General features: G+C 35.1%; 2 protein-coding genes and 1 pseudogene across 2 annotated transcripts in view; all 3 read left to right on the top strand.

Annotated features, from left to right (window-relative positions):
* The first annotated feature begins 32,519 nt into the window (after positions 1–32,519).
* LOC140005423 (uncharacterized) lies at positions 32,520–33,250 on the top strand. Its single transcript, XM_072046413.1, has 2 exons — positions 32,520–32,623; positions 32,710–33,250. Exons 1-2 carry the CDS (start codon positions 32,520–32,522, stop codon positions 33,248–33,250), a joined length of 645 nt encoding a protein of 214 aa, XP_071902514.1.
* Positions 33,251–48,162: 14,912 nt separating this feature from the next.
* Positions 48,163–66,184, top strand: LOC113740027 (uncharacterized; annotated as a pseudogene).
* Positions 66,185–70,004: 3,820 nt separating this feature from the next.
* Positions 70,005–72,089, top strand: part of LOC113740022 (protein GAST1-like) — a 2,086-nt gene continuing 1 nt past the window's right edge. Inside the window, exons 1-4 of the mRNA XM_072071368.1 lie at positions 70,005–70,159; positions 70,616–70,672; positions 70,881–70,917; positions 71,643–72,089. The exon at positions 71,643–72,089 is cut by the window's right edge and continues 1 nt beyond it. Coding sequence (XP_071927469.1) covers positions 70,094–70,159; positions 70,616–70,672; positions 70,881–70,917; positions 71,643–71,824 — 342 coding nt within the window. The 5' untranslated portion in view covers positions 70,005–70,093 and the 3' untranslated portion in view covers positions 71,825–72,089. The remainder of the gene's footprint in view (positions 70,160–70,615; positions 70,673–70,880; positions 70,918–71,642) is intronic.

Below are 72,089 nucleotides of genomic sequence, written 5' to 3'. Positions count from 1 at the left end.
AATCAAATCGATGTTATTTATCCTAATTCAAACTATCAAATGCATGGTATACTCACTTTGATATCAACATCAGACCTTTGTGATAGAGAAATAAAACTATTTTATAGCATAAAAAGAAAAGAAAAGAGTATAAGATCAATTTAGGAGATTTTACTACCATAAGTTTTTTTTCTAGGGAGTTTTTCTTTTAGATTACAACAATAGGTGTATAAAAAAATTAAAAAAAATATATGGGCGAGGTATGTGTAATTTTTCATACACGAGGGGAGGACACTGGAATTATCATAAAACTCAAATTAGCTTTTTGAAAAATTCACTGTTCTTGTTCTTCGTCTTTTTTTCACCAATGGTCATTGTTGTTTGGGTTCATAAAAGCGAATCAGCAAAGAATGGCAAGAAAGCGAAAGGACTCCACTAGCGCCACAAGTGACCGTATTACTAAGGAAGGAGGAGGAGAGCAAGAACATGTGTAGAAGAAGGAGAAAATGGTAGTGGAGGGATTGCTTTTATCAATGATAAAGAGCAAAGAGATGAGATCGCCCATCCATACCAAGTTTAAACACCAGAAAAGGCTTGAGAAACGTAAGATAGTTAAGACTCGTGAATTGGCTAAACAGATTGCTCTTGCACTTGAAAATGATGTTTGCATTTCCTCTCTCTCTTCCTCTTTCTTCATTGTGTGAATGCATTTTGTTTATCTGGATGCTTTTGGGTTTTGTGTGGTTTCCAATTAGATACCTCTAATCAATACTAATTATTCAGAATAAGTAATTTTTGATATCCAATAAAGTATGAACTATTAATTTGTGTGTTTGACTGAATTTATCATTTTTAGTCGTAAATGAACTCTAATAAATACCAATGATTTGGATCGAGTAATTTCTAATATACAATGATTGTGAATTGTTATTATTTTATTTGATTGATTTTAACACTTTTAGTTGTGGATTAATTAAGACCAAAGTGAACAGTTGCAAAAATCATAATTTCTAATATACAATGATTGTGAATTGTTATTATTTTATTTGATTGATTTTAACACTTTTAGTTGTGGATTAATTAAGACCAAAGTGAACAGTTGCAAAAATCATAAACTAGGTTTGTGATAAGAATCTGGGTAGATACTAGTGGAAATGAAATTTATGTTTGGTCAGTTTGCTAAAGTAGTCAAGTAAAAGATTAGGCTGAGGAGAATGTATACATGCTATTTGTGAGAACCCAAAAACTTTCACAATTTCTCAGCATTATTTTATTTCTTTGCCTACATTTTATACTTTCCTTGGAAATATTAAAATTTCTATGCATTTTTACAAGCAAGTACAGTTTTAAAATCATTTTTCCTAGTATGAGTTAGTGTACATTAATTTGAAGTGCGTTATAGACGTGGGACCCGCTAGTGCGATATACGTTTGGTGACTAAGTGATTTTTGTGCTAAGTGTCATTATTATATAAGGTGCTAGAGGATAATTAGAGGTTTGTTATATGATGTAACAATTGGAAACCAAAGGATTAGAGAAAACACTAGAAGGGCCAAGTGTTGCAAAACTATTGGAGGTTGGACTTTGACCTCATTTTCACCTTTACTAAAAATCAAATTTTGACCCAAAATATCTTCATTTTTCTTGCTTCTTGGCCGACTCTCTTGAGGGGAGAAACAAGAGAGAGCTCTTCAATTTCTTGCTTCCAAACTTGCTCAAATCTTGAGTTTTAGCCAACCAAAATTGAAACTACACCATACAAGTGCTCAACTAGGAAGCTTGATGGTTTTGGTGGAGTTGTTCTGGAGGAGGAAAGACTAAACCACTATCTTCTTGTGGTTTTAAGGTATCTTGCCAAGAAATCTCTCTTTACTTTTAATACTAGATTCGTTGTTAGCTTATTTGTGGTTCAAAGGTGCTTGTAATGCTTATATCAAGTGATTTTGGATGGTTGGGGTGATGAATTTGAGTTAGGGTTGGAATGATTCACTTATCATACTTATTGTGTGGGTGGTATATGATGTATATAAGGTGGTATAAGAGCTGGTAGTGATGGTTTCAAGATAAAAATGAGATTTGTACCTTGATTGTAGCAAATTTCTAGAATTAAAGTTAAGGTATACACGGTTTTGTCTGGTCCTAGTTCATAATGTTAGAGGCTGAATTAGGCTGAGCCTAAAACATAAAAATTGTAGAGAATGATGTTTTATAGTTGTTTACAAAATTTCAACTCAATCGAAGCTTCGTAGCCTGTGAAAAGACTGAAATACCCTGATTGCCCTAGGTGAATCCAGTGATTCGTTTTGAATATTTCACCAATTTGGTCGTATCTTTTCACCATGATATGTACTGAACTAGTATTTTGCCAAAACATGAAAGTTGTAGTATTATATCTTAGCTTTTTAACGCCACTGGAAACGCCTCAATCGGACTTCAGTAACATGAGTTATTGTCATTTATGCATAGTAGGGTTAACTGGCCTGTTTGTGAGATTTTGGTTCTGTAATTCGAAATTTTGACCTAGATAACTACGAACTGGACTAAGTGGTCTTCATCAAAGTTGTAGCTCTCTGTCTTAACTTTGAAACGGTATAAATTACACCTCAATCCGGTAAGCGTAGCTTCGGTTGTTCCTGTTACACAAAACAACGTCAAATCTGTCTTTTGTTTCTTGACGCAAACTTCATTTCCGCACATGTTCCTATCTTGATTTTGTACTTGTATGACTTTGAGCCTATGGAATGGCTATTGAAATGAGATGATTTTGTGTGTGACTTTGGGATTGATTGAGGAAAACAATGAAGCCATAAATGGTTGAAAAATAGGTAAATACAACGGGCGTGCTGCCCAAATTTGCACCCGAGGGATAGGTAGATGTACTCTTTTCACTTCCAAAACTATATTTATACTTTGTACAAGTAAATATTCAGATTTTCTTTGGTTCACCTAAACTTTGAGGGTTTAACTGTAATATTTTCTCTTGGTTATTATTAGGGTTTGTTTAGCTTACTTTTCATATGATTTTACCCAAGACACTTGTTATACATTATTTCTTTGCATATAAGTTAGTTTCGAACCAAACGAAGAGTTTTACAAAAATTTGAACAACTGTCTTTTCATATCCGGCCGTATTTTGACGTGGCACTATTAATTTATTTTCAATGAAATTTTCTGAAAACCTTTTTGGTATGGTTTTGTGTTTGATTTGGGAAAACTCTTAGTTACCAATGTCCTCTAATCTAAATATATACTTTTCACCTTAAAACTCATATTTATGTATTGCACTAGTACGTATTTGGATTCTCTTTGAATCACTTAGGTTTTTGATAGTTGAAGCATAATGTGTTCTTTTGATTACTATTAGAGTTCCTTGGTGATTGAGAGTGTTATCCGGAAGGATATTTTGGACGTTATTTGGCGTAAAGAGGTGAGTGTTCCTTGTGTGTTATATTTTCCTTGACTTCATGGCTTGTGTTATCATTTGATAATGTGTTAAGTGCTTTTAATGATTGCCAAAATGAGTTTTCTAGGCGAGTGTGTACTTTATCGCACTCGAGCCTAAATGAATGTAAAATTTTCAATGATTCAATGATTGAAACGTTACTTGTGCATGAATGTAAGTCTTTTGGCTGAATTGGGCCCTGCCCTTCATTACCGATCGACTCGAGTTAGAAGCGGACTCGGTCGGGCGATATGGTGACCCTGGGTGAACGTTTGATATACTCAAGTATTACCTTGTAGTCTGGTGGAGCCTGGCCAATGTCCAGGAGGGGGTGAATGAAATGAACGAACGAATGCCACTGCAAATGAGGGGTTTTACTTATAAAAATGCATTTTCAAATGATTGGAGGAATAAGGGAATGAAAGGAGAATGAATAAATGAATGAATGAATGGCTCCCTGTGAGCACGTATCCTTTTAATGAATGTATTATTATCGCTTTCCATTGTAAATGTTTCTTGACTTATTGTTTGATTATGTGTTCGGAACTTCACTGAGCTTTTAACTCATTCCTTTAGTTTTGTTTTCCTTAGCTGGGAAAGACGAGCCAAGACGAGGGCTTTGTATAGACTAACTTAATCTGGATCTCTGAATTTTGTAATGGTTCTCGCCTAGTGCTTGGCACGGGTTGGATGTATGAAAAATTGAGAATCTTTGTATATTTGAATCTGTACTCCCTTTTGAGATAGAAATGTATATAAGTTTTGCTTTAAGTTTTGATGTTTCTTTCTTGTGATTTTATTTTGGTTTTGATTGAGGTATGACTGAGTCCCAGCGAGAGTTGGGCAGGCGGTTCGCCGAACCCTTTGATTCACCTGAGGGTGATGTGGGGTTGTCACAGTTGGTATCGGAGCCTGTTTCGCATGGTCTCTGCGCGAAATGAGCTTGGGCTAAGTGGTGAATAAGTAGGAAGAATTAAGTGCTCGTTGAGCTTAAGTTATGGAGTCATGAATTGTTATAGGTTTTAAATCTTTCTCCCGGTATTTGAGGACAATTGATAGGTACGTCAAGTAGGAATCTCGATTGTAGATAGTTTGCTCTTGGAACTGGCCAACTCGAGATGTGAATTATCTTATTTCGGATTCTTGTGCCCGATTACTCTAGAGTTGAGGCGATGCTAAGTATTTGAGACTTGCATTTTTTGGAACATGAATAGGTTTTGTTTGGCTAGAATGAGTATAAGAGATCAATGGACGTCTAGTTGAATAGAAAGTGACGTGAGAGATTGGACGGGGTTATTTTAACTGAGTGTGGGATGACATATCGCCTTTTGTTTTGATTCGCCCTTATATTGTTACTACATGACGTTAGTTTATGTATTTGTGTATATGATTATCTGTCTGACTTGATATGTATTTGTGTATTCGATCATCTGTCTGCTTGATATATGGTGTGTTATGTGTGTATATGTCTATTTGGGTATTCGGTGTGCTAGAATTGAGTTACTTTAGTCAACTTACTGCATTTATTCATTAAATTATCTTTTGGAAAGAAAAGAAAAGAGAGAGGAAAAAAAAAGATATGGAGGGGAGACGTGGTCGTGGACGTGGTCGTGGACGTGGGACTAAACGAGTCTAAGAGCCAAGAGAAGAAAGGGAAACAACATCTGAACAAGAGCGAGGACCGAGGGTTGAAGCGGGGGACCAAATGGTGACGGCAATTCAACAAATGACAAACATTTTAGCAAGGTTAGTGGACCAACAAGGTCAAATACCTGTGAATCAACCTCCAAAACTTGAAATAGGAAAAGATCGGGCTCTTGAGAGGTTTCAGAAGTTTGCTCCTTCGAAATTCCTTGGAGGGTCTGATCCGGATGTAGTCGAACAGTGGCTGGAGGCCATGATCAACATCTTTGCAGCTTTGAACTACACTGAGCAAAGACAAGTGAATTTCACTGTGTTTCAATTTGAAGGACCGGCCCGAGCATGGTGGAATGTGATTAAAGCAAAATGGGAAAGAGAACGAACTGTATGGACATGGACGAACTTTATAAGAGAATTTAACGGGAAATACCTCCCACCTTTAGTCCAAGAAAGGAGGAAGGATGAATTTATTGGGTAACATCAGGGAACCTTAAGTGTGGCTGAATATTAAATAAAATTTACCAAACTATCCAAGTTCGCTTCCGAATTAGTGGCCACGGGACAGAGAAGAATGAGACGATTTGTACAGGGATTGAATTTGAAAATTCAAGAAACTCTAGCGGCGGTTCAGGTAAATACGTTTAGAGAGGCTCTTGAGAAAGTTCAACGAATTGAGAATACAAAGACACAGGTAAAAGCCTCCCAAACTCGAAAAAGAAGTGCATCTGGTAGTGTGATTGAAGAACCTAGTGAATCGATAGCACCCTCTAAAGTGCAAAAAGTGAACCCTTTACCCCACCCACCATGGACATTAGGGGTGTTAGATGAAAGGTCTACACCAGGACATGGGGAAATTTCTCAAGAAAGCCAAAAGATGGCTTCTCACTTAACTTGTGGTTACTGTGGAAAAGCCAATCACACTGAGAGTGATTGTTGGAGGAAAGGGCGGAAGTGTTTGCGGAAGTGGTGACTACCAAGTTAACGACTGTCCGAGGAAACAGCCACGTGAAAGTAGTACTGAGCAACTAGAGGGCACTAAATCAAAACAAGCGAATGAAAGAGGGAACCGAACAAAAGTACCGGCAAGGGTATATGCCTTAGACAACCAACAAGCTCCTGAGCTATCTGAAGGTAAAAATTTCGCGAACGAAATTTCTTAAGGGGAAGAGAGTGTGAGAACCCAAAAATTTTTACAATTTCTCAGCATTATTTTATTTCTTTGCCTACATTTTATACTTTCCTTGGAAATATTAAAATTTTTATGTATTTTTACAAGCAAGTACAGTTTTAAAATCATTTTTCCTAGTATGGGTTAGTGTACATTAATTTGAAGTGCGTTATAGACGTGGGACCCGCTAGTGCAATATACGTTTGGTGACTAAGTGATTTTTATGCTAAGTGTTATTATTATATAAGGTGCTAGAGGATAATTAGAGGTTTGTTATATGATGTAACCATTGGAAGCCAAAGGATTAGAGAAAACACTAGAAGGGTCAAGTGTTGCAAAACCATTGGAGGTTGGATTTTGACCTCATTTTCACCTTTACTAAAAACCAAATTTTGACCCAAAATATCTTCATTTTTCTTGCTTTTTGGCCGACTTTCTTGAGGGGAGAAACAAGAGAGAGCTCTTCAATTTCTTGCTTCCAAACTTGCTCAAATCTTGAGTTTTAGCCAACCAAATTTGAAACTACACCATACAAGTGCTCAACTAGGAAGTTTGATGGTTTTGGTAGAGTTGTTTTGGAGGAAGAAAGACTAAACTACTATTTTTTTGTGGTTTTAAGGTATCTTGCCAAGAAATCTCTCTTTACTTTTAATACTAAATTTGTTGTTAGCTTATTTGTGATTCAAAGGTGCTTGTAATGCTTATATCAAGTGATTTTGGATGGTTGGGGGTGATGAATTTGAATTAGCGTTGGAATGATTCACTTATCATACTTATTGTGTGGGTGGTATATGATGTATATAAGGTGGTATAAGAGCTGGTAGTGATGGTTTCAAGCTAAAAATGAGATTTGTACCTTGATTGTAGCAAATTTCTAGAATTGAAATTAAGGTATACCCTGTTCTGTCCGGTCCTAGTTCATAATGTTAGAGGCTGAATTAGACTTAACCTAAAACATGAAAGTTGTAGAGAATGATGTTTTATAGTTTTCTACAAAATGTCAGCTCAATCGGAGCAACATAACTTGTGAAACGACCGAAATACCCTGACTACCCTAGGTGAATCCAGTGATCAGTTTTGAATATTTCACCAATCTGGTCGTGTCTTTTCACCATGATATGTACTGAACTAGTATTTAGCCAAAACATGAAAGTTGTAGTATTATGTCTTAGCTTTCCAATGCCACTGGAAACGCCTCAATCGGACTTCGGTAGCCTGAGTTATTGTCATTTACGAATAGTGGGGTTAACTGACCTCTTTGTGAGATTCTGGTTCTGTAATTTGAAATTTTGACCTAGATACACTACGAACTGGACTAATTGGTCTTCATCAAAGTTGTAACTCTCTGTTTTAGGTTAGAAACAGTATAAATTGCACCTGAATCCGATAAGCGTAGCCTTTGTTGTGCCCGTTACACAAAATAACGTCAAATCTGTCTTTTGTTTCTTGACGCAAACTTCATTTCCGCACATGTTCCTAGTTTGATTTTGTACTTGTATGACTTGAGTCTATGGAATGGCTATTGAAATGAGATGATTGTGTGTGTGACTTTGGGATTGATTGAGGAAAACAATGAAGCCATAAATGGCTGGAAAATAGGTAAATACAACGGGCGTGCTGCCCAAATTTGCACCCGAGGGCTAGGTAGATGTACTCTTTTCATTTCCAAAACTATATTTATATTTTGTACAAGTAAATATTCGGATTTTATTTGATTCACCTAAATTTTGAGGGTTTAACTGTAATATTTTCTCTTGGTTATTATTAGGGTTTGTTTAGCTTCTTTTTCATATGATTTTACCCAAAACACTTGTTATACGTTATTTCTTTGCATATGAGTTAGTTTCGGACCAAACGAAGAGCTTTACGAAAATTTGAACAACTGTCTTTTCATATCCGGCCGTATTTTGACGTGGCACTATTAATTTATTTTCAATGAAATTTTCTAAAAACCTTTTTGGTATGGTTTTGTGTTTGATTTGGGAAAACTCTTAGTTACCAATGTTCTCTAATCTAAATATACACTTTTCACCTTAAAACTCATATTTATGTATTGCACTAGTACGTATTTGGATTCTCTTTGAATCACTTAGGTTTTTGATGGTTGAAGCATAATGTGTTCTTTTGATTACTATTAGGGTTCCTTGGTGATTGAGAGTGTTATCCGGAAGGATATTTTGGACGTTATTTGGCGTAAAGAGGTGAGTGTTCCTTGTGTATTATATTTTCCTTGACTTCATGGCTTGTATTATCGTTTGATAATGTGTTAAGTGCTTTCAATGATTGCCAAAACGAGTTTTCTAGGCGAGTGTATACTTTATCGCACTTGACATTAATGAATATAAAATTTTCAATGATTCAACGATTGAAATATTATTTGTGCATGAATGTAAGCCTTTTGGCTGAATTGGGCCCTGCTCTTCGTTACCGATCGACTCGAGGCAGAAGCGGACTCGGTCGGGCGATATGGTGACCCTGGGTGAACGTTTGGTATACTCAAGTATTACCTTGTAGTCTGGTGGAACCTGACCAACGTCCAGGAGGGGGTGAATGAAATGAACGAACGAATGTCACTGCAAATGAGGGGTTTTACTTATAAAAATGTATTTTCAAATGATTGGAGGAATAAGGGAATGAAAGGAGAATAAATGAATGAATGGCTCCCTGTGAGCACGTATCCTTTTAATGAATGTATTATTATCGCTTTCCATTGTAAATGTTTCTTGACTTATTGTTTGATTATGTGTTCGGAACTTCACTGAGCTTTTAACTCATCCCTTTAGTTTTGTTTTCCTTAGTTGGGAAAGACGAGCCAAGACGAGGGCTTTGTATAGACTAACTTAATCTGGATCTCTGAATTTTGTAATGGTTCTCGCCTAGTGCTTGGCACGGGTTGGATGTATGAAAAATTGAGAATCTTTGTATATTTGAGTCTGTACTCCTTTTTTAGATAGAAATGTATATAAGTTTTGCTTTAAGTTTTGATGTTTCTTTTTTGTGATTTTATTCCGGCTTTGATTGAGGTATGACTGAGTCCCGGCGAGAGTTGGGCAGGCGGTCCGCCGAACCCTTTGGTTCGCCTTAGGGTGAGGTGGGGCTGTCACACTATTTAATCTAGTTGTTTTGCTATTTATGGATTCAAACAATTATTTTACCATTGAGCATTAGAGGGTTTGATACAAACTTAATGAAGAAAGATTTTCAATGCTTAATAGCTTGTTCTTTTAGAGTGATCAATTAGAAAGAACATCCAATACTATTCTGATTAACATTAATTGTCTACAAGCAGCCTCCATCAAAGAAGATCTCTCACACAATTGAAAACACTAGGGAGCATGATAAGACTATTTGCAAGCCTGATGATGAAAAGGTAATTCCTTTATTCATTTTGAATTTTTGACTTTCTTTTCGCACTCAACCTACTTATTGGGAAAAAATTCTTGAAAAATTTGATTTAGTCCTAGGTTATCCTCTATGTTTCTTACGTGCTTGTCTTGCCTTTTGCTTTTGGAACTATTTGCTAGAAATGATGCGGACGAATTTAGTTCAATTTTGAAATAGGATCATACTTCTAAGGTACTCATAACCATCTACCATTTCAATACTATTGGATTTGTGCCTATTTGTCTGTAGACTAGTGCCTATAGTTTCAGATAATCTTTAGTGGTTTCCTCTAGTTAAACTCTTGCTCATATTTTTGTTAATCTATCCTTTTGTATAAATTTTATGCTGTAGAGGGACATGTTTTTATATCGGATCTACTTTTCGTGATTCTAAATGCACACTATTTCAAGAGAGGAACATATGATCTTAAAAAGGTTTCTGTCTGAATTTTTGTTAATTGTTTTCCTTTCTTTAGAAAAAAACTAGAAGGTAGTTTTATTCTTTCTCGCTTTGCCTAAGTAGACTGTAGAATATGCAAAAAAGTAAGAACTTTATATTTATTATCGCTGTCCGCACTAACAGTCGGGAACTAGGTTAAAGCATGCAGTTTTTGTCTAGCATTTGTACCAAATCATTACCTTTGCTTTTTTTTCCCTCTCCTGATGATGAAGTGTGAAATTTTAATGATGAACTTTCTTTAGATGCTTTATTGATAATGACATTACCTGTTGGACCTATTGGCCATTTCAAGCTATCAAAGTTGTTTTTGTGGAAGGATATCAAGGTTTGTTGGACCTTTATTGTCTTTTCAGAATCTTGTCTAAGCTACTAAATTATCTAATTAGGAAAATTTTTCTCTTAAGAGAAGAAACTAATAGTTTGATAAGATTAATGAACATATAAATCGTGTTAGTCTGTACTCTAATCCACATGAAATATTGTAATTTCTAATCATTATTTAGCTGAAAGTACTTTCCAAAGACTTAGAATATAACTATAATTTCTTTGTTTCAATATCCGGCTATTCTTCCCTCTTTTTCATTTATTTAATTTTTTGTGGTTATGTGGTAAGAATTTAAGATAGTTTTGACATGGGAACATAATTTTGGTATTTAAATCATAAAGAGAAAAAGGTAAATTCATTTCAGAAATCATACGTCCAAGATTGTAATAGCATAATAGGAGAGGAGAGAATCATTTGAGAGAGATGATATTACTCATCATCCTTTCCATAAATCTAATTTCAAATATTATGCGTGATTTAACAACGAACAAAGCTAAAAAAGTATAGCATTTTTGTAGCAAAAAAGTCTAGTTCTCAAAATAGCTACTGCTAAAGGCACATTGAAAAAAATATAAATCTTCAAAAACTAATTTTAAGTTATGATATTGAATCCCATATTTTTATCCTATTGTATGCAATATAATACATCAACACTAACTCAAGGGGAAAGTCTTTACCTTTCCCACAAATCTATTCCTAAATAGTTACTAAAGAATCTCTTTTCTTTTTTGAATCTATATGTATCGATAAAAATATATATAATAGATTGAAAAATCTTAGATTTTTTGTAACGAAAAATTCAATTATTGAAAGAAAGCATTAATTCTAAAAAATATATTGAAATATCAGGAAACATTTTCTCTAAATAGTAAACAACAAAAATGAAAGAAATCTCCTTTGTTATCCAAAATATGAAAATGACAAAGAAACAGTTAAGCATGATCACAAGCCATTTAATCTACATTCCTTTAACTTAAACTCTCTTTTTTTGTTCTCTTGGTTTTTTGTCATTCAAAGAGTGACTTATAGGATACTTCCTTTTTGGGTCACATTCCTTGGTGTTTGCATGACAGGCATTGTGACAACTTGAAAATTTACTTATATTTTCTTATAATTCACTCTTATTTTGAACAAGTTAATTTATAATTCATTTTGCTACTAAATTTACTCCCTCAATAGTTGTAATAAATAATAGAATCGAGAGTTTTTCTTTTACATTTATAGTTAGAGTAAATTAGGGTTTTTGTGCACTTTGATCGTGTGATCACTTGGTGAGATTTGTGTACTAAATTTAGTGGATAAGAATGAGTATTAGGTAAGAGCAAGTGTGTGATTAGAAGTACTAATGATAAGTTAGTGAATCATAAGTTAAAACAAAAGTACAAGGGAGTTAATGAAAATAGAATTGAACCGACATGCGCCGTTTGTTACCGGTTGAGTACGCCATTTTACCAATACTTTCTTACCCTAATTTTCTTATTTTTATTTCATCTAATCATCTTTAAATTAACCCTTAAGTCAGTTACCATTATTGACTAAGGAAAAGGAAAGGAAAAAAAAAGGGAAAAATGAATGATTGCCAAGTGTTGGCTGTGACGCCCCTACTTCTCCCAAGGGCAAACCCAAGGGTATTCGCGGAACGCCTGCCCAACTCTCGTCAGGACTCGGTACAAATTCGATTCAAACTTAAAGTCTAATACTAACAATGAAAATCGGAATAAAAGTACGGAGTCATTTCCATACGTAAATATTCAATCTTACCTCACAATTTCAAACTTACAATTACTTTTCCCGAAATATACAACTTCCAAAAATTGTCTAAACAAATACATTCAAAACTCTAATCAAATGAGCCATCAAGTAAGTTTCTTCATAATTCCTCCCATTTCGGCTCCTGTTAAAGGAAACAAATCTAACGGGGTGGGGGGATGCTCATGAGGCCAAGAAAACATGAAAGACACGTAATTCACTAGCAATAATACTTACACAATAATGAAAGGTATACATTCAAGTAATTCATAATTTATAATAAACACACTTGAGTAGGATGAAAGAGCTCTCGAGAGCTAATTTTCAATTGCTTTGCTCAAGGTTAATTTAATACATTCTCGTGACGACACCCCGTCACCCGAGTAGGTACTAAAATTCGGAGCACTTCACATATTCCATTTATATTTCTGAGACGACTCGAGAGGTACCTACCACCCAAATCAGTGTGGTACTTACTATCGTTCAGTTTATAGTTCTGAGATGATTCAAGAGGTACCTCCCACCCGAATCGGTGTGGTACTTACTATCGTTTAGTGGTTTAGGGTACTGAGACGATTCGAGAGGTACCTCCCACTGAATCGGTGTGGTACTTACTATCGTTCAGTAGTCGATGAGACGTCGCTCCAATCGACTTAGAATACTTTATGGTTCAGAGATGATTCGAGAGGTACCTCCCACCCGAATTGGTGTGGTACTTACTATCGTTCAGAGGTTTAGGTTATTGAGACGACTCGAAAGGTACCTCCCACCCGAATCGGTGTGGTACTTACTATCGTTCAGTAGTCGATGAGACATTGCTCCAATCGACTTATGCAGCCATAGCATAATTAATCATTCCATTCAACGAGTTTGGGCGTCCCCCGAATACGAATACGAATACGAATATAAGTCGATGAGCAATGCTCAAATCGATGATTCCAAATACGAATCACATATACGAACCACAAATACGAATCACATCCACATTACTAAGTACAAGTCGGATATGAATTCACATAGCAAAATACGAATATAATTTCGTTCGAAAGAGAACATGTGCAGTAAAGTACACACTCGTCTCAAAATTTCAAATTCACATAACGGATAAGAAACAATTAACTACTTAGCAACAAATTCATGTACTTGACACTCACCAAATAAACAAAGAAGAAATGTCACTTGACGTTTAGGTGTTCACCGTGGAATTCTCTTGAAGATCCTCGTGCGAGCCTGAGCAATTAATAGTGAACTATCATTTATATACCCCAATTATCACGAATGATTGTATGCTTATACCATCCAAGAAAATCTCACGAAAGCGAGCCTAAATCACTCGCGAATCAAGCCTCAAAAGTGGGATTTTAAAGTACAAGAGAAATTTGGTTTTCATCTTTGAAATCAAGTGTAAAACGTTCAAGGGATATCGAGGGAAAAAGGAGAATTCGAAAAACTCCATTTCCTTAAATTTCGAAAATTTCAGTTTTGATACAAGATCTTTGAAAAATCCTATCTCACTCATTACAAGTCCAAAATTGGAAAACTTGGTACCCTTGGAAACCTCTTCCAAAATAATAAAAGTTTTTAGAATACACTTTCCTAAGATTCCAAATGAAAAACATTCGAAAATGAGTTCAAAGTCGCTGTTTTGGTTCATAAGGCAGATTTAAGCTAGTTTTTGGCCAATTTTGAAAATTCGGCAAAATTTACTTGATTGGAACTAGCCTTTGAAATTTGGAACTCTATTAGAGTCACAATCCAAGTTTACAACAAAATAAGTGGAATGAGAAACGGAGTTTTGAGCACTAAGATATGGCAACTCAAAGTTACCAAAATTCCCTTGTGAAACAAGGGTTTTCCAAACTCGAGTCATGAATTTTGGTAATTTATTTGAACCATGAAACGACCTCGGAATGATACCAAAATTTGCAGTATAATACTACCATATAAGGGTTGTTCATCTACCAAATTTCATGAAGAAATAAGCACAGAAAGTGGGTTAACAAAACCGTTGAAATCACAAGAAATCCTAAGGCTAAGCTGCCTCTGAACTTCCGTTTTGCCGTTTCCAAACATTTGGTCAAGAAACATCTCAAACATGGTTCATTCCAGTAGGAAATGTCCAAAATATGTTCAAGGTACATTCGATAGATGATTTACACTAAAAAGCTTCGGATAACAAGTCCCAAACCATAGTTAGTGTCAAATCTGTCCAAAACACTGTTTTCGTTCACAAAGTTAGTTTTGAATTTCGATCATAAATCACACAATTCAACTCGGAATAGAGCATGATTTGTGGTGTTAGAAAATAGACTCATAACGCTATATTTTCTCAGAAGAAACCATTTTCAAAATCTGTCCATAACCAGCTCATACGTGAGCATCAAATCGCAGTTCATAATCTACCTTCCAGTGACAAACGAAACAGGACAGCAATTTTTAAACCAATGGTTTGGCTCACTCGAGAGGAACCGGAATGCGTATTTTATACCAAATGAAATCTGGGAATGTCTAATTTCCAGTGCCGCAAACAGCACTCGATTCTGACATCGAAGCGATGAATTATAGCCGAAACAATATGACTGTCTGGTAGTGACGGGAATCATTTTCCAGTTTTCTAAACTTTGTAAATCACTTCATTTAACCAACCAAATCATATTATTTTTCCATGAAACTTTTTATACAATCAGTATAACATGTAAACAATATAAGCAAGCCATTAGAACCTCAAAATCTTGCACAAAAGTGGTCGAACAAACCAGGGGCAAAATGGTCACTTTTTCCCCTTGCACCTCATTTGAGTTTCCATCAATAACCCAACATTAATCCACCAATATAAGCACTAAACCAACATTATTTTCATCATCAATCACAAAATCAGTCCATATATCCAAGGTGGGGATTCATAGAGCCTACCAAACAAAAAATCCATCATAAACAAGACTACCCACATGCATGCAAGAGCTTATATATGCTTTACTACTTCCATAAAACAAGAATTGAAGGATTGATCATCACTCACTTGCTTTGATGTTCAAGACAGAAATTTCGGCTCTCCTTGGCTCAAAAAAAATCGTGGACAGCAGCTCCTTTTCTTAGCTAGATGTAATCTCTAAATGTTGAGCTAAGTGTGGTTGAAATTTGAAGTGAAATGGTGATGATTTGGAGCAAGTTTAGATGAAGAAAATTGAAGAACTTGAATTGTTCTTCTTTGGGATGGTGGCCGGCTGTCTTGGAGAGGAAAAGAAGAGCTAGTGCTGATGGTAAGCTTCCGTGAGAAGCTTTTAAAATTGTGGCCAAAATTTGCTTCAAAGTCAACTAGGAATAGTGCGCGTACGCGCGCGTTTTGTGCTCGATTCCTCTCGAATTTATTTCACTAGTGCACTAAACTTTTAATACACTCATATTCATATAAATATTATCCACTCTTAATTGTCCCAAAATGAGGGTCTAAAGTCTCTCAATTAAATCGCGCGTGTGAAAACGCGTATCTCCAAATTAAGCGCGATAAAGCGAAACTTCCAAGAAATTCTTATAACGATAGTATTAATGACTATCACTTAAGTACTCAAACATAAAATTACCTATTTTAAATCCATCCTGCAATTCTCTAATTTTCCAAACTCAGTGTATCCTCGAATCGATTATTGATTCCAATCGCGTATTCGCTATTTTCACTTAACGAGTTTCTAAAAATTAAATTTTGAAACGAGTCACTTTAAAAATTTAACGAACCTATAAACTCATGTAATTAGGTCTAAATGGACTAGAAAATAATATTCGGAGCAAATGACAATTAAATATTTAAATAAACTCGAAATGGAATTTAAAATAATAAATTTTGCGAGTCCTCACATGAGTCGAGTTTTAACTCCTCAAATCTCAAATTAACTTTTCTTAATCTACTATTGATCATTCTTACTTCTCCAACATTAATATACTCTCGATTCAAATATAGCATCGAAAAACGTGTACTCGTTGTTCTGAACTAAACGAGTTTTCGAAAAGTAAATTTTCTAACGAAACGCTTTGAAAACATAAGAGAGGTGTTTTTCCATATAAATGGATTTTAAGCAATCGAATTAAATAATTCGAAAAAAATGAGTGAATAACTATTTAAATAAATCAGTAATATATGACAAAAATAAGAAAATTTCGGGTCCTCACATTAGCAATCAAGGCTACCATTGACCAAGCTTTCTTTAAAACTTGTATTTCCTCTTGGAACACAAATAACACTCCATTTTCTTATCTCTTGGCTAAAATTTAGTTAGGAGAAAGGGAGAGAAAAAACTTCATTTCAAGCCTTGATTTCTTGCTCAATCCAAGAGAAATCCAAACAGCAACCCAAATCTATACCGATTAATCTTAAGTTAAGATTGGAGGGAAGAGTTTGGTGGAGTTTTTGGAGGAAGAAAACTCTTGTTTGTTTGGGGTTTGAGGTAAAGTTTCTAGAAAACATCTCTTTTACTTGTCTCTTGAGATTCATTCAAGATAAGTTATGATTGAAGCTAAAGAAGCATGTTTACGAAAGATTTTATAGTTTTGGCTAGGGTAGCTTGTAATTTCCGGCTTTAATGTTCAATTTCCAGCCTTGATATGCATTTTCCCGCCATGTGATGAACTTGATAGTTTTGATATGAGATGGTTTAATTTTGATGTGAACTTTTAAGCTTTGGTATATGGTTTTTCAGTTTTGGTTGAAATTTCCAACTTTAGGGTTTAAAAATCCAGCTTTGATGTAGTTTACTTGGAGCTTTTTATATGTCAAAGTTTGATAGTTTTGATGCCTAGAATATGTACCACATAGGCCCTATAACATTTTATCTTGATTGACTATGAATTTACATGGAATTAGGGTTGAATATTGAATGGTTGACTTGAAGAATTAAAGGACATATTGCTGGAAAAATTTCCGCAGGAAGCCTTGCGCAGCTTTGGGAAATTTGCTATAAATTCGTATTGAAAATTCAGAATTGAGTTTTGCTTCAGAGTACTTTCTACCGTGATAATTTCAGAATTTTTTCCAATTCATATGAATATCTGTGATTTTCCAAAGTTGACTGAATTTCCATTCCTGTTATGTCTTTCTACTGGATAAAGCAGCCACTTGAAATTGAATTTTGACTGACTTGTGGACAGAAGCTTGCAAAGATGTCTTCTGAGAAATTGTAACCTTTTGAATCTATTTTTCAACGGTATAAAGTTTATAAAATTTGGACTTAACAAGCTTGAAATATGATTTTTCCAATAGCGTCGCGCAAAACTGAGAAAAATTCTGTTTTCTTGAAACTGTCCTTAATTTCACTTCCAACTTCAAGTTGGAGTTGTTAAACAATTTTGAGCTTGGTTTATGATTGGAATGGGAAAATTCTTGGTTACTCCTATCCCTTCGGTCTAAATGTTCTCTTTTCACTCCAAAATCATATTTGCACCTTTGTATTAGTAGTTACTCGGATTTTCTTTGGTTTACCTAAATTTTGGATGGTTGAACCATAATATTTTCTCTTGGTTATTCTTAGGGTTTGTCGGTGATCAAGGGCATAATCCGGAAGGAAACTTTTGACGTTATTTTGCTTAAACTGGTGAGTATTATTTGCATGTTGTGTTTCCAATGACTATGTGAATTGTTGTGAATGTTTGCTTGAATGTTAAATGTTTTTCACTGATTGTTAAATGAATTTGCGATAGGCGAGTGCGTGCTTTATCGCACTTGACTTAAGTGAACATGAAATATTCAATGATTAAATGCTACTTGTACATGAATGTAAGTTTTTTGGCTGAATTGGGCCCTTGCCCTTCGTTGCCAGTTGATTCGAGTTAAAAGCGGATTCGGTCGGGCGATTGGTGACCCTAAGATAATGTTTGGTATACTCGAGTATTACCACGAAATCTGATAGAGAACTGGCCAGTGAATTCAATACAATGAAATCAATGAATGACTAACAATGAATACTGAAGGAGTTTTCACTGTTAAATGTTTTCAAATGACGGAGGAATAAGGGAAATGGTCGGTGACTGAATGACTGAATAAATGGCTCTAAGTGAGCATGTATCGTTCCAATGATTGAATGTTTATTTCTTGAACGACTGGATATTATTGTGTAAAGTGTTCAAACTATTAAATACCATATCCATGGTTTCTTTACCTGATTGTTTGTTTGGGAATCTCACTGGATTTTTAGGTCATTTCTTTAGTTTTTGTTTTCCTTACAGGAATGGAGATCCGAAATAATTAAGTGTGAACTAGAGTGTATAACCCTCTTGTACTTATACTTTTGGTTGATAGGATATATTTTGGATATTTGATGTTATATCATACGTTTGGCTTTTGGGTTGTAAATAAGTTTATATTTTGGTTGAGTTGTAGAACTTAAATGATATTTTGGAGGTTTGAATGATTAATCCTGAGAGTTGATTGAGTGAGTGAGTGAGTCCTGCCGAGAGTTGGACAGGCGGTCCGCCAAACCCTTGGATACGCCCTAGGGGGAAGGTGGGGTTGTCACAGGCATCACCTATGGTTAAAGTTTCTCATTTAGCCATAATTGAATTGCTATATTAATAGTATACTTTGAATTACTTGCAAGTGATGAAACATGTTAGAAGATCAAAGATATGTTTAATACATTGTAGTTTTTTTAGATTTAAAGTACAAGAATTGATTTAGCATTTGGCTAAAATTTTAGTAACCTTGTTCTACTCATCATAATACTTTTATTAGGTTATATACTAAAAGAATATTTACGTTTTTTCGTTTACAAATATGGTGACATAGATTCTAATTACTCAAAATCTATAATGCTTTTATGGAAGATAATTATGGAATTGACAATAAAGATATTTGATATTTAAGTATTCTCACTTAAGTAGATAATGAGACTTACAAGATACGTATTAAATCTCTAAAGTTGCTAGTTATTTACTAACTACATATTCATTCAATTATGATGAATCTTATTTTTGTAGCTAAAAACCAGTCAAAAAATACAATAAAATTTATGCAGAAAAATAATGTATTCATCAAGATTTTAAATCTTTATATTAACATCCTTATTTATGGTTCATATGCAATTTGTTAATTTATTGTTCAATCATAAGTAACATGTAAGCAATCAATAATAAGAGTAAAATTTGAACTAATACCTTTCTTGATGGTTTCTCTTGCTTCCTCTTTCCACAGATCCTATGTAATGGTCCTACCTCATCTTAAGGCGAATCACAGGATTAAGCGGACCGCCTGCCTGACTCTCGTTAGGACTCACTCACTCATATTAACTTGAGAAATAACAATTCATTAACTAAAGCCATTAACAGTCCAACATACTTAAGTATATCCCAAACAAAAATAAAGTTGTCTTAGTTTAAACCATTTAATATGTAAGTTCCCTTGAAGATAAAAGTTAGAATACCTATAACATTTGAGTACAAAAGGAATCTCTCAAGTATAATTTCGAATTTCGGATTAACTCTTGGCTATTTCGCACTCCCGTCTTTCCCTCCTGTAAGGAAAATAAATGGGTTGAGCAAAATCTAGTGAGATTACAAGTAAACAAGTAACCTTACCCATACAATTTCACAATTTTAGTAATGTAATAGGAATAACAAACCAATTAATATCAAAGGATAATTCATGAAACAATTCTTAACAAATAGTACAATCCATGTCAAAGGATACGGTACTGATACGGACTCTGGAGGCGGCTCTCGTCTATTTCTAGATGTAGCACTTAGTTCCGTCCAGTAATTCAATCGTGATTTTTCCATTCTTTTCCATCTAGCATTTGGTGATCACCTTGGTAGGTAATACTTGAATATACCAATAAACGGTACTCAAGAACTATCGACCTAATCGATGGGGATTGGACCCAATAATGATCATGTACAGTTAGCCTTAGTAGTTAAACAATCAATTACTCCAAGAGTAATTAGGTCAAGTATGATAAAGTACACACTCGCCTTTTATAATAACAATTTAAGTTTAAATCTCAACATATGCACTTAGCAATTTTGCAACAATTCACCAAGCATTGAGCAACAACCAAACTTTAATATTTAATCATAAATACATACAAGGAACACTCACCAAATCGAGTGAAAAGCCATGCTTCGGTTTCGGGGTTCCCCTCTAACTCACCGCCGACTCCTAAGACATACCCAATCTACAATTACTATACCTTTCGACACTACTAACTTTCTTTCAAAAGCTGCTAAATTATCTTAGTCAAATCAAGTACAATAACACATAAAACTTAGTTATAAAAAAGGTTATCAAACATGTGGGTAAAAAAGGTAAAGTTTTGTAACCAAATTCTTGGAAATAAGGTTAAAAACTTTACCCTCGCTCTCAACTTCTTTTGATAGAATTTTCTCAGCAAGATTACTTCAAATATTCTCCAAAACCAGTAAATTTATTCATGCATGTCATGATTAAAGCATTAAAAGTTCAACAAGCCAATATGTGTAAGTTTGTAGCCAACATTTTATTGTTAAATCTGAAAAAATAGTGGTTACAGTGAGTCTCAAACTTCAAGCAGCAAATTCCAGCATTACCATTCAAATTTTCTCTTATAACTTTCAGATTTAGCACACCAAACTTGACCTAAACCTATACCGAGGCATATCACATGAATTTTCAATAAACTAGCAGCAATTTTTTGAAATAAAGACTGAAATTAACCATGATTCAAGGTTGGAAATTTTCATCCAAAACAGGTTACATGCATGTCGATTTCAAACCAAAATCTCAACTTTCCTTCTTGATTCAAACATAAATCATGCAATATATCATAAGGTGACTATAGAGTATGAATCTCCTAGAAAAATCTCAACAAAATTGGATGCTACAAGTTGGAAAACACAGCTTACATCCTACGATTTAAATTGGAATTTTCCAGCAAGCTATCTTCAATTTGTTTCTCACCAAACAGCACCCTAAAAAGCTCAATCCATTTAGTTTGTTTTCTTTACAGGAAAGAAAGATGAGAGTGGAAAATAGCCAAGAGTTAAGTCGAGGCCTGAAATTATACATGCAAGATTCCTTTTGTACTCAAATGTTATAGTTATTCTAACTTTTATCTTTAAGGGAAATTACAAATGAAATGGTTTAGATTGAGACAACTTTACTTTTATTTGGACTGTACTTAAGTATGTTGGACTATTAATGGCTTTAGTTAATGAATTGTTATCTCTCAAGTTAATATGTGTGAGTGAGTCCTAGTGAGAGTTAGGCAAGCGGTCCGCTTAACCTTGTAGTTCGCTTTAGGGTGAGGTGAGGCCATCACAACCAGCTTGATTTGTAGCAGAAAATAAAGTAATTTGGCTAAGAAAACTTCAATTTTTTCATATACTTTAAAAAGATGTGGATGCATGTTTGTTGATTTGAAGATGGATAGAAGTAGAAACCAATGGTAGAAACCTATTTGTTGTTGAAAATTTTCCAGATTCCATTGGTTAAAGTCTTATGGAAGCATCATGGATTGGAAGAAGCAATTTGGGAATTGGAGGATGAAATGTAGAAGAAGTATCTGTGACAGCCCCATCTTCCCCTAAGGCGAACCAAAGGGTTCGGTGGACCGCCTGCCCAACTCTCACGAGGACTCGTTCATTCTCTTCAAACCAAATAAGATATAACCTTGAGAATAAGTGGAACAACAATTCCCAAACTCGAAACGTATACTTACATTCATTTCTATCTCAACCAGTAATACAGTCCCAAATATAACAAAAGTGCTTCGTGCCCAATACAATCAACCCTATTCAAACGCTAGCGCGAGTACAATCGCAAAAATTTTTACAAACTAGACTATGCTAGTCTATACAAGTCGCTCGCCCTTGCTCGCATCCGCTGTAAGGAAAATAAAACTAACGAAATGAGCTTAAAGCAAAGTGAGGTTCCAAACACATAATCAAACAATTAAATCCAAGACATTTAAGCATTGAATAGTAAATAATCCAGAAAACATTTACAATATAAAAGTAATGAGAACACATTCATTAAAAGGATACATGCTCACATGGAGCCATTCGTTCGTTCATTCACCGATCATTTCCCTTATTCCTCCAACATTAGAAAACATTTTTGCCTTTGAAAACTTCTCCAATGTCCTTGACATTCAGTCATTAATTTCATTCCCCGCTACTAGCCATTTCATTGGCCAGTCTCTACCAGACTTCATGGTCATACTCGAGTATACCAAACATTAACCCAGGGTTACCAATCGCCCCGACCGAATCCGCTTCTGACTCGAGTCGACCGACAACGAAGGGTAAGGACCCAGTTTAGCCAAAAGACTTACATTCATGCATAAGTAGTATTTAAACATTTAATCATTGTAAATTTCACATTCATTTAGGTCGAGTGCGATAAAGTACACACTCGCCTAGTAAAATTCATTTTTAAAAATTATTTAAAACATTTAACATTTAATCCAACATTCACAAATAGTCACATAGTTACAACAATCCACATAGTCATTGGAAATATAACGTACAAAGAACACTCACCTATTTAAACAAAATAACATCCAAAGTTTCCTTCCGAATAATACCCTCAATCACCAAAGAACCCTAATAATAACCAAGAGAAAAATATTACTGTTAAACCATCCAAAGTTTAGGTGAACCAAAAAAAATCCGAATAACTACTAGTACAAACTATAAGTATGGTTTTGGAAGTGAAAAAAGTACGTTTAAACCAAAGGACATGAGTAAAATATTTGTAAAACTTATGCTCGCTCGTAAAACTTTGAAATCTCCATTTGAGTTGAAGTGACAAAGAAAACGTATTTCTATTAGTCGTTACTTTCATTTTTCTAAGGGTACAAATTTCGGTCGAATTCTAACTTACATACCTCTATGAAAGAGGACTTGAATACCCTAGACAATTCAAACTCAATTCAACCCCAATTCTTCGCTCAAACTACAAGTGCACAAGTCTAGTTCTCGAATGAAAATTTGGGCAGCACGCTCTTTGTTTTTACCTATTTTCCAGTCATTTATGGCTACATTATTTTCTCAGATCAGCCCCAAAGTCACACGCAAGCAATGTTACCACCATAGCCTTTAAATTAGGCCCCAAAATCATCCAATTATAACACAAGTCTAATAATACAACCGGAAATCAGTTTTGAAGACAAAATGCTAAACAGCAGATTTGACATCTTATAGCATATCGGTCACAATCGAAGTTACGCTTATCGGATTGGGGTACAGTTTATACCGTTTTGAAGCTAAAACAAAGGGATATAACTTTCATGAAAACAACTCAACCCAGTTCACAGTTTATTCAGGTCGAATTTATAGATTACAGAACCAGAATTTCACTGTCAGGCTAGTTATCAGCACCAGGTTCAAATGACAATAACTCAGGCTACAAAAGTCCGATTGAGACATTTTCAGATGCGTTGGAAAGCTAAAACATAGGACTACAACTTCCGTGTTTTGGCCAAATGCTGATTTGATACGGACCAAAGTAAAAACTAGGCTAGAATCGTGAAATCCCAAAACTGTCCGCAAAACTATACCTTTGGTAGTCAAGGGTATTTTTATCATTTTACATGCTACAGTGCTTGGATTGAGCTAAAATTTTACATGCAGATATATAACATTATTTCCTACAACTTTCATGTTTTGAGCTAAGCCCAATTCGGGCTCCATCATGGCCGAATGAAGCTGGTTAGAACAGGGCAGAATTCTCTACTAAAGCTGAAATTAACACCCAAGCTGAAAATTCCTTTTGGCAAATTAAACTAACACCAAAATACTAGATTTTTCACATATCAAAGGTAGTAAATCATGGCCAACCCTTCAGCATCATATATGGGCAGAATATTGTCTAAGAAAACTGAAAATCCACATATCATCACTTCTAACCAAGAAATATTGCATAAAACTACCAAAGTGGCAGCCACAAGCCACTAATTTATAACTATTAGAAGCAAAGAGAGATGTTCTTAGCAAATTACCTTAAAACCTCAAAAAAAAAAATGGTAGCTTAGTCTTTCCTCCTCCAAAATAATTCCACCAAAACCTTTAAACTTCCTTAGTGAGCACTTGTATGGAGTAGTTTCCAATTTGGTTGGCTAGAACTTAAGATTCAAGCAAGTCTGGGAGCTAGAAATTGAAGTAGTCTCTCTTGTTTTTCTCCTCAAAAGGGCCGGCCAAGGGAAGCTCAAAATGGAAGAAAATTGGGTCAAAATTGGAGTTTAGAAAAGTTAAATAAGGTTGGTCAAAGTCCACCCTCCAATAGTATAGTGACACTTGGCTCTTTCAAGTCTATGCTCATCCTTTTGTCTCCCAATGATTCATCTATCTAGCTAATCTCTAATCATCTCCCAACACCTTGTAATATAATATTCCTCTACACAAAAATCACTTAGTCACCAAAATTTTATCACACTTACCTCACTAGCGGTCCCACGTCTATAATGCACTTCAAATTTAACGTACACTAACTTATACCAGGAAAATAATTTAAAAATTGTACTTACTTATAAAATGTATAGAAAATTGAATATTTTAAAGGATAGTATAAAAATGTAGGCAAAAAAATGAAATAATACTTAGGAAATGTGAAAATATTCGGGTTCTCACAGTATCCTGAGTTTTATGCAAATAAAGGTAAGGAATTTTGAAGTCGAAATTCTTTTAAGAGAGAGAGTGTGTGTGACAGTCCGAAAATTATTTGTTTTATCTATGTTTTCATTTAGAAATTTGAATGTGTTGCAATTTGCTTGTTATTATTTAATTTATGTGTTTACTCATTTCTTGTGATTAAACAACTTGAATGTACCCTAAATTAGAGTAGGATCAACCCTTATAGGAATTAACACTGAGTAAGAAATTAGCTGGGTCATACCATGATAACATAGAAATGTGGAGTAATTGTTAGATTAAACTCTTGACTCATGCATGAGTGACATGGTGTGGAGTATGTTCCAAGTGTTGATTACCTTGCAAGACACAAAACTCTTTTTGACCAGAAAATTTTTGTCTTGCCTCCAATATGCAACCGAGAGTGTAGAGAGATTGAGAGACCCCTTCCTCCTTCATTTTCCAACTGAGAGAGTAGTGATATTTGAGAGAAAAAAAATTGTGTCTTGCTCCAACCTTTCAGCCGAGAGAAATAGAGAGTGAAGGAAAGAGGTGAATCTGTCCATTCAACCTGTTTGAACCGTGGGGAAGTAGGAAGGTGAGCCAACTTTCTAACTTGATTTGTAGCAGAAAATAAGGTAATTTGGCTAAGAAAACTTCAGTCTTTTATATACTTTAGAGAGATGTGGATGCATGCTTATTTGAAGATGGATAAAAGTAGAAACCGGTGGTAGAAACCTATTTGCTGTTGGAAATTTTCCAGCTTGAACCGATTTAGGGAAGGTTGTCCTTGAGTTGCACAAGTTGTCTTGCAGTGACAGACGCTGTAGAAAAGATTGATCTAGATAGAAACCTGTGGCTTTCCCTAGATTGGTTCAACCTGAAAAATTTCCAGCAAGAAACAGGTTTCTACCACTAGTTTCTACTTCTATCCATCTTCAAATCAAGCATACATCCACACCTCTAAAGTATATGAAAAGACTAAAGTTTTCTTAGTCAAATTACCTTATTTTCTGCTACAAATCAACCTGAAAAGTTAGCTCACCTTTCTACTTCCCCTTGGTTCAAGTAGGTTGAATGGATAGATTCACCTCTTTCCTTCATTCTTTATTTCTTTCGGCTGAAAGGTTGGAGCAAGAGACAATTTTTTTTCTCTCAAATCTCACTACTCTCTCGACTGGAAAATGAAGGAGGAAGGGGTCTCTCCTTCACCTCTTTCCTTTACTCTTTATTTCTTTCGGCTGAAAGGTTGGAGCAAGACTGGAAAATGGATAGCTTCACATCTTTCCTTCATTCTTTATTTCTTTCGACTGGAAAATGGATAGCTTCACCTCTTTCCTTCATTCTTTATTTCTTTCGGCTGAAAGGTTGGAGCAAGACAATTTTTTTTCTCTCAAATATCACTACTCTCTCGACTGGAAAATGAAGGAGGAAGGGGTCTCTTAATCTCTCTACTCTCTCGGCTGCATAATGCAGGCAAGACAAAAATTTTCTAGTCAAAAATAGTTTTGTGTCTTGCAAGGTAATCGATAGCGATGGCAACGGGGCGGGGGACCCCTATTAATTCCCCCCGACCTCCGCCCCGTCCCCCGTCTCTCGCTCGTCCCGCTTCCCCCGTGGGGTTAATAAAATTTTATTATAGTTAAATTTTAATAAACAATCAAGTACTAAAATATCAACACATCATCAAGTTATTATTCATTGTAATTTTACAATTAAAACTCATAAAAACAATCAAACAAAAGTTATTTGAATACAATCCAACATGATGAAATAAATACAACTAAAATAGTTAAGTTTTCACTTTTGGTACAAATGCAATCACTAATTCATTATTATATTTGTGTTTTTTTTTTTGAAAAAAAAGTGTTATTCTATTAAGTGTAATTAGAAATTTAGTATAAATTTATTAGTAAATTTAGTATAACTAATTAATAAATTCTATTAGTAGACATGTGTAATTATTTCTATAATTGATAATATCAATTATATTACATATACTAATATACATTATATAATACATCTAACTAATAATATTATTATCATAAGTTTATAACTAATTAAATTACATATTATATATAATTATATATATATTTATATATATATACTTTTTTTTGCGGGTGGCGGGGCAGGGGTATACTCCCCCACCCCCCGCCCTGTTTCTAAACAGGGAAAAAAAATTCCCCCTCGCCCCCGTCCCACCCCCGCCCAACCCCCACCTTGAGAGTCTCCCGCGGGCACCCGCCCCCCATTGCCATCCCTAGTAATCGGCACTTGGCATGCACTCCACACCACTTGTCATTCATGTAATGAATCAAGAGTTTAATCTAACAATTACTCCACATTCTATATTATCCTACTGTGATCCTACTAACTTTTTACTCTAGTTAGTGTTAATTCCTATAAAGGTTAATCCTACTCTAATTTAGGGTACATGCAAGTTGTTTAATCGCAACAAGTGAGTAAACACCTAAATTAAATAATAACAAACAAATTGCAACACATTCAAATTTCTAAATGAAAACATAGATTATACAAATAATTTTCGGGCTCTCACCCCAAACTCTCTACATCATTTATAACTTCTAAGTTGAAGCACTTTGTGGGAGGAAATCTCTCAGTCATGCTCTTAAATGGATCATACGAAAAGAACTCTACATAATTCCCATTAAGATATGTAAAAAGAAACTTGCCATTTTTCCAAGATCCCACTAGAGATGTTGTCATTTGAAATGAAATGATTGTATAATGAATTGCTTTCTCCAAGAACTCTTAACACCATATTCATCACGATATTCATTCATTACCCATACTTCATATGAAAACTCAGATTGTTAATTCACATATGCAACAACAACGGCAAGAGATCCTTCAACAGTCACTAATTTACTTGCAAATAAGTTAATAAATTCCATACTCTTTAGCAATGTTCCATACTCTTTGACAATGTCAGATATTGAAATTTCTCATTGTTCACATCAAATGCTACAATTTTTAAATGTTTGATTCCATTTATAGTCCAATGCATGAATCGATTTAGTAAAGTTGGTGGGCCTGGTTGCAAAAGGGCATATAAAAGACCAACATCCAACTTCTTCCAAGAATTAGAATTCAAGCTATATGTCCATATGGTTGTACTTTTAGAGTTTGAACTTCAACTTTCCCTTTGTAATATAGGAATTCTAACAATTCTGTAGTCTTTACTATCCAAAATAAAAAATAATCCCAACTAAAGAACAATGATTATTTGATGGAAGCTCAAGAAGTCTAGACTTGTTGGTTGTAGGATTCTATAATACAATCAAAGGTTTTGAATATATTTTCAATAATACTAATCCTGATGAGAACATGAAAATTTGGATTCCTTTATTTGGATTCCTTTCATTTTACAAGTCTTCACATTCCAATAATGGTTGATAGTGCAATCGGGCTCGAGAATCATTGAAGATCCAAAATTTTCAAATTGCAATCGGGCTTGAGAATCATTGAAGATCCAAATTTTATTTGGTTTTCAAATCTTGATTGATATCTTGATTGAATTCCAAATCTTGATTGATTTCCAAATTGAGAGTTAAGTAAGTTGTTTGAATTAGAGAATAAAGGCTAAGGTCATGTTGACCATAGTTAAGCCAATTTGAGTTAGTTAATTTCCTATTCTAGTTGAATTAGAGTTTTAGAAAAGTAGTTAATTGCTTCCAAATTTATTTTGGAAGTTGTGTCAAGTCAAATAAGGAAACTTGTATTGTTTCCAATTTAGATTAGGGTTTTTAACCCTTGTAAGGCTATAAATAACCAACTTTATTTAACTATTGAGAAAGAATATGATATTGAAGATGAATTAATAAAAAGAGAGTTGTCTCCTTTTATGGAGTTCTTTGATGGAACTTGAGTTTCTTCTTGAATAGTATCAAGTATTTAGCTTGGACACTTGTGGTGTTCAAGACAACATGATCACATCATCTTGTTCTTTCAAGCCAATAACCAATCCACTAGGTTTCTAGAGGCAGGTTCTCTTTAGATCTAGCAAGATAGTTATTGTTCAAACCAATAACCAATCCACTAAGTTTCTAGAGACGGGTTCTCTTTAGATCTAGTAAAATAGTTATTGTTCCATAACTTGGTCAAGATAGATCCATCCGCTACCTGATCAACTTGGTTCTTCAAGACAGGTTCTTGTTGGGTCGAGTTCCCATCATCTGGTGGCAGAGTTTCGGCTCTTGATTCAAGTTAATATCCTTTTCCTTTTTTTGTTTTTTTCTATTTATTTTTCTACCAAAACCCTAGCCGCCTTTTGATTTAAAAGAAAAAAGATTTTTTGATTCTTGTTTTCTTAATTTGATCAATTGAGTCTAACCTACCCCCTTGATTGATCGAGGTTGGAATTTTTTGGTGTGATTACGTTCTTGAAAACAGGTTTTTCAAGGGTTTAATTCCCAATTAAATTTCTTCGAAGTGAAGTCGTAACATTGTGTCGAATCGTCAAAAGCAAAAAAAAAAAATCTTCGGGTTTGTTCACCGAGGTACTGTTCATGACTGTAGCCATACTGTAGCAGTACTGTTCATCCAAAAAAAAATTTTCCTCTTCTCATACACTTAGGAAACCTTCTCAAGAGAGTAATTTGCTTTCCTAAAGTGAATCCAAGAGTCAATCAAACTGAACTTCCAAATTCTAGCCAAGTACAATTAGGTGAAAATATTCTTTGACAAATGAAGCATGTGCAATGGTTCGTGTTCATAATCAAGTTGAGTTGGTGACATGCTTCTTGAATTGCATATATCAAGACATTCTTCGAGTTACTTCTTTGTAAGCAAGCACTCGATTTGAGCAGAAATCGTCTTTCAAGAAGAGGGGAATGATGAGAACATGAAAATTTGAATTCCTTTCATTTTACAAGTCTTCATATTCCAATGATGGTTGATGGTACAATCGGGCTCGAGAATCATTGAAGATCCAAATTTTTCAAATTGCAATCGGGTTCAAAAATCATTGAAGATCCAAAATTTTCAAATTTTATTTGACTTCCAAATTTTGATTGATATCATGATTGAATTCCAAATCTTGATTGATATCTTGATTGATTTTCAAATTGAGAGTTAAGTAAGTTGTTTGAATTATGGAATAAAGGCTAAGGTCATATTGACGATAGTTAAGCCAATTTGAGTTAGTTAATTTCCTATTCTAGTTGAATTAGAGTTTTAGAAAAGTAGTTAATTGCTTCCAAATTTATTTAGGAAGTTGTGTCAAGTCAAATAAGGAAACTTGTATTGTTTCCAATTTAGATTAGGATTTTTAACTCTTGTAAGGCTATAAATAACCAACTTTATTTAACTATTGAGAAAGAATATGATATTGAAAATGAATTAATAAAAAGAGAGTTGTCTCCTTTTATGGAGTTCTTTGATAGAACTTGAGTTTCTTCTTGAATAGTATCAAGTATTTAGCTTGGACACTTATGGTGTTCAAGACAAGATGATCACATCATCTTGTTCTTTCAAACCAATAACCAATCCACTAGATTTCTAGAAACGGGTTCTCTTTAGATCTAGCAAGGTAGTTATTGTTCAAACCAATAACCAATCATCTAGATTTCTAGAGACGGGTTCTCTTTAGGTCTAGTAAGGTAGTTATTGTTCCATAATCTGGTCAAGATGGATTCTTCTGCTGCCTGATCAATTTGGTTCTTCAAAACACGTTCTTGTTGGGTCGAGTTCGTATCAGCTGGTATCAGAGCTAGTTGAAGGTATCACGTATATCCCTTCGTTCCTTTGTATTGTTTTGTCTTTCTTTGGTGTCGTTTCTTTTCTGGTTTTTGGGTCGTTTTCTCTTTATTGTATTGGGTCAAATTCTGCCGTTTTGTCTTCAAATCTGTCCGCGTAACATCTGAAGTTGTTTGTCGTATTTGAGAGTCAAAAAAATCTATCCAAAACGTCTACAATCTATCCAAGTCAGTCCGCCCTTTTTATTCTTTTTTTTTGCATTCAAAATTCTATTCGTGGTTGAGTAATTGCGTCATTAGTCATCCTTGTTGCGTGGAGTTAATACCCTGTCCATTTGGTGTTGTTGTGTCAAGTTGTGTTGGGACTGCCGCACCTTGTGGTGAGTCCGTGAGTCATTAGGGTTTAGAATTCTTGAGTAAAAAAAAAAAGAAGAAGAGAAAGAAGCGGCTGCCATATCTTGTTTATTCCTTATTTGTCCGAAATTAGGGTTTGTTTTCAAGAATGGAAACCATTGTGGGCTGTCCAAATTTTCTCCTGGCAATTTGTGATTTGTGGACTGTTTTGGGGTGGTTGTACACCGTTGATTGGGAAGTTGAAACCATCTTGATAATCTTGAGTTTGGAAACAACCCCAAAGGTATTTGGTGTAATTTGGCAAGTGCATGAAATTTGATTGGCTTTCCTTTGTCGGCCATACACAAAGTAATTGTGGCCAACCAAGTCCCAAAAGAAGAAAACCCTAACTGTCCATTATTTTACTTTGTCGTTTAAAACAAAAACAGCTAGCAACATAATTGTTTCGACCAAGCCAAATTTCAGAATTTTATTGCCAACCAGTCAAAGTGTTACATAGTGAACTGAACTACAAAGCCAAAAAAAACAAAATCAAAAGTTTTGGTCCACTACTTTTTGGAATTCTTGAATACTTTGAGTCTTGGGAACTTGTTTCACTCTCCTAGAGAAAAGCTTCTTGTATTCTCTTGCGGTGGTAAAAGATCTCCGTGATTTTGGAGTAAATTTCTTGGGAACATCTTGGATAACCCGTTGGGGGTGAGCCTGAAGAGAGTTATTAATGTCACCTTGTTGTTTGTCCATTCTCTTGATTCTTGTTCTTGAGCCAACCAAATCTGCCTCGTGTGTTGGCGCCTAAGGAAAATCGAACTTCAGCTTGTCTTTTGGGGTTAAGTGTCTCGCCAATTGGGTATTTAATAACTTAGACTAGCTGTGACCTTTGATTGGTTTTCCAAAACCAAATTGGTTCCTAACCTTGAGGTTTCCTAATCGTGAAAACTTTCAAAAAAATCACTTTCCTAAATTTTCTCCTAAATTTTCTCCCCTCTTCCTACCTTGTAGCCGCCCCTCTCACCTAGTTTTTAGGGTTTCCTTAGCCATCCTTCTTACACTCCCACCCTTACCCTAATTTTTAGGAAATTTTTTCTTACATTTTAGCCTCTATTTACTCCTACACTTTAGAAGTTTCTTTAGCCTTTTTCTTTTTTTTTTCTTTTTGGCCCCTATCCCTACATTCTAGGAAGCTGACCGCCACCTTTTCAGCTTTCTAGAAAAATCATTCGGACCTACTAACAAGCAAGGGCAGCTTGTGTTTCTAAAAAATAAAAAAAGAGTATTTTTCTCTTTTTGCGTCGTGTCTTCTTTTCTTCATATCTATCAGTGTCTTAGTCCTCTTTTGTTCCTTTCATTTGAGTCGTATCATTCCATTTCATTTTGTCCCTCGAATCAAATCATCCCTATTGGTTCCATCCATTGAGTCTTCTCCATTCCATTGAGGATTGCCACATTCTCATGATCCAAAATTTGAAGTTGATTGTTTACTTGGTAGGAATTTTACTTTCTTCAAGGTAAGCTATCAAGAGGTTTTAAGAGCATTGGTGAGATCATTGGAGTGTCTTGTAAGTGACATACACGACAGTTGAATGTAAACACGTGAAGGAGTGCGTGAGGAATATATACTTGTTTCTTCTCAACTAATTTTTGTAGGATACCTACATCATGTTGGAGGAGAGCGACGCATCCAAATTTGACTCCAAGTTGCATAACCAAGCAATGATGGGGAAGTTCCAACGCATGCTTAAGGAGTCCATGGCATCCATACACCAACAGATGGACCGCTTAGAGCTTTCTCAAAATCGGTCCAACACTACCCATCAAGGGTATGTAGCCTTATCATCGACGCGGGTAGTTGTACCAACGTGACAAGTACTCTCATGATGGATCATCTTTCCTTACCCACGTTAAGGCACCCTAACTCATACCGCTTGCAATGGCTCAATGAGAGTAGCGATATCAAAGTCACCAAGCAAGTGATGGTGCCTTTCCAGATTGGGAAGTATGTGGATGAGATCCTTTGCGACGTCGTTCCCATGCAAGCTTCTCACATTTTGTTGGGACGGCCATGGCAATATGACAAGAATACTACTCATGATGGATTCACCAACAAGTATTCCTTCTTGCACCACAACAAGAAGATGACACTTGTTCCTCTCACACCACAGCAGGTGCATGAAGACCAACTGCATTTGCAACAGGAGCATGAACGAGAGGTGGTTAAAAAGTCACCCGATTCTCAGGCAATTATTAGAACACCGGCCGAGAGGATATCAAATCCTAATACATCTAGTCGATTGGACAAACGCCCTATCTTGCTTGCAAAGAACAAGGAAGTTCACAAATTACTTTTGTCCAAACAAGTTGTTTATGTCTTATATTGCAAAGAAGTGGTTCTACTCTCTCATGAGACATTCAATGACTTACCTCCTGAAATCTCTTCTTTGTTGTAGAAATTTGAGAACGTTTTTCCAAATGAGATCCCAAGTGGACTTGTACCACTCAAAGGAATCGAGCACCAGATTGATTTCGTTCCTGGAGCATTCCTTGCCTAACAGACCGGGCTATAAGATGGGTCCTGAAGAGACTAAAGAGATCCAACGGCAAGTAGATGAGCTCTTAGAGAGAGGTTGGGATCGAGAGAGCATGAGTCCATATGCAGTTCCAGTCATCCTCATTTCAAAGAAAGAAGGCACTTGGAGGATGTGTGTAGACTACCGTGCCGTCAACGCCATCATAATTAAGTATCATCACCCTATGCCTCATTTAGATGATATGCTTGACGAATTGTATGGTGCAGTCATTTTCAATAAGATTGATCTCAAGAGTGGCTATCACCAAATTCGGATGAAGGAAGGGGACGAGTAGAAGATGGCCTTCACGACTAAGTATTGTCTGTATGGGTGGTTAGTTATGCCTTTTGATTTGACTAACGCTCCTAGTACATTTATGTGTCTTATGAATCATGTGCTTCGCCCGTTCTTAGGTAAATTTATTGTTTATTTTGACGACATTCTGATATACAGCAAGAGTCCTGAGGAACATGTAGCACATATACGTGCCGTTCTTGATATTTTGCACAGGGAGAGGTTATGCGCTAATCTTGACAAATGTACTTTCTGCACTAATGAGCTTATTTTCCTTGGTTATAAGGTTAATGCACAGGATATTAAAGTAGACGAGAGCAAAATCCAGGCCATCAATGAGTGGCCCATACCCAAGACCATGAGTGAAGTTCAAAATTTCCACGGCCTTGCTAATTTCTATCGCCGGTTCGTGAGGGATTTCAGTACTATTGCTGCCCCTCTAACCGCCATTATCAAGAAAGATGTGAAATTTGAATGGAGGGAAACTCAGGAGAAGGCGTTCCAACTCCTTAAACACAATCTCACACACGTACCCTTATTGTTCTTACCTAGTTTTGATAAAACTTTTGAGGTTGAATGTGATGCTTCTGGTGTAAGAATTGTAGCCGTATTGATCCAAGAGGGAAGGCCAATCACATACTTTAGCGAGAAGTTCAATGGTGCGGCCTTGAACTACTACACTTACGATAAGGAGCTCTATACTTTGATTCATGCACTGGAGATATGGCAACATTACATGCAGCCTAAGGAATTTATAATCCACACTGACCACGAGACATTAAAACATCTCAAGTCTCAACACAAGTTGAGTAAGAGGCACGTACGGTGGGTCAATTTTGTAAAATCCTTTCCCTATGTGATCAAGTACAAAGCTGGCAAGACCAATGTCGCTGCCGAAGCACTGTCCAGGAGGTACGCCTTGATTGCTTTATTTGATGCTAAACTCCTTGGATTTGATCTTATAAAAGAACTCTATGATACCGACTCGAATTTTTTTGCTATCTATACATCTTGTGTTAAGTCGGTTCAGGGTAAGTTTTTCATACATGATGGATTTTTGTATTGTAATGATAAATTATGCATTTCGTCATGTTTTATTCGTAAGTTACTAACCCGTGAAGCTCACGGAGGTGGCTTGATGGGACACTTTGGTATCACCAAAACTTTGAGTGCTTTACAGGAGCATTTCTATTGGCCACGCATGTGACGGGATGTGGAGCGAGTGGTGTCACGATGCATCACCTGTCACCGTGCCAAATCCAAGCTCCAACCCTTCGGTTTGTATACACCTCTATCTATTCCTTCAGAACCTTGGGTTGACATTTTCATGAATTTTGTGCTTGGTCTACCTAGGAGTAAAAGGGGTCATGATAGTATTTTTGTCATTGTTGATCGATTTTCTAAAATGGCTCATTTCATTCCATGTCATAGGACGGATAATGGTACTCACATAGTTGATATCTTCTTTAAGGAAGTTGTCCGTTTGCATGGTGTCCCTAGGACTATTGTGTCTGATAGAGATGTTAAGTTTCTCTCTTATTTCTGGAAGGCTTTGTGGGGGAAGTTGGGAACTAAGTTGCTATTTTTAACATCCAGTCACCCCCAAACGGATGGCCAAACTGAGGTCGTTAATCGCATATTGTCTACGTTACTTAGGGCCATCGTTAAAAAGAATCTCAAAACCTGGGAAGAGTGTCTATCCCATGTTGAGTTTGCTTATAACCGTACAGTTCATAGTGCTACACAGTTTTCTCCATTTGAGATTGTTTACGGTTTTAACCCATTGACTCCCTTGGATTTGATGCCTTTGCCTTTGTCTGAGCGTACTCATCTTGATGGCAAGAAGAAGGCCAAGTTTGTCCAGGCTTTACACCAGCAGGTAAGGGCCAACATTGAGACTCGCACCCAACAGTACCTCAAGCATGCCAACAAGAGCCGGCGTCGCGTAGTGTTTGAACCAGGTAATTGGGTCTGGTTACACTTGCGCAAGGAGCGTTTCCCTGTCCAGCATTGCAACAAGTTGCTACCCCGTGGTGATGGACAATTCCAAGTTGTGGCGCGCATCAATGACAACGCTTACAAGTTTGATCTCCCCGGTGAGTATAATGTCTCGGCCACCTTTAATGTTGCTGACTTAAGTCCCTATCTTGCAGATGATAAGTTCGATTTGAGAACAAATCTTTCGCAAGAGGAGGGGAATGATGAGGAGGTCGAGAGTACTATCCAAGGGGAGCAAGTGAAAGTGCCATTGGGGCCTACGACACGATCTCGCACGAAGAGGTTGAATGAAACACTATAAATATTGGTCCGTGCGGCCCGAGAGTCAAGTGGAGAACCGAAAGCCATAGAGGGCCTCAATGAAACTAGAGATGTTATCCTACTTTCGGCCATCCATGAGGATTAGTAGTGTCAAATTCGGTCAAGGGCCCATGGCCCATTACTAGCTTTAGTAGAGTGCAATAAAGAGATCCAACTAACTTGTGATTTGGACCTTAGTAGTTGTTCAGTCCTTGGGTCAATGGTCTAGGCCATGTGGGCCATCTTAGTGAGTAGCTTGGCCCATTAGTCTTTATTACTAGTTTAGTATTTAATGAAGCATTGTTGCTTCTAAGAGCAGTTTTTTGATGATTAATAAAATACATTTGAGAGTTCTCTTAAAACTTCATTGAAGTACCTTGAATATCTTAGATTCAATTCTTTGGTATTCAATTGACTTATCAATTTAGGACCGCGCTAGATTGTGGCGTCTTCTACCAATACCGAGATTCGTTGACCACGTGATCAACGGGTTTAGGTGATTACGCTGCGTTCATGTGTCATCAACGTAAGTCCTCGCCTTCTAGATCCTATCCTGTCTGTACGGGTTGCATCACAAGGTTGGTGCCGTTCGTATCAAATCCATTAGATGAAACCTCAACCACCACCTTATTAAAATGACTGACCTTGAAAGGAAATGAGACATTGAATGCCTTGCCACATTTAGTAGTATCTTCACCGTCTCCAACATCATTAGGTGCAGATTGCAATAGAGAAATTGTTGAATCTCAGTACTATGTATTCCAAATCCAAGTAGCTTCTCAGTATTGGTAGGCAGATGTTCGAGCACATGCATTGACGTGACACTAATGCTATTAATGAGTGCATACCAAGACTTGTAAACACTCTTAAAGCACACCAATGACTTGCCTGGAGGTCTTAAGAGTATGTTTACCATTATGTCTGGTAGTAAATTGCCTTCTATGACCATGTTTAGAGGTATCCCATAATTTTCTGTAATAATAAACAATGGCAAAATTTAGAGAATTACAATGTATGATTTTTTTATCATTTATAATAGCAATTTGCCACAAGTAATATGGTGTTTTAGTTTCTCATTTTAATGCAAAATGTATTCAATTTTACTCAATTGGAATATATGTTGTTAATGAATTGACAAACCAAACCATAATACTTATTCTTTGGATTATTTAGTAAACAACTATGAGAAACATACTTTTCCAAATAAAGAATGAGTAATTGAACGTAAAAGATTATTTGAAATGTCCAAAATTCTTCCCATTTTCAAACATCTATCTCCTCAAAAGGAAAATATCTTTCTCAAATCATTCATGCATGGAAAGTTTCTTTACATTTCCAAATTGCCAAAAACCATTTTAACTTTTTATTTGAAGCTTTGAAAGGATCACTAATATATTGAATAAAAAGAACGTATTTAGAAGAATTTTATTATCACCATATCTATCCGAATGAGTAAAATAAAAACTGCTATTCTAACTTAAAAAATTCATAAATTTATACTAGTATAAAGTAGAAAAATTCACCTAAACTCAAACTTTATTTAGCAACTCTATCCAAAAGGCTTGAAGGATAGTAATAAAAAAAAGATTGAATGACAACAGTTTGAAATGAGTTTAAGAAAATCAATATATTTATAAATCTAACTTGATTGTAGAAAATCTTAGGAAGTCTGAGTTTACTACTAATACCAAAAATATTCTATCAACAAAGTGGCATTTTAAGAAAAAAAATGTGGCCATATTAGAAGTCGTCATTTTAGAAAATCATAAATTTGTTACAATGCTCTATTTATGCATTCTATTTCTGACAACATAAAAGGGTAACTAATTTAAACTTTAAGAATCGAAAAAGGATGAAAATGATTTCAAAATATGTCAAATTTAAATATACAATAACATTGTAGATTTACGCCTCTATTGGCTTAGCAAATATACGGTTGAAAACTTGAAATTGATAATGCATAAGGAAAAGTTTTTTAAATACAATGTTCCAATAGCACACTCCCAAAACATCCAAATAATAATAATAATAATAATAATAATAATAATAATAATAATATACTACCACTCCTAACTTTTATCCTCCGCTACCATCCCTCTCCACTCTACATCCCATTACCAATACCATCTCCTATCTCCTACTTCTCTAACTCTAGTCATCGCCTCGCACTTTCTTATTTCCTCTTCCCCATCCCCTGGTTTTCCCCTTCCTCTGTCCCTTGGTTTCTCATTCCCTCCTCCTCCCCTCTCATCCTTCTTTCCTCCCCCTAGCCATATCCCACCTTTTTTTCCCCAACTGCGGCCACCACCTCACACGTCCTTGTTTCTCCTTCCCTCCTCTCTCCCAAATCTCTCCTCACTTCCATCCTCTCCCTCTCTCCCCCTCGGACCCCTCATCTCCCCTTCCTCCCACGATTACACCCAATCTAGTCGTGGGTAGGAGGGAAGGGGGTAAGAGAATGAGAGTTCTCATTTCCTTCCTTGCACTCCTTGGAACCCTCTTCTCTCCTTCTTCACACCCCTTCCTCTCTCCTTTCTCCTGTGATCAAATCCAGTAGTGCTGATGGAGAGGAGAAATTTGAGAGGGTACATGGGAAGAGAAGGGGAAAGAGAGGATGTGAGAATTCGCAAAATTTTCTTTATTTTTGGATTCCTATTGCTAGCTCATTTAAATATTTAATTGTCCTTTTATTTCGAATATTTTATTTCAACCTTTTTAGACCTAATGACATGGAACTATGGCTTACTTAAAATTTTAAAATAACTCGTTTCAAAATTTAATTTTTTGAAAGCTTGTTAAGTGAGAATAGTGGATACGCGTTTGGAGACAATAATCTATTCGAGAATACAATAAGTTTGGAAAATTGGAGACTTGTACATTAGTCTTAAAATAGCTATTTTATGTTTAAGTGTTCAATTATTAGTTAGTGATACTATCGTTATAAGAATTTCTTGGAAATTTCACTTTATCGCGCACAAATCGGAGGTATGCGTTTTCGTGTGCGCGATTAATTGAGGGACTTTAGACCTTTATTTTTAAACTATTAAGAGTGAATAATAATAGTATGAATGAAAGTATATTAGAGGTTTAGTGCACAAGTGAAACAAACCCGAGAGGAATCGGGCACGAAACGCGTGCGAACACGCACGACTTGTTTTTTATGTGAATGTGTAATATAGGTTGTGTACAAAGTTTCCTTAAAAATTTACGTGATTTGGATGAGTGAATGTTGAGATTTCGAAAATTTGCCGAAACTGGAATTGTGTCCCGTATTGCCCTGGTAGTGATTTTGTTTCGGCCATAACTCTTTACTCCGACGTCGAAATCGAGTGCCGTTTGTGGCACTAGAAACTAGACATTTTCAGTTTTCCAATGGTATAAAATGTATGCCTTGGTTCTACCTGAGTGAGCCGTACCAACCTTGTAAAGTTGCCTGTTCTGTTTCGCGTCTGTACTGGAAGCCTTGTTATGAGCTGCAACTTGATGCTCAAATATGAGCTAGTTTTGGACAGAATTTTGAAACAATTCCTTCTAAGAAATTGTAACCTCATGAATGTAATTTTCAACGCCACTGACCACGCTCAATTCTGAGTTCAATTGAGTGAGATGTGGCTGAATTTCAGAACTATCTTCGTGAAAGAAAACCCTAATTCTGGACTGATCTATAGCTAATCTTGATTTAGGACTTGTTATTCAAAATCCTCGGTGTTAATCACCTATTAAATGTATTTTGGATGTTTCCTAGACTTTTTCCTCATAAATGAATTATGTTCGAGGAATTCTCATTAGCCAAATGTTTGAGAAAAGGAAAACTAAAGTGCAAGGCAGATTTGCCTTGGAAATTCTTGGAATTTCGATAGTTTTGTTAAAGGATTTCCCGTACGAGTTTTTGCATGAAAATTTACATAGGAATACCCCTTAGATGGTAGTGTAATACTGCTAACTTTGGTGCCATTCCGAGTTCATTTAGATACTCCACTAAAGTACCAAAGCTCAAACTTTAAACCTGGAAAACCCCTGTTTGAGGAGGAAATTTCAGTGACTTTGAACCACTATATCTTAGTGCTCAAAACTCCAATTCTTGTTCCGCTTGTTGTGTTGAAAACGTTGATTGTAACTCTAATTGAGTTTCAATTTTAGAGGCTATTTCGTATAGTGTGAATTTTGTCGAATTTCCAAACTTTACCGAAAATCAAGCCAAATCTGTCTTGGCATTCCAAAACAGCCACTTTGAGCCAAATTTTAAATATCTTCCATTTGGAATCATGGAAAGGTGTTTTCTAGGAACTTTTAGTACTTTGGAAATAATTTCCAATGGTACCAAATTTTCCAATTTTAGACTTTCAGAGAGTGAGTTATGATTTTTCCAAGAATGCCCCTAAATTCGATAATTCTTGACCTTTTGAAAAATTTTCACGCGAGAACAATTTCAAAGAATCCGGCCGTATATCCGACTAGTTCTTGGCCGGATAGTTGGCCGGATTGGTGGTGAAAATTGAAAAAAAAAATTCGGTTGCTCTCTGCTTCGAATCCGGCCAGAAATCCGGCCAAATCTTGGTTGGATTGTGACGTGTCCCTTCGCAGTCCAGCTTTGGTCGTTCGTTTGGAAAATAATTTACATGATTTCATACCTACTTACTTCCATCCAATGATTTTAATGATAAAAATCAGATTTTCTTGTGTTCTTGGACTTTAAAACCTTGATTTACAAGAAGATTTTAGGCTCGTCTTCACGATATTTTCTAGATTGTACATGTGTACGATCTTCCATGATAATTGGGATTCATAAGTGATAGTTTATTATTAATTACTCAGGCACGAAAAGGACCTTCAAGAGGATTCCACGGTGGATGCCTGAATCTTCGAGTGGACACACTTTCTTGTTTTCTTGTATTGGTGAGTGTCAAGTGTATGAGTACTTGATACATGTTTAATTGTTATAATTGATTGGAGATTTCGAAAATGGAGACTAGTGTGTATTTTATCACACTCGTTCTCATTTGAAATGAATGATTCATGAGTAAATTGATTGAAATGGAACGAATGAATTATGAATGCTTGATTGAATGAAATGAAATGATTGAATGCTTGCATGAAATGAAATAATATGCTATGACTGCATACGTCGCCAGAGTGAATCTCCTCGACTTACAAATGTTAATTGGGGGACACCCAATTTTCACTGGCCAACTTTGGACTCGAGCCGGCATGGGTTTAGTCGGGCTTCTTGGTGAACCATGAAAAAATATAAACTTGACCTACTGAGAGGTCTTGCTTGGCATACTCAAGCAGTATTGTCTCAAATAAATGACAGGCAGGCCCAGTGCAGGGGTATGTAATGGTGAACGGGGACATGATAAGTGTGATTTTACGGACTATAACCTACCCGATTGACGGAGTGTCAATTCGTGGAGGTTCTTGATCGTGCAAGTGAAAAATAGCTCCTGAGAGCTCATATATCCTTGAATTGTTTTTGTTTACTTTTTTTGCTCGAATTGTTATTTACTTGAGTATTATTGTTTTACCCGTTAATTCGGATTGTTACTTAGATAATGTGCTTGCATGTGTATTCTTGGCCACACGAGCGATTGCACACAGCGTAGATTTGTTTTCTTTAACAGAGATGGGCATGGAGTAAGACTTAAAGAAACTCTTTGGATGTACTTTTGTATTAGGGTTTCAATGTAATTGACTAGACATCTTGACTGTCTTGACTGTTGTATATTTTGGGAAATGATGTATCTTTCGAGAACCGATGTAAGGATTGGATGATTGTTATATATTGTTAAATTCGAACGTTTCCACATTTGCTTACTTTACATCGTGGTAATGGCTTGTATTGTATTAAGTTTGATTGAAAGTTGTATCGAATCCTGACGAGAGTTGGGCAGGCGTCCCTCAGATACCCTTTGGTTCACCTTAGTGAGAAGTGGGGGGTCACAGAGGAGAGAGGAAGAAAATAGAGAGGATATGGGAAGAGAAATGAGGGGCAGTGGGCCGTGGCATTGGTGCAAAAGAAGAGGTGGTAGGCAATTGTAGTGAGAACTTTTAAAATGTTTTTAAACTATCCCAAAAAAAATTTGAATTTTAAAATAATCTCCAAGATACATTTACAGTGAAAGTTTTTCATATACAATGCTATAGTGAAAAGTACCCTAAAAAGTATCTAATCCATATGAACTAATTTATAAAAAAAAAATAAAAAGACTAATGTTTAAAATATTTTTAACCCTATCTAGCCCAAATTTTAAACCCTGAATCTAGCAGCTAATACAACTTAAAGAGCCATCCCTTGGTCATTGGACCAACCCTAGTGGCTTATTTTAATAAATTAATAATATTTGAAATTATTTTCTTTATAAATAAGAAATGAGATTCTTAACTTTAAACTACAAATCATGTACGCAATTAAAATATTTTATTAATTGTTTAAAACTATTTAAATGAAATTGACTATCATATTGATTATAACATATTTAAATTTATGAATTTACTAACAAATTTACATGAGATTTTCATTTTTAATTTCCAACCCAAACTTACTCTACTTCAACTTTCCTCTCCCTATTATCCTCTATCACTCTCACACTCTCCCTATCATTCACCTTTTATAACTACTACATGAAGAGTTGATCAATCATAGTTTTTTCTAGTTTACAGCTATAGAATCCAAGCATTTCACATTGGCTCACACTTGAATAGACTCGATTTTCAAAGACCCAATGGCCCAGATAGTGCCACACTATTTTACCAAGTGGTGTGGCATAATCTGGACCATTGGGTCTTTGAAAATCAAGTCTACCCAAGTTTGGGTCTTTCACATTAGTAATATTTGACTTTTTTCTTACACTCTTTTATATTATGCCTTGCAATTCTTTTCTTCAATAGCAATGTAGAGATCATTGCTCCACTAATACTAACCACAATATAAACAAATGAAATTTATAAGATATAACTAATATGTGCTGGTATATGTGTGCGTGTGTGTGCATCATATTTGTAATGATACTACATCTTCTTAAATAGTTCCTATATTGTTATTCTATTTTGTTTATTATATATGCATCTTCTTTCTCTTTTTGCAGCAGGGATGGAGAATTTACCTCTTTGATCTTCTTGGGATCCATTCGTTGTCAATGACATTGTTCTTCAATTTCTGTAATTGCAATTGCAAAGACTTCTAATATGCCCTTGGAAAGCTTATCATTCTACTATTAAGTGCATCGACAGCAGGAGGATTGATAGTAGTAGTGGTGGTTGTCTTTTGTAGATTTAAAAAAAAGAACAAAGTTGATGTAGGTTAGGTGGCGTTTGGTTTTCGTTAAAGTTGTGGTACACTAGCGTGCATCTAGTTTTAACCTTGTGTATTTGTTGCATGTGGTATTTATGAAAGTTTTTCTATAGATATCACCTATATAAATTGTTGTTCTTACTTTAAGGCATCTGCCACATTCATTTTTTCCATTCTTCTTCTACGACAACCTAGTTCTTCCATAACCATGTATAATATAATATCTTAATGCATCTGCTATAATGAACTAACTTTGTTCATTAGGTAAAAGATATCTTTCTAAATACACGTGGACAAATGATAATAATAAACTAGTAATACTATATTTTGATTTTTGAATAAGTAATCATTGCTCTTCAAGTGTTATAATCTTGCATATTAAATAGACCATTATGAATTATCTATTTAGATAATTGAAATTAATTTTGTCCTTTAGATAAAAGATATTTTGCAAATACATGGTCAAGAAAATTCTTGAGAAAATAATAATACTTGACTTTTGTTGTTATAGATTTTTGTTTTCAAATAAGTAATTAGTATTTTTCAAGTGTTAAAATCCTATATATTAGATAAACCATTATGAGTTATCTATTTAAAAGAGTTTGAATTAATTTTGTCCATCAGATGAAAAGATGCTACTCCCTCTATCCCATTGAAAGTGCCATACTTTTCTTTTTTTATTATCTCAAAATATTTGTCATGTTTGATATTTCTAGTTACTTTGTACTCTGAAATTACCCTTATACCCTTCATTAATGATGCATAAAGACAAATATGATGTGATTGCTTTTTACTTTTTACTTTGACCAGTACATGATTAAGGGTAAAAGTGGAACAAAAGCAAAAATTTTTTGGTAGAGTATACTATGCATAAAAAGCATATATTCCCAAACATGATTAAATATATGGGACAGAGGGAGTAATTTTTTTCTCGAATGAGATTAAGGGATTTACGTAGAAATAGTTAATTGTGCAAATGGTAATAGTATATTCTGATCAAACTATAGAGCATTTTTTATAATTTAGACAAATCTTGAAGGAGGTAAATGTAGTTTTTTACAAAAGAGAATTATTTTGTCAATTTTCTACTTTCGTTACTTTGGTTTCAAGCTATCACTCATAGGGTTAAACTATAGGGTTTGTTTGGTATCATACTCAATCTTCAAGAGTGGTAAATCTAATAACCCATCAACTTTTGAGGCTCAACATCAACACTAACACATTCTGATATGATATAAAAAAAAAATTTGTGTCAAAAATTTTTTTTTTTTACTTTCTTATGTTTAATTTGGGTGAACTTATAAGTAAGAGGTATTCTAGAATTGGATAAAAGTTATAGATTCATGAATTTATATATAATTAGATTTTTTGTCCTAATTTGAGTTCAATTATGTCTGCTAATGTAACCCAATTTTTTTTGGTATTTACTTTAACGAGTCATTATATTTTCTTCTTCAATATCTGTTGCTAGTTAGTTCCAGTTCTCAATATCAATCCATTAAAGTTCCTTTATCACCATGTGTCAATACCAATTAGTTAAAACTTTTTCATCTTCCTGTATCAATACTGGTTAATTAAAATTTCTATCAACTTTCTTTACTTCACTTCTGGTGGAGTTCTTATCTTCTTTGATTTCTTGTTTATGCCTAACTAATTATTGGTGTAATTTTCTCCTTTTTTTATTTATTATTAATGCTTATTTTGGTTGATTCTTGCTTTCATATTCCTTTTATAGGTTGTCTTTTCAATTGTAATTAGAATCTCATACTATTTCATTTCCTTGCATCACTCTCGCTGTTGAAAGATCAAATATTTTGTGTTTTCTATCATTTCCATTATTTTTGACATCATCCTTTTGCTACAGGAATATATGAAGCCAATCATGTGTTTTGTAATTACGGTTTTTTTTGTGAAATTTGCATTAGTAATTTGATTATTCTATACTTAATATTAATTTATGTGGTTATGTAAACTGGCCTTCTTGTTCACTTTTAAGAGAATATCAAATCCTTCTTGTTGTATGCAAAACAAGAATTAAATGGAATAAAATATACCCTAGAAGCTCTATCAGTCTTACAATTATAAAATTTGATATATAAATTTCTTTATTTGTTAAAAGATTACAAAATTACAGTAAACATTTTACACATGTAAACTAATTTAGGAGGTTTGATTAGATTTAGAACAAGTTTCCTGATTATTTAGACATGCAATTTTACATATTCTTTTCTTATGAATTGATAGAAGAAGCATCGATCATCCAAGAAACCTTTCTTGAACAAGGACAATGTAGTGTATTTGCTCATAATCTTGTAACATAAGGATGAATTCATCATAGACTTATTGATTATTTAATATAAATTCACTTGTCGTCATTCAATTTGTGGCCAAATGCTTTTGACCCTTATCAATAGGATATTCGCTTCCATGACATTAGAAATAATTATTTGAAAAGTTGCTTAGGTTGTTTAAAATGAGCAAAGAACTTCAACATCAAGGTGAGTTTATATTATAGTTGTGAGAGAGTTTACCATATCTTTGTAGATTAAGAGTTGTATAATTAGATCTGATTACGACTTGAGGTGAAGTTCATTTAAGCTGAAAAACCTTTTCTTCTTTATTGCTAATTAACTTTTGCTAACAATAGCCAATAAAATACTAACATCGAGGTGAAGTTCATTGAAGTTCTATGATTTTTTTCTTTTTTTTTGTATTAATTTTATTTAGCACTCTTGTTTGTAAAGGCTTATTATCCAGAATTCTTGATGAACCTATGTATTATACATATATCCAATTTCTTTGCGAGTATGTAGAGGATTACTTCTTACTACCTTGAGAAAGACTCTTGAAAAGCTAACATGCTTGATAAATGGCACACAAATTTTCTTGAATAAATAAGCATTTTTAAAAAATTTAATCTTAGTAAGCATATGGAAGTGTCACTATTTCTCAACACATAAGTTATACTTGTACACTTAATATATGTAATTTTTAAATTTTGTTATTTGATTGTGCATCATTTGGTTCATGCTTTAAAAAAAGTTCAACATCAAGGTAACTTTATGTTATAGTTGTGAGAAGGCGTGCTATACTTTTGTAGGTTTAGAGTTGTATAATTAGATCTGATCAGAACTTGAGTTGAAGTCCGTTTGGGTTGAAAATACATTTCTTTTTTATTGGTAATTAACTTTTGGTAGCAGTAGTCAATGAAATACTAATATCAGAGTCTTAACTACTTTACATTCTATGATTTTTTTCCTTTGTTTTTTTATGGCTTAATTTCACTTAGCACTCATGTTTGTGGAGGTTTATTATTTAGAATTCTATGTTTTACATATTTCCAAGTTCTTTGTGAGCGTGTAGCGGATAGCTTCTTACTACCTTGAGAAAGGTACTCTTGAAAAATTAACATGCTTGAAAAATGACACACTAATTTTCTTGAATAAATGAATATTTTATAAACTTATGAAACTTAGTATACATATAATGTCACCATTCATTGGCATCAGTTATACCTATACACTTAATAGAAGTAATTTCTGAAATTCTATTTGACCATAAATCATTTGGTTCATGATTATAAAAAGTTTTGCAACCATTAACTAGAACATGTACAACATTATTTAATTACATGCCAAAGTAATCTTTTTAAATGATTGGCCAAAATGAATAGAGAATGCATTCTGTATGGGTTGAAGATTACAAAATTTGAATAACACACTGATGCAGGACTAACTAATGTAGGACCATAAGATGATTTAGAACAATTTAGCTCCTCAAATTTAACCTTTAAATTAGGTATCGCTTGACTAATTCTCTAGGATTTTCCCTTTCTAAGATATACAAATTACTATACAACTATTGATTTGATTTAAGAAAGTATATATGGCATGCATGGCAGCTAATTTGGTAAAGGTTGGCCATTTAGTATTAAACTACTTAAAATTTTCAACCCTACTCCTTATGTTGTAATTGAAAAGAAAGTGTAGATTAAAGCATACAAAAATTTTTTCAACTCTATCCTCCTTTTTCACTCAATAACTACCATCCAACACCAATAAAATTATTATCTTCACAATACACAAGCCAAGTCTATCCCTCAAATATTAGATAAAAAAACAACTCCATCTTAGTTTGGTTTCTTGGTTGATAACAATGATGAATTTTTTGTGGCTTATATTCTTTTGAAAATTGGTACATTACTTGGATTTATTTGTGTGAGTTAGTGTTTGCTAATTGTTACAAAAAAGGGTCATTAAAACCTCCCAGTTCCTTGTCTCTCTTATAAAGTTCAAAGTCTCCCTTAGACATAATTAAACAAAAAAAGATTTTAAAATGAATAGCCCAATGATTGTAGAGGAAGGGATCAAGGACTCTGTAATTGTCGAAACAACCTGCAGAGTGCAATTAAAATCCGAATCAAATCAACATTATTTACCCTAATTCAAATTGTCAGTTGGGTGGTATGCTTACTCTAGCAACAACATCAAACCTTAACTTGTGGTTCTGATAGAGGAATATAATTATTTTATAGCATAAAAAGAAAAGATAAAAGTATAAGATCAATTTAGGAGATTTTGCTAACATAAGGTTTGTTTCCTAGGGAATTCTTGCTTTAGAATACCAAAATAGGGGCTTGGAAAAAAATAAAAAATATGTAGGTGAGTTATGTGCAATTTCTCATTCACAAACGGAGGACTCTGGAATTATCATAAACCTCAAGGGAGTTTTCCGAAAATCCATTCTTGTTCTTTGTCTTCATTTCACCACTAGTCATCGTTGTTTGGGTTCAAAAAAGCCAGTTGGCAAAGAATGGTAGGAAAGAAAGGACTATGCGAGTACCACAAGTGGCAGCAAAACTGAGAAAAAAGGAGAAGAGGAAAAACATGTGAAGACAAAGACAGAGAAAATGGTAACAGAAGGATTGTTTCAGTCAATGATAAACAACAAAGAGAAGAGGTCGCCTATCCACACCAAGTTTAAGCACTAGAAAATGCTTGAGAAAATGGTTGAGAAACATAGGAGGACCAAGGCTCGTGAAGCGGCCAAATAGAGAGCTCTTGAACTTGGCGAGGAGGTTTGCATTTCCTCTCTCTCTCTCTCTATTCCTCTTTCTCCATCGTATGAATGCATTTTGTTTATCTGGATGCTTTAGAGTTTTATGTGGTTTCCAATTAGAAGCCTCCTAATCAATATTAATCATTTAGAATAACTAATTTTTTATATCCAATGAAGTATGTACTATTAATTTGTGAATTTCACTAATTTTATCATTTTTATTTGTAAATAAACCCTAATAAATACTAATGATTTGGAATGAGTAAGTTTTGATATATAATGAATGTGAACTATTATTACTGTGTTTGATTGATTTTAACATTTTTAGGCGAGGATTTGATACGATTCTTGATACGCCAAGTCGAATCAAGAATGTGAACCATAAGCCCTGGACCTAGGTTAAGGTATAACGTTTAGGGGTAGAATTCGTAATCAATCAAGGACCGTGCGAGATTGATTAGAACAGGTAGAACGACGCCATGATAAGTGACTAATTTACGTTATATTTGAATGACATTTTATGTTATTTTTAGTCACTTTGATTATATTATTGGAAGAAAATGAATCATTTTGGCTATAATTGGGGGAAAATGTTCTTAAATGATTAAATGAGATTTTTATAACTTTTTACTTGCATTTTGTGCATTTTGACAGTTTTGACATATTTTAGTATTTTGACTATAACTTGAGTTACAATGATCGGATTGAGATGATTCTTGAACCAATTTGAAGATAAGAGATAGATCTACAACTTTGGTGAAGACATTGAAATTCAGTTTGAAGGTTTTCCAGGTCAAAAAATTGAATTACAGTAGCCAATTTCTATTGGTCGAAACTGAAATAGGGCATTGAGCAGTCAAGGGTATTTTAGTCATTTCTCAGGCTACACAAATCCAAATGAGGTGATTCTTGATGCATTGGAAAGATAACTCAAAAAGCCACAGGTTTTATGTTTTGGTCAAGAGTTAAATCAGCTTCTATCATCAAGAAAGGTTCAGTTGAAGTTGAGGCAAAAATCGGAGCAGAGCTGGAAATTGAACAGAAATTGCACAAAAGGTCACTGTAGCAACCCGCCGGAAATTGGCCGGATTTTTGGCCGGATTGTGGTAGAGAAGGCTACTCTTTACGCGGACAACTTGATTTCACGTCCAACAAATCACATGTAATGCTAGACTTGTGACAACCACTTTGCAGCTGAAAAAGGGAGGTGTAAACCTCATTCCTTGACCACTTTTTACCTTTATATAGCCAAAACCATTGCAAGATTGAGGAGAGACATACGGGAGAAAGCTTGGAGTCTGTAGAAATGTAGTTCTTCCATTTTCTGAGTGTTAGGTTAGTATAGTATAGGATAGTTAGCTAGTTAGTTCATCCATCTTGTTTATTTCCTAAATGAAGAAGAGGTTGGAGGATGAAGAAGGCAAGGAGATGAACTCATGTGACAAGGGTTACATTCCTTTCCAACTTTTTATCTTTTGTAGTTCATTCTAAGTTTAGTTAATATACAAGTTATGGATTTATATGTTATTATGTGTTTCTAAAGTTTATGCCTTGGGTTTGGTTGAACTTTCTATGATTGCTAGTGTTTATTATTTGGCAGTTTGATGCTATTATTTTGAGCAAGTTATTTAGCACTTCAACTCTTTAAATCATGATTAATTTGGTACCATTAATTGCGATTATCTAAGGTGTTGTTTCTGCAATGAAAATTGAGATTTAACACTGGTTCAAGAAGTGCTAAACATAGGGAGTACACTCACGAGAGTAGATGTGCACCTATGTGGTTTTAGTGATTCATTTCATGTAATTTCACAGAAGAAATGAACTTGTAACTAATTTCATAACCATGAGAATTGGTATGGATTAGTTATGAGTATAATTAATTCACTACGAAAGTAGGATTCATATGCATAAGGAAATTACACCACAGCTAGCCAAGATAGTAGTTCTCAATGATTCAAAAATAGCACTTGCATGAGTAGTTAGGGATACCATAATCTAAGGAGCTTTCATTTGTTACTTTGCATAAGTTCAGTAGGTTTCATTTCTTATAATTCATTGATAGTCTAAATAATAGAGAAGTTTTAGTAGTGCCGATAATTGTTCAATTTTCCTCTTGGGATTGACCCGATATATACCCTAAACTACTAGTTGACCTGTATACTTGCAGTGAAAAGGGTGTATTTAGGATTTTTTAACTTGTACGTATAGCAAAATCCCGTCACGCGACAATCAAGTTGATTACTTGATTGATAAATCGGTGAATCACCTTAGGCCTACTCTAAAATGTTCAAGGTCAGTTTTCATAAGCCAAAAGAACCCTTTCTCTCAAAAAAGAAATCTGAAAATTTTCTCAAATATTATCCACTGTATGACAAACATAAAACTAAGGCTTTTTATAGCCTTTACAAGACACAATACTCCTAATCATACTAGAACTCACTTAACTAATCCTTAACTACCTAGAAGTAACTAATCCTTATTATGGTCAACATGACCCTAACATTTTATTCTTCTAAAAGTAACGACTCAACTTAACATGAAACCAACTAATATTACTCGAACCAACCTCAACCAATTGGCTAGAACCTTGGGAAAAATAAATGACTACTACAACTAATAACTCAATCATCCATTAAAACACAACTTGATGACCATTCTTGATGTAAACGACTTTGACAAGTTTCAAAGCTAACAAGATTTCGTATCATTTCCCTCCTCTTAAAAGTTATTTGACCACAAATCGATATAGGAAGGGACACAAGAAGAGTTACATGCCATCAGGATTACCTCAATGATGAACACGACCAAGAATTGCATCCAATACAAGGACCACCATGGGCAATACTGGAAATGACCGATTACAGTACCTCGAAACTCCTGGCCAACTTCAATGCTTGTGTATCAATGAGATATGGATCTTCAAATTGGTGTGTAGCATCTTCTATGAAACCAACCTCTTCAAGCTCAATGAAACTCGTAAATTACAAAATCTGATTTGGTGATGTTAGAACTTCACTTGGACTATCTACAAGTCGAAAATAGTAGTTGTAATGCTCATTGAGGAATGCAATCTTTAAACGAACTCTTGGTACACAATCAGTCCCAAAGGTTAGTAGACAACTCACAAAAATGAAATAAATGTGTAAAAGAAACATAGTATGAAATAAATGTGTAAAAGAAACATAGTTAATCCTCTTGGACCTGTCTAGGAATAAGGGGAACAAGAGTAACCTTTCTATCACCATGCATGAAGGAATACTTATTAAATCGTCCGTCGAAATGGATAGTTTTATCAAATTGTCAAGGATGGCCTAAGATCAAATGGCTTGCTTGCATTGGTACCATGTCACATACCACTTCGTCTTCATACTTACCAATGCGGAATGGTACTTTCACTTGCCTATAAACTAGTTCACCACTATTATTATTTAGTCATTGGAGTCGATATGGCTTTGGGTGCTTGGTGGTTGGAAGAGTCAATTTCTCAACCATGAACAAACTCATTACATTTGTGCAACTTCCACCATCGATTATTAGACTATACAACTTGCCCTTGATGTGACAAGTGTCGAATAAATTCTCCCTTTGCACATCTTCCTCCTCTATGGCTCAAGAAGTAAGCACCTTTCGGACAACCAAGAAGCCAATTTTACCCTCAACAGGCAATTCTTCCTCAGAGTTATCGCTTTCCTCCACTAAAGGTGGCATACCTTCACAATCGTCCTCATTATCCGATACAACTTCTCCATTTGGCAAGATAGGCATGGTCCTCTGATTGAGATATTAAGATATTATGTGTCCAAAACTTTGACACTTAAAGCATTTAGTCTCTCTACTTCGTGGTTTTAGAGTGCGTGTACCAAACTCAACCTTGATTTTAGCTGCTAGTTTTACATCATGTAGATTTTAGTGATTGAGAAGGAACCAAGCTCTTTTCATCACTTCTTGAAGTAGAATTTCGGCAATTTTCAGTTTGATAGTTAGAATTAGGAAGAGTGTTACCCCTCCTCTTGACTCACCTTTTCATCTTCACCGCTTTGTCCAGCAACTCATTCATAGCCAGATAGCGTTGGAACTCAACTATCTCTACAGTTTCAGGCCTCAGACCATTTAAAAACTTGGACATTGTAGATTCTAAATCTTCTTGCACGTCGACCCTCATCATAGCTATCTCTATCTCCTTGTAATAATCTTCCACGGACATATTGCCTTGAATAAGAGTTTGTAACCTATTATGCAAGTCTCGATGATAATAGTTAGGCACAAATCTCTTTCGCATCAATCCTCACAACTCCTCATAAGATTCCATAGCCCGCTCACGATTCCTTCTACGACTAAGGCATAGTTGATCCTACCATGCCGATGCATAGTCAGTGAACTCCACGGTTGCAAGTTTTACTTTCTACTCATCCATGTAATTATTGCATTCAAATATCGTCTCAATCTTCTTCTCCCATTCCAAGTAAGTCTCGGGGTCGGATTTTCCTTGGAAAGATAGAATTTTCAGCTTTATTCCCTTGATTTGATCATCACCTCTGTTATTGATGTTTCGGACAGCCCTTGTTTGACCTTCACCCTCCTCATATTCATCATTAGAAGCTCTATTTTCTACTCTATTACTCCTTCCTTGGCTTGTTCCACTTCGATTTTGGCAATTTTCAAGACGATCTATCCGTTCATGTAATGAGTCAAATTCCAATCTCATCTTACTTTGGAATTCACTCATCATAGCCTCCATGATAAGTTTAGAGTCAGCAATGCGTGATTCCTCTCAGATTGACATGTTAAGGTAACCTGCAAAAAAGGTAAGCAAGAAACAAGTGTATATTGCCTCACAGACTCCCTTACGTATTTACCCTCAATGCTTGTCTTTGCACTCAATCACTTTAATGAGCTCACAGTCAAGCTCTAATGGATGTTACTTGGTGGTCTTGAATAACTTAGAACTATCCTTAAGATGAAACTTTACTTATCAAGTAGTATTCATAAGATTGTAGCACAATCAGAATTTTTCAAGCAAAAACAAGAGTTGAACTTGGAAAAAAGGTGCTGGAAATTTGCTGAAATTAGACCTCAAGTATGCTAGAATTTGCGTGAAGTGAATGCTGGAAAACAGTACATAACAAAGATGAAATTTTTTTTTTCAGATTTACTCCTCTAAAGATGCTGGAAATTTCATTTAAGCAACAGCAAGAATGACTCTAGAATTCAGACCTAGAAATTTTGAAGAAAGAAGACACGACTTTCCTAATTGCAAGCTGAATTGAATGTTGCACTTGGAGCAGGGAAAATTTCTGGTTTGCTGCTCTTTTTTTATGGTGGAACAAGAATTTATGGTGCTTTGGTTTATTTCCAAAAAGGTTTGGACAAGAAAGAATCAGTTATGGTAGTACTAGGGGAATCCGATTTGAATTTGGATACTTGCACGCAGCTTTTCCTTCTTGTTTACAATAGCGTGCTGCCTTTTTCTTTCTTGTTTTCCAAAACAACTAATTTTTAGGTGGTTTTCAACGGATCAAGATATTCAAGGCTGCTGGAAATTTTTTTCCACTTTTCCCAAAACAGGTTCGGATTTGGTTTAAGGAAAAAAAAATCTGTTTTGGAGCAAGGACTAAGTTTAGTGCAAGAATTCGGCTTCAATGTTTGTCTTTCAAGACCTAGAAACCAAATCAAGATTCTTTAGTTTCCACCAACAAGATTTCAAGATTTCAAAAATTCAAGAGTTGTTCTTCAAGAGAGTCAAGAGATCTTCAAGCTTGGTTTAAGAAATTCAAGAACTTCACAAGTTTAGTTCAAGAACTTCAAGAAACTTGCTGAAATTTTGGGCAACAAAGATTCAATCAAGAAACCTCCAAGAACTTCAAGAATCACCACAAAACAACTTTGCAATTCAGGATTTCAAGAAACGACTCAACACAAGGAACGACTCAACTAAGAACTTGAATTCCTCCAGAAACCCTAGGTAAGTTTTGAATTTTTCAAGAAAATTCTATGAACAGAATTTTTTAAAAAGATGTTCAGGAACTGTATCAAGATGAAACTACAAAACTAACAGAAAATTGAATTAGATGAATAGTGATTTTGGAATGAACAGTAGTTGCTATAGTAGCAATGAACAGTAAGCGCTACAGTATGATTTTTTTTAACAATAATCAAAACTAGATAACAAGACACGAATCAGGAAAGACCTAAAACAGCAAATAATCAAGAATACGAAGAAACAAGAAACCCTAGAAACTTAAAGAAAATAAGGATACAATGTTGATACCTTTCAACTAGCTCTAATACCAATTGATACGATTCTCGATACGCCAACATAAATCAAGAACATGAACCACAAGCCCTGGACCTAGGTTAAGGTATAACGCTTAGGGATGGAATTCGTAATCAATCAAGGACCGTGCGAGATTGATTAGAATGGGTAGAACGATGCCACAATTAGGGTGATTACTTGATAGATAAGTCATCGAATCACCATAGACCTACTCTAAGATGTTCAAGATCGGCTTTCACAAGCCAAAAGAACGCTTTCTCTCAAGAAAGAAATCTGAAATTTTTCTCAAAATATTATCCACTGTATGACAAACATAAAACAGATTTTTTTATAGCCTTTACAAGACACAATACTCCTAACCATATTAGAACTCACTTAATTAATCCTTAACTATCTAGAAGTAACTAATCCTTACTATGGTCAACATGACCCTAGCCTTTTATCTTTTAAAAGTAACGACTCAACTTAACATAAAACCAACTAACTTTACTCGAACCTACCTCAACCAACTGGCTGGAAAATTTGGTAAAATAAATGACTACTATAACTAATAACTCACTCATCCACTAAAACACAACTTGATAACCATTCTTGATGCAAACGACTTTGACAAGCTTCAAAGCTAACAAGATTCCGTATCAGGATTAATTAAGACTAAAATGAATGGTAGCAAAAATCTTAAAGGAGGTTTGTGATAAGAGTTTGGGTAGATAATGGTGGAAATGAAATTTATATTTGGTTAGTTTGCTAAAGTGGTTGGGTAAAAGATTAGGCTGAGGAGAATCTATGCAAGTTGTTTAAACTAGTTGTTATGCTATTTATGGATTCAAACAATTATTTTACTATTAATACAAACTTAATGAAGAAATTTCAATGTTTAATAGCTTCAGCTTTAGAGTGATCAATTAGAAAGAGCATCCAATACTATTTTGATTGACATTAATTTCTACAAGCAATCTCCATCGAAGAAGATACCTCGCACGATTGAAAACACTGGGGAGCTTGATGAGACTATCTACAAGCCTAATGATGAGGAGCTAATTCCTTTTGCATTTTTGACTTTCTTTTCGCACTCAAGGTACTGATTGGGAAAGAATTCTTGGGAAATTTGATTCAATCTCAGGTTATCCTGTATGTTTCTTATTTGCTTTTCTTGCCTTTTGCTTTTGTAGCTATTTGCCGGAAATGATGTAGATGAATTTAGTTCGATTTTGAAGCAAAACAATACTCCTAAGATACTCACAACCACTTGTCATTTCAGTTCTATTATATGTGTGCCTGTATGTCTGTAAACTAGTGCCTGTAATTTCACATCATCTTTAGTGATTTTCGCTACTTAAACTCTTGCTCATGTTTTGTTAATCTTTTTTTTTTGTATAAATTCTTATTCTCTAGAGGGGACCTGCTTTTATACCAGATCTACTCTCCATGAACCCAAATGCACACTATTTTAAGAGAGGAACCTACGATATTAAAAATATTTTTTTTCTAAATTTCTGTTAATTCTTTTCCTTTCTTTAGAAAAAAACTAGAAAGTAGTTTTTATTGCTGCTCACTTTGCTTATGTAGATTGTAGAATATGCAAAAAATAAAACTTCACATCTATTATCGTTTTCCACACTAACTGCCAAGAACCAAGTTAAAGCATGCAACCTTTGTCTAGCATTTATACTTAATCATCACCTCTGGCTTTTTTTTGTCTCATAATGAATTAGTATGAAATCTTAATCATGAAATTTTCTTCAGATGCTTTAATAATAATGGCATTACCTGATGAACCTACTGTCATTTCAAGCTATCAAAGCTGCTTCTATGGAAGGATATCAAGGTTTGTTGGACCTCTGTTCTTTTTTCAGAATCTTGTCTAAGCTACTAAGTTATTTAATTAGGAAAAATTTTCTCTTAAGAGAAGAAACTAATAGTTTGGTAAGTTGGTGAACATATAAAGTGTGTTAGTCTACACTCTAATCCATATGAAATATTGTAATTTCTAATCATTCTTTAGTTAAAAGTACTTTCCAAAGACTTTGGACAGACCTATAATTTCTTTGTTTCAATATCCTGCTCTTCTTTTTTCTCTTTCATTTATTTAGTTTTTTGCGGTAATGTGGTATTTTAAATAGTGATGTGCTTCCTCCTGGGGGCTTGTTTTGTGGAAATGACCGTTGTTTTCATGAATATTTCAGCGTGTTTAACATTAATATGTACTGAGACCTTGCTTTTCTTTATTGCATTTCTTGTGTTGCAGTTATACTTGGATAATGTTTTAATCTCATTTGCTTGCAGAATCGTGGTAATTCAACTAGCCACAAACTTGAGCTAGTCTTGAATAACTTCACAATGTGCTCAGGACATCATGTTGGGAGGTGATTTCCTACTTTATCTATGATTTCCTACTTTATCTAGATATTATGTTTAATATAGTAACACTAAATTTATTTCTGTCGTATGGTGTGGATTTATGTGGATCATCTTTCTCCCTCGCTCACTATTTTTGTGTATGTCTAATTGTGTGTCTATACCCTTCCCCCTTAGAATATATTTGAATGAATAATTTCAGCAAATGGTTTGTATCTTTTGCCCATTAGGATATATCTTCATATTCAGTGAATGTGACTCTTCCATGAATCATTTTTTTTGAATAGGTTGATACAATCACTTTCCTACATGATCCCAATTTTCGTGGTCATCGAGTTGTAACATTTCACAATTAGCGTGATTTTGTGTTCTTTCGCCATTACCGGTGTGTATTCTTCGCATTTAAGGAGTGTGTTCTGTTCCACATGTTCACTTGCAATTGTATTGTGATACCTAAGTGTCTTGTAAAGGATTTTGTGTGAAGAAATAAAATTTTGTAGTAAAAAAATGAAAGATCTAAAGTTGAGTGACTAATGTGTTAATAAGTGAAAGTTGAAAGAATGAAAGTTGTAGTGGGATTTCACTATTCATCTTTGCCAAAATTTCTTCATCTTTTTTCATTTCCTTTCTTCCTTCTTTCTCGAATAAAACCCTTTCTTAGTGCTCTTCTTTTTCCATACAATCAAGAAGGATTCTTGACAAATCAAGCACAAGTAAGGAGTGAGGAGTTAGGAAATTTTACTTTGCCAATTAACCAAGGTATTTTCTTCAAACTTTGAGCATGATCTTTTTTTCTTTGATTATGGTGATTGGGTGGTATTTGGTTCAAATCCTTGGTTAGCTTCCATGGTTATGGTCTATAGAGTTTGATTTGGTCTCTATTTTCATGTTGGTATAGGGCTATCATCAATATAAAAAGGAGAAATGTTGAGGGAAATGAATGACTTGAGTTAGTGCTTCATTCTCAAGATTGTTTATGTATTTACATGACTTTGGGAGCTGAATTTTGTTGATTTGGACAACTATGAAGGTTGGAAGATGACTTAAGATGGAAATGGAATTTGGAACTTGTTTTTACCCTGTAAACGTGGTGAAAATTCATGGTTAGATTGTTAAAAAATATTGGCGGATCCAATTTTTTGTGTAGACATACTTCCGTGTTTTGTTCATAACTTGATGTAGAAAATTCGGATTTAGGTGCCGTTTGTTGTTTTGGAAACTAGATTCAGAGGACCTTAATTTTGTATAAATATCTTGCCCTGTTTTTGTCTTTCTGAAAGTCAATGACCCTTTAAATTTGACCTTTATGTTCTTCTTTGATGAGGAAATGATCTTTTGTTAGGAATTAGTGGTTAACGTTTGTTGCATTGGAAACTAGATTCGGAGGGCTTTAATTTTGTATAAATATCTTGCCCTATTTTTGTCTTTTTGAAAGTCAATGACCCTTTAAAGTTAACCTATATGTTCCGCTTCGATGATCTTTTGTTAGGAATTAGTGGTTAAGGGTAATATTAGGCTCCTTTTTATGATAATTTGGAGTAACTTGGTATCTTTAAGATTGTGATTGAGTATTTTATTATTATGTCTAGGTGAGGAAGGCAACCATTATTTCAATTATTTGAACTAATGTGGGTATCTATTGGACCGAGATTAGTGGTGCATGTATCCTTTTATCTTTTGAAAGATGATTTTGAAAGCTACTTGTTTAATTGCTAAAGTGGCGTGAGCATGTATAATTTGTGATATTTGCTATTACTCTTGCCATGGTCATCAGTATAAGCGACTATTAACGGGACTAGTTCCTCACATGTAGTTGGTATATGAAATGAGTTAACCATGTTGTAGTTAGCAATATGAAATGGACTAACCATGTGGTAGTTGGCACTATAAACTGCATTAATTGGTTAAGTTAACAACTAGATATGTGGGGTCAATTGTTGTCTTATGGTTTGAACTCTTTTATAATTGTGATGTATGACATGCCATTAAGATGTTTGTAATGACCATGTTCTTATAAAGTTATATGTATACATTAATAATGTTTAAAATGTACTATGTATGTAACATGCTCAGACTAATAATGAGATACATGCGCTACTTATTGAGTGAGATTTCGCTCATCCTTTGTTGTTATTATGCAGTTAATGATGAGTTCATTAAGGTGGATCTTGATAGCTCATGGGCATGGTAATGGAGATAGAGATGGCTTTTGGCTAGAGAATGACTTTCGTACTTCTATATAAGATACTTTATGATGAGTTTTGAATATTGTATATATTAAAGAAGGTTTGATCTTGCTTTTACTTTGGAAAATGCAAAATTACTATTATGGATGATCTTGTGTTTGCAGATTTAGAAAACTTAATATAAAGTTGAATGTAGTTGCTTTGGAAATTTGTTGCCTTATGCTTTAATTTTGTCTAGGGCGTGGCGGTGTTATGTTCCGAATACAGTGTATGACATATATTGTAGAAAAGATGATGGAGAATCGTTCTCATATTTCATCTCTTTTAAGCTATTACAACCTATATATATACTAATTGGGGTACATCAAGATCCTATATTACAGCCTAAACATAAGACAATTAATTACAAATAAGGAAACGAAATATTTACACAATCTGCCAAATTTGATAGCAGATTTTGCTCCTTAAATTGCTCGCGTCAACACTCCCCCTCAAGTTGGTGAATATATGTCTATCATTCCCAACTTGTTAAGTGAGCTTTGAAACTCGTTTCCAGATACAGCCTTTGTTAGAACATCTGCTAGTTGATCTTTTGATGTGACAAACGGAAGACTAATTGTACCCTTGTCAAGATGATCTTTGATGAAGTGTCGATCAACTTCCACATGTTTGGTTCTGTCATGCTGAACAGGATTATTTGCAATTGCTATGGACGCCTTGTTATCACATAATAACATCATAGGTTTTGACAGACATATACCGAGATCTTGTACAATGCGTTTTATCGATAGCAATTCACAGATACCTTGTGCTATTCCACGAAATTCTGCCTCTGCACTTGATCTTGCTACAACCTTTTGTTTCTTGCTTCGCCATGTTACCAGATTGCTTCTAACAAATGTGAAATACCCTGATGTAGACTTTCTATCAGTTTGACTTCCAGCCCAATCTGCATCTGTATACCCTTTGATTTCTAGATCTCCTTTTTTAGCAAAAAATAATCCTTTTCCTGGAGAAGATTTTAGGTATCGCAGGATCCGGTAAACAGCCTCCATATGATCTTCACTTGGTGCATGCATGAATTGACTTACAATGCTAACAGCATACACAATGTCAGGACGCGTATGCGATAAGTATATTAGTCTCCCAACTAATCTTTGGTACCTCTCGTTATTGGTTGGAGTTTGGTCTTGTTGAATGGCTAACTTGTGATTCATCTCAATAGGAGTTTCAATGGGTTTACAGTCCAGCATACCAGTTTCTGCTAGTAAATCCAGCACATACTTTCGTTGGCAAAGAGAGATTCCGTTGCTCGATCTTGCAACTTCAATGCCTAAGAAATATTTCAGGTGCCCAAGATCTTTAAGTTCAAACTCAGTCGCAAGGCTTTCTTGGAGGGCAGCTATCTCATTTGAGTCATTTCCTGTGACAACCATATCATCAACATACATAATAAGAGCAGTCACCTTTTTAAAAACTTGCTTGATGAAAAGTGTATGATCTGCATCACTTTGTTTATATCCATTCTTCTTCATGAAAGTTGAGAGCCTTCCAAACCATGCTCGAGGGGATTGTTTCAATCCGTATAAGGCCCTTCTTAGCTTGCATACTTTGCCACCACAGGTTATGCCCGGAGGAGGATCCATGTATATTTCTTCATTCAGAGTTCCATTGAGAAAAGCATTTTTAACGCCAAACTGTCGCAGTGGCCACTCTTGATTGGCTGCTATGGAAATAAGTACTCGTATGGTATTTATTTTTGCTACAGGAGCAAATGTATCCCCATAATCAATTCCGTACTTCTGTGTATACCCTTTAGCAACAAGTCTTGCCTTGTACCGGTCTATGACTCCATTGGGATTGAGTTTAACTGTAAAAATCCACCTGCATCCTACTGTTCTTTTCCCACCGGGCAGCGATACAAGCTCCCATGTATGATTTTTCTGCAAGACTTCCATTTCATCATTCATAGCTTTCTTCCATTTTGAATCCATCAATGCTTCCTGCACATTACTTGAAATAGATACAGGGGATAATTGAGTTACAACAAGTGCATGAGATTTTGACAAACGATGAGAAGAGGTATAATTGTTAATGGGATATTTAGTCTTAGCTTTAAAATCAGCATCATACTGATTTTTTGGAATCCCTCTGTTTATCCTAATCGGATATCTTGGTTCAGCTTTAAGAGGACTTGACTCATGTATTACAGGGGATGAAGGTAATGATATTACCTGAGGAGACACATTCGGAGTTTCTATGGCTATTGGTGTGCCTTGGGAAATTGTACTATCTTGATTCTCATGAGAGCCACCAACAACCTCAGGATGTGTATTATTCAACAAATCAACATCTGGTTCAGTTTCAATTTGTACTTGTTCCTGATAAACCTCATGAGTGTCTGGTTCAGTTTCAATTTGTGCTTGTTCCTGAAAAACCTCATGAGTGTTGTCGTCACCTAAATCGAGTGTTGTCTCCCCCTGAAGAGAGCACGCATGACCACCGGAAAAAGGAAGATCTTCATGGAATGTAACATCTCGAGTTACATACATTTTGTTTTTATTAGGATCATAGCACCGATATCTTTTTTTGAAATCTACGTATCCAACAAATATGCAGCGGATAGCACGTGGATCTAGCTTGCCTGTAACCTGGTGGACATATGCAGTACAACCAAACACAAGTGGTTCCAGATTTGAACCCATTGGTGCTTGGACAAGTTCATGGAGTTTTTGATATGGAGTTTTGAAATCAATGACTCGTGATGGAGTCCGATTGATAAGGTATGCAGCAGAGCGAACAGCTTCGCCCCAATACTCTCGAGGCACGTTCATTCCAAACAAGGATGCGCGAACAACCTCAAGTATTTGGCGATTCTTTCGTTCTGCCAAACCATTTTGTTGCGGTATACCAGTACATGAGGTTTGGTGTCGAATGCCATTTTCTTGACAAAAAAATGCCAGATCAGAATTTATATACTCCCCACCATTATCAGATTGAAGAACTTGAATTCGACATTGATACTGAGAAGCCACCATTTTATATAGATCTTGGAAAACAGAACAAACATCTCCCTTGTTTCTTAGGAGAGAGATCCAACTCATACGAGTACACTCATCAATAAATGTCACAAAATAACGAGCACCAGACAAAGTAGGAACTTGAGCAGGTCCCCAAACATCAGAGTGGATAGTCATAAAAGGTGTAGTACTCTTATTATAACTAGGTAGATAAGGAATTCGATGGCTCTTTGCCATTTCACAAATGTCACAATGAAACTTAGAATTTGTATGTAAAAACAAACTTGGTTTCAATTTGCGAAGATAATTAAATGATAGATGACCAAGACGACGGTGCCACAACCATGCCATATCTTTGTTTCCTTGACTCCCTTCGATCTTATTTGCTTGACCAGGTATCTGATTGTTTGTAGTGACCAAATCAAGATAGTACAAATTCCCACGTCTAATACCATAGCCAAGAGTCCGTTGTGTTGCAATGTCCTGAAAAAGACATTTATCAGGCCAGAAACGTACAGTACAATTCAAGACTTTTGTGATTTTGCTAACAGATAAAAGTTTGGACGAAAGAGAAGGGACTACAAGCACAGTATCAAGATTAATGGAATTTGACACATGTACTGATCCTTTGCCAGTAACAGGTGCAACTCCACCATTAGCAGTAAGTATGTGAGGTTGAGTTGAAGAACGAATAGAGGAAAGATGGGTAGAATCGTTTGTCATGTGGTCAGTAGCACATGTATCAATAATCCATGTATCATTCATAGTAAGATTAGTTTTGGGCAGACCTGGATTACCAGCCTTGGCAACATGTGCTGAAGCTGCGTTTGAAGTAGATGCAATCACTTCCTCATCTGTTGTGGTAGTAACGACAGCTTGTCCCATTTTCTTCCGAGGTTTCTTTGTAAAATCCCACCATTCAGGATACCCAATAATTTCATAGCACCGTTGTTGGGAATGTCCCTCTTCACCACAATGAGTGCAAGTATAGTTGTTTCCTTTAGTGCCAGATTTTTTTCCTTTAGTTTGTTGGGCATTTGCAGGGCGTGTGCGGGCAGTCAAGTGAACCATGCCATCTGATTGAACTTTAGGTTCCTCCATAGTTTGTCTCTGGTTGTGATCCTTGCGAACATATGCATAGCATGACTCAAGATCCAGAGGTGGATCTTTTCTCAAAATTTCACTTCGAGCTTGATTGAATTCTGGGTCAAGGCCAGCCAAAAAAATATGAACTCGAAGTCGAGTCATATGTTTGTGCAGCGATATGATTACAGCAGCATTATTTTCTTGTGTTTGAACACGAGCATCAACTTCCTGAAATATGCCAATCAGTTCATTGTAGTATACAGATAAGGGTCTACCACTTTGATGAGTAGTAAATGATCTCCGATTCAGTTCAAAGAGTTGCGTTTCATCCGAGCCGTCATAGAACGTCTTTGCAACTGCTTCCCATATTTCTTTGGCGGTTTGAAGACAGATGAATCGCTGCATCAAGAGTGGACTCATAGAGTCAATAAGCCAACTCTTAACCCGGTTATTATCAATAAGCCAGGCTTCCAATTGCTTGTCATCTGCAGCAGGTTTAGGAGTTGTCCCTGTAAGGAATCCAGATTTGTTTCGAGCTCCAATACGCATCTCCATAAGCTGTGACCATAATGGAAAATTCGTATCATCTAAGATGATTCCAGATGGAAAAGGAGTATTGTCTTGGACAATGATTCGAGATTCATGGGGAATAAGAGAAGAGGAGGGGTTTGTTTCATTCATAGTTGCAGAGTAAAAAAATCTGTTTCTACGTTAGGTATTGTTCTGATACCATGTAGAAAAGATGATGGAGAATCATTCTCATATTTCATATCTTTTAAGCTATTACAGCCTATATATATACTAATTGGGGTACATCAAGATCCTATATTACAGCCTAAACATAAGACAATTAATTACAAATAAGGAAACGAAATATTTACACAATCTGCCAAATTTGACAGCAGATTTTGCTCCTTAAATTGCTCGCGTCAACATATATTTTACATGTGTAACCTCGTTCCAACGTGTAGTTACATTTTTGAAACCAAAGAAAGTAAGAAGGTTGCCTCCATTGGCAAACAGAGAAAGGATAATGAGGATGAGAAAATCTCGGAGAAGAAAATAAATGCACGGCTTCAGGTTTGTCTTTCTGGTTCATTTCATTTTTGTCTTGATGTGCAGTATCTTCTTTCCTTTGGGATAAGTACTTCTATCACATTCCGAATTCACGAATAAGTTTCAGTGATTACAAAAGGCCATCTGGTTTATAAGAAAAGACTAAGCATTGTCACGGAATATAGTATTGCACTCAAATCATCATAACTTGCCTGTCATTAACTCTATTGTAAGTTTGAATCTACTGATCACTGGTACTTCCTGATATTTGGCATCTGCAGTACTCTTAATCCTTCTCCTATGACTATGCACACTATACAGTTGATGTTCAGACAATGCCAATCTTACATGTTCCTTCCGGTAAAGGAATGGAGAAAACTCCTCTTGATATTTTCATAGTCCCCTACGATGGTTCTGTCATACTGGTCTTTTAAGCTTGACCATTGGTGGTCTTCCTTTTTCATTGCTATTAATTTATACAGATGGACATTTCATTTCATGCTTTAAGCCGTTCTTTTTAATGGTTTGAACTTGGATTAGAGACTAGGAAAAAACATAAATTCACTAATTGCTAGAAAAATGTTGAAAAGTTTAGCAACAAGGTGGTATAGGGAAATAAATGGAAGACAAGACAACACAAACTGTCGTTGGAGTCTATATTTGAACTACTTATATATAAGAAACTTAACATGGTAAAGCTGGATTTGCGCCAAGAGAACTTGGCTTCTTGCTAGTCTGCAAAGAAATGCATCCTTACCAAGAAGCAAACTACCCTGCCATTTAGTTTGACCGTTGAGTCAAAGAAAGGTTCATCTCTATAAATTGACAAGTCGTAGAAGGCTAGGCACAAACAGTGATAAGACTGGTTGGACATTAGAAACTGTAGAGCATTTATACAAAAAAATGTACGCTTGCTCAGTTGTTGGTCGTTGAGCCAGTTCCTCTGGAAGCAGCGTAAGTTCTGTTTGTTTCGACTTTTGGGTATTATTTGGATTCCATCTATCTTTTTCCTTATTGCAAGAGAACTGTGGATTCAACTGAAATACTTTGAGGATATTCTTATCAATACTAGGCATGTCGTGTTCGTATAAGGAGTGCCGACAGCAAAGTTTGGGTGTGTGGAGATACAGACCGATCACTTCCCTCGAAGGGAGTGAGTTGACTTGGAATCACAAAGATGTCTTCATATTGATCTAAATTTGTACCACATTGTAAAAAAGTTTATAAGGAAATGTTCATGATTTCTTGGCTTGGTTTGAAAAGCTAGGTACGCTGATGAGTTTTCTGACAGGATGGAGCTAATTAATGATGCTATTGTCGTAATATTGAGATATTGAACCCGTATCTGCCTCCACATGACTGCTGTTTGTGGTAGTTACTTGACAAACATTACAAAACAAAACAAAAAGGAAAAAATTGAAATTTCGGGCTTCAGATAGTGTAGAACATTTTGAATTTGTCTGTGTACGAGTTTGTGCATGAATTTTTCAGGTAAAAAATAGAAAAGCTTCCAGCTGCCAGTAACCATTAGGTGATATTGGTAGTTCACATATAGTTCACTTAGTATCTCCTCTGCCTATGAGGCCTTTGGTGACATTTGGATTAAAGCTCGCAGGAATGCGGTCCTCGATTCACATTAAAGCTAATCAGTCCGCAGCATGGGACGTTTGATTCAAAGGGTGAGGAATATGTGTGGTTCACAAGGTGATTCCCCCTTGTATTTTATTCCACAACAATGCTTGATTCAGATTTAGCTCTTCTGAATTCGTTCAGTCCAATCATATTTACTCTTTTTTGTATTTTACTAATTCATTTTTCTGTCTTGGTTTCTTTATCTTTTCAATATACCGGCCAGAAATGGACACTAGTCGCAGGAGATTTTTCTTGTGAGAGAAACGTTGAGCCAATGGGTGAAAAGATTTTAGTACGCAGGTTTACAACACTAAAGTGTAGCTTCCTGAGTTTAGAAATTATGCCTCTACATTGGTTGTTTATCAGCTCCAACTCAAGGTCTGAAGGTTTTAAGCTTGCGTTGGCAGTCCTGTTTATTGGGTTCTTTTGGGTGCATGTAATGTGATAGACTAGTAATTTTATCTAATGTACAGATTAGCTCTTGTAGACTGGTTTATTTACTTGCCATTTTGGCTGCAAAAGGGAAACTCGTGGTACGGACTCTTAAGCAAAAACCATGGGAAGGTTGGTAATTAGAACTAGGTCAATCTTTCTGTGTGGCAAATGATTAACTCCCTGTATTTGAATTCTAGTACTGAAGATTTAATCTACAGTCTTAAAGATGTTGCTACTTAACTATTGTTCGAGTGGGTTGGGGCGCCTGACCCGGGCCGCAGGGGATTAGTCGGGCCCCGTAAAGATTGACCCGAACACCCCTGTGTCGACAAAAAAAAAAAAAAAAAAAACTATTGTTCGAGTGCCCATATGTTGTTGCTCTTGATTTTTCTTATCTTCACTTGATTAAATTAACTGTTCTTTGCTTGGAAGCATAGATGACCTTTACAAATATACCCCAGATAGAAACCACATTCGAAATGGGAAAGAACCTTGTGTCTTCCATGATTGAAATGATACAGATCTAAGAGCCGTTTGGAGTTGCGGTAGTTTATTGAAAAATACTTTCCTAATAGAGTTTTTAATAAAAGTATTTATTAACTGTTTAAGTGCTTTTAAATATATTGTGTGGAAGTATAGTTCAATAAGTGCTTATTGTATTGAATAATTTGAAAATTTTTAAAAGTGTTTATCTCTTTATTTGGTTCATAATATAGGATAAAATAATTAAGTTTTATGCTTTACATTTTAAATCACAAAAGCTACTCTAAGCGCTTTTAAAATCAAAAGCTCTACTCCTAATTTTGTGAGATGATGTTCACTAAACATTTTAAAAGTACTTTTAGTACTTAAAAGTGATTTTTTACTAAAAGCATCGCAACCCCAAACGAAGGCCTAATGTGGGAGAAAAATAAGATGAAACACGGTAACATATGTAAATTACTTCTATAGGGAAACAACCCTTTACCCAGTTTGAGCAGGACTTGGGACTCATATGATTATGGATTCGGGGCACGGACGGTTGCAAGTGCAACCGTCCCAGGTGGTTTTGGTCATTATCAACTGCGCGTAACTTTCTTTGTACATCGTGTAACTTTTTTTGTACATCGCGTAACTTTAGAGCAAATTTTTGTGGGACCCACACATGACGTGGAAATCGAGTTACAATTTGTAATCTCAGCCGCACAAATTTTTTAGGCCAAATCATGGCCATTAACCGCTCCCATTTCCTATGATTATGGTTTGTGAGATTCTTCACGATTGGTGTATTTATTATACTTAATGATGTACGATTAGACTATGTTATAGTATCTACATACTACATATATATATATATATGTCAATTTATGCACATCATCAAATTTTGCTTAAACACACTACTATTTTGTTGTTGTACATCAAATATTATGATATAAATATAACATTAAGATAATACCAAACCATACCAAGCCACAACCATGTTGCGATATATATATATATATATATTTTTCGGAACGATATTTGTTTTTATAGATAGCTAAACTCTTTACAATTTCAAGTAAAGACTTGAAGGGGCTTTACAGACAGTGCATACTAGCATTAAGGAATCCAAAATTCTTCATCTTGAACAATATCTAACGCATAAGCGCTAATCCTGTTGCTAATATGGTTAAGATCCCTACTAACTAAACAAAAGGAGCACATGCGAAACAAAGACTGTAGACTTAGTATTTCCTCTAACAATGTGACCAATCGCATGTCATGAGATTTCCTAAGCCGAATGAGGTTGAGCGAGATAGATAGATATATATATATATGTGTCAATTTATGCACATCAAATTTTGCTTAAACACACTACTATTTTGTTGTTGTACATCAAATACTATGATATAAATATAACAATAAGATAATACCAAACCAAACCAAACCAAACCACAACCACAACCATATTGCGTCCATCTTTCTTTACCTCCAACTCAACCCCCATCCTTTATTGTTAGCTGCAATTGCCACAGCAACAAGGAACATGCACAATGTTCAACTAGTGGCTCAGAAAAGACTTAGACTGGTAACAAGTCCCCACAAGCCTCCCATCATCAAGACAAAAGGCCAAGAGAGGGCAGAAGAAGCGCAAAAAAGCAACACTAGCCTTAATATCCATCTACAGAGGCAGTTCCAGCTCATTAATTCCAGTCTTGCTATCCTCTTCCTCAATCATCATTAAAACCATAAGTGTCTACATAAACACAAATGCATCCTAACACCAAATTGTTTCTTTTTTGGTTCACCTTATAATCTAATCCGCTCAACAGAAAGTTAGTGACTAGATACTGCATTTATCTGTTTCAATGGTGGGAGTTAGACTCTTTTCAAGTTCCTCTTTTTTTTTTTCCACTTCGATTTGCATGCACAAAGACACATTTGTGTATAGAAACTCATGATTATATTAGTATGTGAAAAAGGATGGCAAATAGTCCTCAAATCCACCTCAACTGGTGGGGATGTTAGTTGCAACAAAACCCTTGAGTTTCTGATTCAATTGTCAACTTTTCTTACACTTTCTTCCTTGCTTATAATCTCACTTAAATTGAAAAAAAAAAAAAAAGGTAATCTAATTCAATGTGCAAGCCCTCATCTTACCCTTTTCTCATTGCTTATAACATCGATCATTTAGAACCCAAAAAAAGGTGATCCAACATTAAGACACATTTAAGAGCAAAAAGTTTCTCAAAAATTGTGTGGTGCAGAATGGACGTGGTTGAGCTCTTTAATTGATCAGATGCACATTCAATTTGCTACTGTTACTTGACCATAACTTCCAATTTGATGACAATTTGTACGAGAAGAGAGGAACATGTGGTTGCACATGTTGAATACCAACCTATCCCACTCATGTCTTCATTGCACATGGATGACCTAAGCGAGCCTAGGGCCCAAAACTGTCCGTATGGTTTTGCTGATCTTACCATTTTAGCCTGAAAAGGGATTTTTCTATATTGTTCAACTCTTGCTTTAGTATACTTTTAACTTCTTTTTCTGTATTTTACAAAGTTCAATAAATAAAAGGGTGTGGCAAATTTTTTTTTAAGATTTAAGAGACTTAAATTTTTCTCATCGTGCCACATTTTCAAAATCGTATTGTATTTTTTTTCCCAAATTTGACCACGCAAGTTGGTTTCAAACGATAAGCCTTTCCAAGTGCAGTGCTGCAAGCAAATTGAGCACGTCTACATGTACAATAGAATGTGGGATTCTTAATTATACATTTCTTTTGAAGAGGTTTCAATGGACAAATACGTGTAATTTGTAAGGATTGAAGAGGTTTTGATCCGGTGAATAAAGTCAAGATTTCAAAAATTAGATGTTTTGGATTCAATTTTCGCCTTTTCTCCCGTCTCGCATCTTAAATTCCATCCTTCCCTTGCTCTAAAAGAAGGGTGCAATTTTTTTACTTTTCTGTTGGACAAGAAAAATGGTATACAAATAGATATGGTAATGTAAACTTATCCATTAAATGAAAGAGCAAATTGGACAATTCAATGAAAAGAACCACATGTGAGAGTGATGGTGATAAGTGACCACACAAAGGTAAATCATTTCTTTTTTTAAAACGATTTTCAATCCAAGGTGTTTATTTCTATCATCTTCTTGATGATTCAGGTACCCAGACAACGTCTATAAATATGGGTGTCTTCCTTTCACAAATTCATACAATTCTCTATCTCAGCTTTTCCTACTCTTTCCATAGCAACAATGGCAACGAAAGCAACCTTCCTACTATGCCTAGCTTTCGTTCTACTCATTCTGGCGCAAAATCAAGTAAGCCTCACAATTGAGCCCTCTGGATCTCACTCTCTCTCTCTCTCTTTTTCCCTTCCTTAAACTTCAATAATTCAATATATTTCATTGCTCCTTTTTATTGTTTGAGAATATTAGCTAGCTCTCCATTTTTGCGTGTTAATCATACAACTTCATGCACGAAAATGTATGCCATTATCTATCTTGTTATGTTAATCACATTAATGTATATCGTTCTTTAATTAATACACAACATTTTTGCTTTGCAAGTCATGCACAAATGACCATATTATGTAATCTTCTTATTTCCATGTGTTACTTGTAAAGCTAAATTGCCAATATGATTCTTCTATTAGCTTGGTCTCCATTTCAATGATAATATTCCACAACTACTATATATGTTTGTCCAAGCAAATAATTAAGAGCTTGTAATTGTTCACAAACAATCCTTTCATAACTTTCATCTGATTCTTGCAGGCTTCTAGTGTTGGACTGTCAATTTCTCAGCATCAGCCTAAGGCCTTGAATGCAAGGGTGAGAACATGTTTCATGATGTGTGTGTGTGTGCGTGTGTGTTTTAGGCATACTTTGTGCGACTTTGAGCATATTTTACCTTATTTTGCAGTATTTTACACAATTAATTTGTGTATCATAGACTCATACGAGATTTAATGCATCACATTAGCATATGATATAGCATGCGTCACAATTTTCTATTAACAAAATTCTCATTCTTTTGCAGCAATATGGAATCACTGAAGGAAGTCTTCGCCCCCAAGGTGGGTTAACTAAGAGTATTCATTATAATCAGCAAATTGTCAGTGGATTGTTTTATGCTTGGAATTCTTACCAGTTGTTCTTTCATCTTTGGGGCTCAACAAAAGTGTATTACAATAAAGTTGGGTTCTGAATGGCCCCATTAAAAGAAAGACAAAAAGGGAATAGTGAGCTTACTGTTTTTGAGGGAATCAAAAAAATGGGTGGATTGGGAAAAATATGCAACCGAACAAAATTAACTATGAATTCTAGACCAAATACTAAAAATGCAGAGCATGATCCTTGTATACCATAAAAGAGAAAATGTCTAGCAACTTAGGTATGTAACTCAAGCACCAACTCCATGACAAGTGACGGGCTTTCAATTTATTACACTAGTTTGACTCCTAGAATGAAAAGGCAATTTATTATCTTGAAAAATCTTAAATTTGATCTTAGTACTTTAATGTAACACAAATTTAGATTACTTGACATGAAAACTGATTTTGATTGTTTTTATAATTAAAATAATCTAGTGTAATGCATATATAGCTCAAAATCCATGACCTTATTTCCTAGAACTACTTGCAAAGAAGAAACTAAAGAAATTAAAACAAAAGCAACTTTTTGACCTAAGAATTGAAAATTTTATATGGCTACATGCATATGTATTCCAATGTATTCTTTTCCTTGGTAACTATTAGAATCTTTTTTTTTTTTCCTCATTACATTTTATCCAATGATGCAGAATGTGGACCTCGATGCGATACTAGATGTTCCAAGACAGCTTACAAGAAACCATGCATGTTCTTCTGCCAGAAATGTTGTGCGAAATGCCTGTGTGTCCCTCCTGGCACATATGGTAACAAGCAAGTTTGCCCTTGCTACAACAACTGGAAGACCAAGAGGGGAGGGCCCAAATGCCCATAACTTTATAGGAGTAATAATTTCATGCAAGAATTTGGTGGCCTAACTTATTGTACCCTATGCTTTGTAACCCTTTTCTTTACTTTTCTTTTATGTTTTTGGTTTTCAAGCTTTCCTAGCAGAATCCATTGGAAGAAAAGAAAAGTGAATTAAAATGAGAGTTTAGAAGATGAAAAAGGGAAAGACCCTCAATCGTTAGGCAGTATTGGATTCAATGTATCCATTGTAACCTATTCAATATCCATTTCTACTTATGCTTTCTTGATTA

Source organism: Coffea arabica, chromosome 1c (assembly GCF_036785885.1).
Source record: "Coffea arabica cultivar ET-39 chromosome 1c, Coffea Arabica ET-39 HiFi, whole genome shotgun sequence".
In the NCBI taxonomy this organism is placed as follows: Eukaryota; Viridiplantae; Streptophyta; class Magnoliopsida; order Gentianales; family Rubiaceae; genus Coffea; species Coffea arabica.
Note: the sequence above shows the minus strand (reverse complement) of the source record. Positions and strands in the feature narration are given on the sequence as shown.

Bases quoted from the DNA above. Each gene is read 5' to 3' on its own strand.
- LOC140005423 (XM_072046413.1), top strand. From the start codon at position 32,520: ATGGGGAAGTTCCAACGCATGCTTAAGGAGTCCATGGCATCCATACAC. The intron at 32,624-32,709 runs GTATGTAGCCTT...ACCCACGTTAAG, and splicing joins TCCAACACTACCCATCAAGG to GCACCCTAACTCATACCGCT.